General features: G+C 51.6%; 3 protein-coding genes and 1 non-coding gene across 4 annotated transcripts; 2 read left to right on the forward strand and 2 right to left on the reverse strand.

Annotated features, from left to right (window-relative positions):
• The first annotated feature begins 4213 nt into the window (after positions 1-4213).
• Positions 4214-15618, forward strand: PTPN7 (protein tyrosine phosphatase non-receptor type 7). The gene is made up of 10 exons (XM_049770798.1): positions 4214-4340; positions 5169-5382; positions 5754-5937; positions 6284-6368; positions 8267-8343; positions 9500-9637; positions 9953-10066; positions 12364-12521; positions 14051-14164; positions 15519-15618. The coding sequence occupies exons 2-10, from the start codon at positions 5261-5263 to the stop codon at positions 15616-15618; spliced, it is 1092 nt and encodes a 363-aa protein (XP_049626755.1). The 5' UTR covers positions 4214-4340; positions 5169-5260.
• Positions 15619-18022: 2404 nt separating this feature from the next.
• ARL8A (ADP ribosylation factor like GTPase 8A) lies at positions 18023-27263 on the forward strand. The gene is made up of 7 exons (XM_049770680.1): positions 18023-18246; positions 22665-22745; positions 22864-22937; positions 25187-25280; positions 25406-25473; positions 25719-25789; positions 26268-27263. The coding sequence occupies exons 1-7, from the start codon at positions 18124-18126 to the stop codon at positions 26315-26317; spliced, it is 561 nt and encodes a 186-aa protein (XP_049626637.1). The 5' UTR covers positions 18023-18123; the 3' UTR covers positions 26318-27263.
• A 5900-nt stretch (positions 27264-33163) lies between these two features.
• On the reverse strand, positions 33164-38915 carry GPR37L1 (G protein-coupled receptor 37 like 1). Its single transcript, XM_049770647.1, has 2 exons — positions 38198-38915; positions 33164-34796 (listed from the first exon to the last, which is right to left on the reverse strand). Exons 1-2 carry the CDS (start codon positions 38828-38830, stop codon positions 33993-33995), a joined length of 1437 nt encoding a protein of 478 aa, XP_049626604.1. The 5' UTR covers positions 38831-38915; the 3' UTR covers positions 33164-33992.
• Positions 38916-45946: 7031 nt separating this feature from the next.
• LOC126005502 (U5 spliceosomal RNA) lies at positions 45947-46061 on the reverse strand. Its single transcript, XR_007494556.1, has one exon. It is a non-coding gene; the product is annotated as a U5 spliceosomal RNA (small nuclear RNA).
• Between the last annotated feature and the right edge of the window lie 23452 nt (positions 46062-69513).

Genomic DNA, 69513 nt, shown 5'->3' on the forward strand with positions numbered 1-69513 from the left:
GTATGCGAATGTGTGTGCGTGTGTTCAATATATATATGTGTGATACTATGCAAGTGTGTGGCTTGTGAGTCTGTATTGTGTGTGAGTCTGTATGAATGAACTTGTATACTCACCAGCATTAAGTACTCTTTACAATAGGGAGCCAGGAGTGAGCTCAGGACTGGGCACAGGCTTGGCTACAGGAGCCCCAACTTTTATCTTGGACACTGCCTGGCCCCCCATGACTCCCTCAGGAGGTCTCCTGAGCCCAGCCAGGAGCAGCCCCTGTGCACCCCCACGTGTGACCCCAGTACCAATAAGGAGCTGACTACAAGAAGAGGGCAAGGAAAAGCCGGTGGGAGATGGGGTTCATCTGCCTGAACTGCTTCTCCAGGGCTCTCTCTAGCGGGGCTCCCAGCTGTGAGGGGAAAGTAGGGTTCCCATCCTAAGTTGAGGAGCTACAGCAGGACTAGGGCTCAGATAGAGGACCGTGTTCCTTCCCATGGGTTCCCCAGAGTACAGATGGCCCTGGGATTCAGTGGCCCCTAGACAGAGCCTGGCAGAGACCTGGGGGAGAAGGCCTGCCCAGTAGTGGGGTGTTAAATGGTGGGGGAAAGCCACTTTCTCCAATCAGGGGTGTCTCTTCCCACAACCATCCCACCACCCTGAGAGAACTGGGGTCCCCCCAGAGCACCTACTGTAGCTTCTGCAGCCACCAGCGCAAAGAGCAAAGCCCAGGCCTGTGTCCCAGTTCCCAGGGCCAATGACCCAGCCACCCTGGCTGTCCACCTCTCCCCGCCTCCCTCCCACATCCACCAGGCCTTGGGCCACTCCCACACAGGCTGAGGAGGGGGGTGAAAGGTGGATAAGTCCAGTTTCCCTCCCACTCCACTGTAGCCTGTGGGGGTTGGGGGCAGTCAATAGAGGGGCCCACTGGACAGCAGGGTGCAGAGCCTCCGGGAAATACCGTCTGAAAGGATCCTGAGGACCCCTGAGGGCATGCAGGGGCAGCATTTAGGGTTGAGGTAGAGGGAGTGCCTGGGAAGAAAGATGGGGTACAGAGGCAGATTGGAGGTAGGCGAAGCTCTTCTATCCTGACTCCCACCACCTGGTCAAGATGGGGAGCTCCTGCTGCACCCAACTCGAAACAGGCTGGCTCTGATCCCTGGGAATTCGAAAGACCAGCCCCTCACAGATCCAGGAGTAAGGGAGATGGAAAGTCCCTGTGGCCCACAGACACCCACAAGGTGTCGGGGAAAGTGGGTCAGGTGGAGGATGGGTACCCAGGTGGACTCAGAACCTGCCTCTGCCCCCAGCCTCCCTGGTTCCCCCCAGTCCCTCTCACCTCTGCTCGCAGTACCCCTTGTCCCTGCTGTGCGGCTCCCCAAGTATCCGGCTCCCTGCTTCCTCCTGGATAGACTGCCCAGATGCCAGCTTGTGCTTGTGCACACACACACACTCACACACACACACACCCCACACACACAGCCAGGGACAAGCCAGGGCCAGCCAGGGCGGAAGAGCCAGCCAGGGGCCAGCCCAGGATACAGGAGTGTGGGAGGATCCGGATCCTGGGCTTCCCTGGAGAAGCTGAGAGGTGAGGGGGATGCGTACAGGACTTGGCTTCACCGGGATTTTCAAGGAGCTCCAGAATTCCCATGTGACTTGCCCCTCAGAGGGGCTTCTGGCCAAACGGGGACTGGACCCTAAACCCCCATACCCCTGTCTGTCCCTGGGGGCTGGTAAGGTAGATAAAAAGAGATAAGAAATGGGTCCAGAGGGCCAGGAGGACTGGTCCAGGGTAGGAAGCTTGCCACAAAGAGCAGGGAACATTCAGCAGAGCACAGTTAGGTCAGAGAAGGACCACTGAGACACTGTGACATGATAGTGGGAGTAATCGCTCTGGATAAGAACTGGGTGCTGAGGGGCTGGAGAGATAGCATGGAGGTAGGGCATTTGCCTTGCATGCAGAAGGACAGTGGTTCAAATCCTGGCATCCCATATGGTCCCCCCGAGTCTGCCAGGAACTATTTCCAGGAGGAACCCCCTGAGTGCTGCCAGGTATGACCAAAAATCAAATGAACAAAAAAGAACTGGGTGCTTAAAGAGATGTGCATGATACCCCTTCAGTCTTGCAAACAATTGGTGCCTAAAAAGGAGAGAGAGAGAGAGAGAGAGACAGACAGACAGACAGACAGACAGAGACAGAGACAGAGAGACAGACAGAGACAGAGACAGAGAGACAGACAGAGACAGAGACAGAGAGACAGACAGAGACAGAGACAGAGACAGAGAGAGAGAGACAGAGAGAGAGACAGAGAGAGAGAGAGACAGAGAGAGACAGAGACAGAGAGACAGAGACAGAGAGACAGAGAGAGAGAGAGAAAGTATCTGCCATAAAGGCAGGCAAGGAGGGGGAAGTGGGGGAGGCAGGAGGGAAACTGGGGGCACTGGAGGCGGAAACATACATTGGTGAAGGGAGGGGTGTTGGAGTATTGTGTGACCAAAACTCATGCACAATTTTGTATTTCATGGTGATTCAATTAAACATTTTATTTAAATAAATAGAAAGAATAAAAAAAGAATAATACAACTTCAAAAACCTCAAAAAAAAAAAAAAAAAAGAAAGAAACAGGTCAATGGTCCCCACCCAAGACATCTCCCCTGCCCACTCCCTGGAGTGAGGATGGAAGGAGGAGCGTGCTGTTCCCCTGGGGTGCAGTCAAAGGGTCTCAGAGCCCTAGTCACTCTCCAGATTCACCCAGAAGGTTGGTCCTTCCATGCTCCTCTCTGGACTGGAGAGCAGAGGCACAAATAGGCTCTGGGTGACCCCTGCTACAGAGTTGTCCGGAAGGTTCTGGAAGGGGAAGAATGCTGTTTGGCATGGCCTCCAGGCTGGAGGAGCTGAGCAGAGAGCAGAGAACAGAGTTGGGGCTGCCACAGAGTATGGTGCCTTCTCTGGCCCCCAGAGTTCCCCCACCATTATTTACCCAAACAAGCTAGGGGCCCCTGGGACCTTGCCTACTACTGTGACCCCCCAATCCCACTCGATTCTTCTTGTCCTGCTCCCAGCTTTCTAGCTGCCCCTACAGAAGCTCATCTCCCAGCACCCCAAAGCATGGGGTGCCTGTGGACACAGAGGGACGGCCGCCTTGTGCCCAGTTTGTGGCATCTCACTTCCTGTCCTTGATAACTATCCACTGCTCAGTTCTTTCTAATCAGCCCCCTCGTTCCCATCTTCCACCCCCAAGACTTCCACTGTCCCCCAAACAACTGGGCTCTCAGGAGGTTGCACCCCAGCCCATCTGAAATCAGCTTGGGTTGGGGGAATGTTGCCCTTCCCAGGAGGCACCGAGGGGCCTGACAGGAGCACCATTGACTACAGGGAGAACGGGTCAGGGTGCATCTCCCTGACGAGGGCTAGCCCCCCCCACCCCCTTAAGTGGGTTCACCCCTGTACCTATTGTACATGGCTTCTTTTCAGCTGTCACAGCACTTGAAAGCTGAATCAGGGGTGTGGGAGGCAGAGGAGTCCGGGAAGGGAAGGAGAGAGAAGGGAAAGGAAGGGAAGGGAAGTGAAGGGCCCCGTAATGGCACTAGAGAAGGAGCTGGCTTGGAGCTCACACCAGGAACCCGCTGAACTGGGGATAGATACCACAGGCTCTGCCCAGGCCTGACAGGAACAGGGATCATGAGGTTGTGGACCTGGGGGTCCCTAGGACCACAACAGCAGAGAAGAAAAGGGAGCCAGAGGCTGCTCAGCTGTAAGTCCCCAGTGCAGGTGTCTGGGTCAGGAAGGACTGGAGGGACGGTTCTGTTCCCAGCTTCCCTTTGGGTGCTGGCCAGAGGGGTGGGGGGAACCTTTCTAGAAGAGGTGGCTGGGGTCTGGGGGAGCCCCAGGATGCAGCCTGCAGGAACACGACTCCCTGCCTCCGCCTTCTCCCAGCCTACCCGCTTCTGTGCTCAGCTCTGCTCTGAGGAAACTCAGCCCAGGGTTAATGGGAGCTCCAGAGGTTCCACAAGGCAAGAGTGAGGGGCTCCAAAGTGGACAGTCTGCCGGTCAGGCAAGGACAGGGGGGACTGGGGCAAGCTAAGGTGCTTTGAACCTTTCAGCAGGACCCCCAGGAGAAAGCCCAGCAAGAATGAACAGAGCCAGGAGCTGGGGAAGCAGAGTGGTCAGGAGGCTGCTCATTGTGGGGCTGCTCTTGGGGTACAGGCAGAAGGCCCCGACCCCTGGTGGCAGCAGAGGGAGGCCTGAGGGCAGCGGCTGCCTGGGTGTGCGTGGGTGGCAGCCAGGAGGGGGGGGGGGAGGAAGCAGCTTCCTGCAGCCTCCTCAGCCCTCAAAGACAGACAGACAGACAGCTGGTGAGAGACAGCCCGGGGAAACGCAGCTGCTCTGGTAAGTACTGAGTGGGGGAGGAAAACACCTGGGGGTGGGGGGCGGGTTGGTGCAAGTCTTGGGAAGCAGAGGACCCTTCCCAGGAGCCCTAAGGCTCAGGGTGCCACTGACACTGAGGGGCAAGCAGGGACTGGGGGAGGCACTGGGAGCCGCCTGGAGAGCAGAGAGCCTGAGCCAGGCTCCCACCTCCCACTCTGTCCCCCCACTCTGACCCCCACCTGCCCCCACACCTGCCTACACATGCACCTCGGAAGTAAGACCTGGACAATGGTGCCTGCCCCCCCAAAGGGCATGTCTCCCAACTCCCAGGGCCCCCCCCCACTGTGCCCCACACTGTTGCCTCCCCAGGTCCTCAACCCCTGATGAGGCCACTTCCTGTGACAGTTACAGAGGCGGTAGGGGGATGGGCTGAGAAGGAAGGAAACACCCCCAGACTGGCTCTCTGGGCAGGGACCCCCCACCAGCCCAGCACTTAGGAGAGGGAACTGGGGCAGCCACACCTGGGTCCCCACGACCCTGGCTCAGCAAAAGATCCCACATTTCTCCTTCCCAGAGCTCTGTTGGACAGTCCCCTTTCTCTGCCCTCCCCTGTGTTCTCTCACTGGGCCCGCTATCCAGCGCAGCCAGCCCAGACCCCTGGGTGCCTCCTGGGCTCTCCCTAACTTTCACCTGAAATCTTGCCCTGTGGCATCCCCCCAGACCCCTGGCAACCCGAGACCTAGTCTAACCAGTGAGCCTCCTCTGAATGATACTCTTTGAGAGGGACAGAAGGCCCTCCCAGGGCAAGCAGGAGTTCCAGGGGTCAGCAGTGGGGGGCCCTGTCTTTCAGGCAGACCTCATGGCCTAGTGAGCCTCCTCTGGGCCCAGTTCTGCCCCCAAAGTATGGTGCAGACCCGAGGGGGGCGTCCCAGAGTTCAGCCACCAACTTTGATTTTGGGGACGACCATGACCCAGCCGCCACCCACCAAAGCCCCAGCCAAGAAGCATGTGCGGCTACAGGAGAGGTGAGCACTGTTCACGGGGCCAGGCTCTACTCTCACCCACCTTCTGGGTTCAGGGCAGGACCTGGAAAAGGGACCAAGTGGCTCATTTGCCTGTTGTTTACATCTAATTTGAATGCCCACAACACACTGGGACTTTGTGTTTCTGGCTCCACCATACCTCATACCACCATACTGCTCCTGGGTCGAGCAACTCTTGGAGCAGGGTTGAGGCCCTCTTGGGTCCGGATGTAGGTGGGAGTCTTCAGGTGGAGAAGGAAGTGAGGTGGGCAGCTGAAGGCTTGGCAGACGGGAGACGTAGGGGTGGCACCCAGATCTCTGGCTGGGGCCAGGGCATTAGAGAGCAGCCTTAGAGCTGCTGTCCCTGCCCACAGGCGGGGCTCCAACGTGGCGCTGATGCTGGATGTGCGCTCTCTGGGCGCCGTGGAGCCCATCTGCTCTGTGCGTACCCCCCTGGAGGTGAGCCTGCACTTTCTGCGCACTGCTGGCCACCCGCTCACCCGCTGGGCACTGCAGCACCAGCCACCCAGCCCCAAGCAGCTGGAAGAAGAGTTCCTGGTAAGAGCTCATGAGCCCTAAAGCCCCTCTGCCCTCTGATTCTATTGCTACTTTTCTTCCAAATTTTGTGGGCATTAGGTCTGCTCTCTACACCCTTAGGAGAGAAGACAGCCTGAGACACGCGCACACACACACGCGCACACACACACAAACACACACAACACACCATACACACCACACACACACAAACACACACAACACACCATACACACCACACACACATACAACACACCACACACACACACACACACACACACCCTGCTTTGGCTGTCAGCTAAAAAAGATGGGACAGGGAAAAGAGTCTGGGAAGGGATCTCTGGGGCTCATTCATTTCCTTCCCTGCTAGAAGATCCCATCAAACTTCACCAGCGCCGAAGACCTGAATGTTCCTGGCCATGCCTCCAAGGATCGGTACAAGACCATCTTGCCAAGTAAGGACTCGGAGCCATCAGAGGACCCTGAGGTTCAGAGTTTGCCACCCCAGGCATGGAAGAGTCAGTTTTCTGGAGCAGAGCAATGCCAGCCATCTGGCCTGGTCTGGGCAGAGAGAGCCAAATCCAGAAGTGTTCACAGATGCCCCAAAGCCTTTGCATAATTTTATTTCTTTTTTTTTTTTTTTTTTTTTTTGGTTTTTGGGCCACAACCGGCGGTGCTCAGGGGTTACTCCTGGCTGTCTGCTCAGAAATAGCTCCTGGCAGGCACGGGGGACCATATGGGACACCGGGATTCGAACCAACCACCTTTGGTCCTGGATCAGCTGCTTGCAAGGCAAACACCGCTGTGCTATCTCTCCGGGCCCCACATAATTTTATTTCTTAAAAGGACCCCATGAAGGGGACAGGGCAATAGCAATAGTGGGAGGGCACTTGCATTGCATGCAGCCAACCATGGTTCAATTCACGTACCCTACATGGTCTCTTAGAGTGACCTGTAAGCACAGAGCCAGAAGTAAGCCCTGAGCACTGCTAGGTGTAGCTAAAGAGGGTAGAGGAAGGACCCCATGAAGATCAGGGAGATAGACAAGGACTGGAGCATGTACTTTGCATGCAGGGGGTCTGGGTTTGGTCCCAGCACCATACAGGATAATGTGATTCAAAGAACCCCATGAAATTGTTATCAGGTCCTTTTCTTTTCTTTTCATTTTTTTTGGGGGTGTCACACCTTTGGTGCTCAAGGGTTACTCCTGCCTTTTCACTCAGAAATCACTCCTGGCAGGCATGGGGGACCATATGAGATGCCGGGATTCAAACTACTGTCTGTCCTGTGGTGGTGGCATACAAGGCAAATGCCCTACTGCTGTGATAGCTCTCCAGCCCCTGTTACTAGATTATTTTCATCCCCATTTCACAAATGAAGAAACTGAGTCATAGAGTTGTCTGTGGTCACATAGATAGTCACACAGACTCTTCCTCCTCTTCCTCCCACATGGCTGGCAGTGGAAGGGGTGGCCCCATACAGAGGCTTAGGAAACAGCGGACAGGACAAGGCTGAAACTGGGGACTCAGCTGAACAGACATTACCAAGCTTCAGTCCATGTAGTCATGGAGCCAGCATCAGCCCTGGAGCCTGCAGATTCTCCCCAGAGCCTTCTCTGGCCCCCCCACTTCCCGTATCACCTCCCAGTGGTCCCCCTGCCCCTGCCACAGTGCTCCTCAAAGGGGCTAGGAACAGCATGGTTTTGCATCCTAGCCTGATTCTAACCTGTCCCAAAGCCCCCAGAGCAGAGAAGGGTCCTACCGCAGCTGGAACCTTCAGTGGGGAAGCAACCTCAGCTACTGGCTTGCATCTGATGGGGAGGAGGCTGCCCTTGCCGGGAGCTGCCGGAGCCCCAGGGTGGGATGAGGCTTTTTGGCCCTGCTGGTGATTTATTTGTGTAAAGTCAGTCACCCAGATGAGCATCAGAACAATCTCCTACTGCCTCCCATTCCTGAGAGGTCCAGCCATTGCAAGGCAGGAACATAGAGGAACCTTCCTGCTGGGTTTTCTCACACAAGTGCTTCTCTCTTCAGGCTTCAGAACATTCATTCTCTGGCTCCTTTTCTCTGCATATAAATGAACTCAAGGCTGGTGGTAAAGCACACCCGTTGCCAGTGCAAGACTTGGGTTAAAATCTGGTGCCAAAGTTCACAGATACAAAGCATGTATTCCAGGCCTTTGAACCATTTATCCAACCCAATCCAAAAAGGTGTTTAATCTAGTGACTATGGGCAAGGGATCAGACATGAGGTCCTGGGGTCAGAAGAATTGAACTTTTCACTTTGGCCCTACCGTGGTTTACACTAGTTGTTCACCTTTGACCTCTGACCCTAGCAGATATTTTACTTTCTAGATCCTCAGAGCCGCGTCTGTCTGGGTCGAATACAGAGCCAAGAGGACGGAGACTACATCAACGCCAACTACATCCGAGTGAGTGTCCTGGCCTGGCTGGCGGCATCAGTGGTGTTGAAAGACAAGGCCCGGGAGCCTGCATTTCTCTGCTCCTCTCATTGCTGCCTGGCCCTAGGCAGATTCTTAGAAGGGACTATAGTGTACCAGCTGGGAGGAATCACCAACAGGCCATCTGGAGCTCAGAGAGAGGGGTGGAGCTGCACTTGTCTGAGGCTCTGGGTTTGCTTCTCAGCACCACAAACGAACATACCAAAACACCACACCCACCCTATCAGCTCATCTCACCACCCCTTCAAACGGGCATGAAATGGGCACTGCCAAGCCTACATGTGGGGTGCTAGCCAAGAGAGGGGTCTGCAGAGACAGACGTTCTATTGTTGTGTCTCTCTCTGTGTCCCCAATATGAAAGGTGTACCCCAGCTTCCCACTCTTTCTCTGAGGACATGTGAGAGCAGCTCCCTCTAGTGTCTGGAATTGGGTAGTACATGACTAGGGGAGCTCGTTGGAGCATCATCTCGGGTTGCTACTGAAAACCAGAGCAGTGCTTGGATTTCACCATTCCAGGAAGGAGCAGGAAGCTGAGGAAAGGAAAGGCAGAAATAAGTTCTGGAGATAGCGTGACACCTCTAGATCCTTAATGCATAAAAGCAATACGTGAATGAGAAACATTCCCCCAACAAATACGAAAGTTTTCTTATTTTGTGATATTAGAACGCAGTGGGGCAGGAGAGGAGACAAACAGTCACAGATGCACAGATGTTGCCCCAGGAGAGCAACCATTAGGGCTATTTGCAGGAGAGGAAACTGAAGTACCAGGAAGCTAGGTCAGTCGGTGGTGGGAGCACTGCCACCAGGCGGAAGTGCAGGTTCCAAGAAGTCCAGGGGTCCACTCCTGACCCATGGCCCTCCCACTGCATGTGCACAATGCAAGTGGCTGGCATGTGCAAGCGGCTGATGTGCACATGTGTGGCCAATGAGTGCCAATATGTGCATGTGTGTTTGTAGAACCGGTGTGTATGCATGAGAGTGCATGTGTGTGGCTGGTTTCTACACAGATGATATATGTGTGCAGGTGCATGGCAGGTGCTGCGTCAGCCTCGGAGCTGCCGAGGCTGGGGCTTCCCCACATGCCACTCTCACTCCTCCTCTACTTCCGTGCACTCAACTTCCCCAGGGCTATGATGGGCAGGAGAAGGTCTACATCGCCACCCAAGGCCCCATGCCTAACACCGTGTCAGACTTCTGGGAGATGGTATGGCAGGAAGAAGTGTCGCTCATTGTCATGCTGACGCAGCTCCGTGAGGGAAAGGAGGTAGGAGGCCCTGAGTCCAGTGCTCAGACAGGCCCACACCCCAGCACACAAACACACACACCCTACTGGCACTAGGGGTTCCTGGCAGCAGGGCCAGCCCACTCTATTCACAACCATTCCCAGCTCTGCCCCCTTGGAGGTGGCCCAGAGTGGATGTAGAGGAGCCCCTTGTCTGCAGGAGTTGAGCCCCAAGAGCAGGGCCCCAGGTTCAGATCCCAGGGTGCCTAGACTCTTCTGTGGAGACCCTTCTGGAGCGGAAGCCACCCCAAGCACTCTCTAGCAGAGACTGACTGACTCCCAGCTCTTCCCTTCTAGAAATGTGTCCACTACTGGCCCACAGAAGAGGAGGGATCCTTCGGGCCCTTCCGCATCTGCAGCCAAGCCGTGAAAGAGCACCCGGAATACACAGTGCGGCAGCTCACCATGCAGGTACCAAGCAGGGACTCCACTGCTCCCAGGTGGGCCCCCACCATGGGGAGCCTGGCTGACTCAGTTAGAGGGCAGAAGCCAGAAGGGGCCTCAGGCTGGTTGCTCTCTTAAAGGGCAGTGCCAGCCACCAAGTAACACCCGCAACGATACTGGGTGGCCCAGGAGAGAAAATGGGTCCCTGAGTACCGCTCAAGTTTCAAAAAGATCAAAGAACCCAAGTCCCTCTCTGTGACTCCCGGTGCTCAGTCTTTTCACAGCATTTCCTGACCCACCCCCATCCCTAGGCATGATGGAACCAAAACAGCGGGTCACTGAGTCCAACCAGGCAACAGCCTGCTGAGAGACGCAGAATATGTCACAGAGACGCATCCAAGCTCCTGCTCCTCTGGCTCCTTCATCATCTGTTCCCTCCCTCCTTTTCTCCAGCCACTTTCGGGGCACCCTTTACACCATCCTCATCCCCATCCTCATGTTCCCCAACTTCTACTTTCTGTGCCTCCCTGTTGTTTTTTCCTTCCATCATTCCTCAATTTACCTGCTGCTAGACCAAGAACCCAATAGCAATGCCCAGGGGCATGGATTTGCCCTGTGGCGAGATGCTAAACAGAACAGAAGAATCTAGACATGTTCTTTGGAGGCTGTGGAGTTCTTCTAGTCTTCTTGAGCCAGTCTGCAATCCTTCAATTCCCAACCAGATGAGACATTAGCCCCTGCAGAGTCCCTGAGCAGACTAACTAGAAACTATCTTCCACCTCAGTGGCTTAACTTCTAGAAAGCAAAGCTACCCCCACCCCTGCTTCACCCTCCCACCCCTCTCAGTGCCTGCCTGGGGAGGTGGGCATCATGCCATGGGCTTCACCACATTTCTTCCACCATCCCTCATAACTTCCCCAGAGCCCCTTCTCTCCTGATTTTATTATTTTAGGGGGTCATACTGGTTGTGGTCAGGGGTTACTCCTAGCACAGAGCTCAGGGCTATTTGTATAGTGCTTAAGAGATTATGAGATGCCAGGGATCAAACCTGAGGCTACTGCATTGCCAAGCATATGCTCAGGCTTTACCTTCCCCCCACCCCTCACTGTATTTTTGTTTTGTTTTGTTTTTGTTTGTTTTTTTGGGTCACATCCGGCAGTGCTCAGGAGTTACTCCTGGCTCTACGCTCAGAAATCACTCCTGGCAGGCTCGGGGGACCATATGGGATGCCAGGATTCGAACCACCAACCTTCTGCATGCAAGGCAAATGCTTTACCAGCATGCCTTCTCTCCGGCCTCTACCCCTCACTTTTTTTTTTTCAATTTTTGTTTTGCCTTTTTTGGAGGCCACAGCTGGGTGCTCAGTACTTACTCCTGACTCTACATTTAGGCATCACTCCTGGCGGTGCTTAGGGGACTGTATGGTGTGCTGGGGATTAAAATCAGGTCAGCTACATGTAAGGCAAGCTCCCTATCATCCTGCTACCGCTCTGGCTCAAGTCCCCATTTTGTAAGTGAAGAAAAGGAGGTTTAGAGGTATAGCGGGTAAGAAATTTGTCTGATTTGTGTCAGACCAAAGTTCAGTCCCTGGCAGAAGTAAGCTCTTAGCACAAAGCCAGAGTAAGTCCTGAATGCTACGAGATGTGGCTCAAAAACCATAAAAAAGAACAAAGGAAAGGTGGTTTCAGGGACAGAATGATAGTATAGCACAGTGGCTAAGGCATTTGTCTTGATTGTGACAAACCTATTTTCAATCCCTGGCACCCCACATGGTCTCCCATATGAAAGAAATGATCCTTGAACATAGAGCCAGGAGTAAACCCTAAACACTGCCAGGGAAAAGAAGGAAAGAAGGGAGGGGGGAGGGAGGAAATTGAGAAGGAAGGAAGGAAGGAAGGAAGGAAGGAAGGAAGGAAGGAAGGGAGGGAGGGAGGGAGGGAGGGAGGAAGGAAGGAAGGAGGAAGGAAGAAGGAAGAAAAAGAAGGAAAAGAAAAAGAAAAGAAAAAAGAAAGGGGCCAGAGAGATGGCATGGAGGTAGGGTGTTTTCCTTGCATGCAGAAGGATGGTGGTTCATATCCCGGCATCCCATATGGTCCCCCATGCCAGCCAGGGGTGATTTCTGAGCATAGAGCCAGGAGTGACCCCTGAGCGCTACTGGGTGTAACCCAAAAAAACAAAAACAAAAAACAAGGAAAAAGAAAATGAGTTTAGGAACCTGAACCAAGTCACATGCTCAGAGGGGGCATTGCAGGTCCATTGAGCAGGACAGTCGAGGTCTGTGGGTCCCCTCATTGACCCAGGTTCTCAGGATGTCCCCATCCCAGTACCAGGAGGAGATCCGGCCTGTGAAGCATGTCCTCTTCTCTGCCTGGCCTGACCATCAGACCCCAGAGTCTTCGGGGCCCCTGCTGCGCTTGGTGACAGAAGTAGATGAAGGTCCAGAGACAGCTGGCCCCAGGGGGCCCATCGTGGTTCACTGCAGGTACGAGTACCAGGCCCTCCCACAGCTAACCCATGTGGCTCTGGGAAGAGCGCCAGGCCTTCAATGGAACCACGAATTTCTCTTCATGGATTCTGCTTCCACACTGTCCCCTGCCCCCACCCCCCACACACACACCAGAGAGGTCAGAGAGTTCAGGGCCCTTGGTGGTCTAGGAGAGAAGAGGAGGAGAGACACAGTGGCCCCTACTAAAGAAGTTGTTAGTTTTATTTTCTTTTTGTTTTTAATATATAAAATTTTTATTTAAGCATCATGATTCAAATCCAAGCATGATTGTAGTTGGGTTTCAGTCAGAAACAGAACACCCCCCTTTACCAGTATAACATTCCCACCACCAATGTCCCCACACACACATACACATTAGTCTTTGAGTAAACATTTGCTGCCTGGCCCAGTCAGGCACCTGTGAGCACTAAGTGGGTTGTGTGAATCAGATGCTTCTATTCCTGGCTGGCAGACCTACTCAGGGTAATGATAGTGAGGAGGGGCAAGCACGGGCCCAGGGCACCTCCTGTGGCCAGAGAAGCTTGTCCAGAAGAAAAGACATCCTAGTGTTGGTAGAGAGAGTGTGCAGTAATGAAAGCATTTGTGGAATCACATGTGGCTGACCCAGTACCATATAGGGGTCACACCTGAGCAGAGTCAGGAGGAGCCCCTGAGCATGGCTGGGTTGGACTCAAATTCCCCAGCCCCAAAAGCAGATATCCCAGGTCAGCTGAAGCTCTAAAGAGGAATGGAAGAGGAAAGGACAGGGCAGTGTGCAAATGCTCTGGTAGTAATTAAAGATGGATTCGAACTGGTGCTGGAGTCAGGGCAGGGGAAGAGTGAAGTGAGTATGGAAGGCCTAATGCTGAAGGGCCCTGGCGGGTTTTGCTGTGCCTAAAGGATACTTTGGCTACAGAGTTAAGCCAGGCTGATGTAAGCGACAAGCTGAGAACAGGAAAGCACCTCCTAAAAATGGGGAACCCACCCCAGCAGGAAGTACTGGCAGGGGCTCGTGACCACCCCCTGGTAGCACAGGAGCAAAATGCTGGCCCGGAGTGGTTCCTTTCAAGATCAGCCTGCAGCCAAGGGCAGGAGCCAACAGAGAAGAGAGGGAGTGAGGCATAGAGGCAAGAGCACCTCCACTGGGAGGATGTCCCAAGCAGAGCCGGCTCCACGGCAGCTAGTCCACATGGACCACTGTCCTGGGAATGTGCTCAGGAGTCAGCATGGAGGTTTGGGCGAGTAGAACCCCTGTCCCAGGTCATCTGCACTCCACAGTGGCAGGAAGCATCTTTGTTTCTCCCCAAGACCAGAGTGTCCCAGAGTGCTCACAAGTACCAAGGTCACCCACACAGGGCCCCACAGCCCCCACAGCCCAGGGCCAGTGTCCCCCATTCACTGGTCCTGTGAACCACACTCTCATGGCCTGACGCCCCCTTTTCTCTGGTATTCTCCACTCTCCCTGGACTCCCTCACTCTCCCTGGAGCCCCACTCCCCCTGGTGACCCCGACCACTTCTTCTCCAGTGCAGGGATTGGTCGAACTGGATGCTTCATTGCCACCCACATCGGCTGCCAGCAACTGAAGGCCCGAGGGGAAGTGGACATTCTGGGCATCGTGTGCCAACTACGGCTGGACAGGTGGGTGGCTGGGTGTGAGCAGGGCTGACTGCATTAGGGGTGTGGTTGCCTCTGGGCCCCATAGCTCACACCAGTATGCTAGGAGAAAGAAAGTGTCCCTGTGCTCAAAGCTGCCAGCTTTGAAACTAGACCCAGGGAATGGTCAAGAATCAACCTGGTCCTGCCCAGCACTTCATTAGCCAGGGTGAGAGCATCAGTGTAGAGAGCCCATGGGTAGTGCTGTGAGGTATCACTGCCTTCAGTCTAAAATTTTGGTGGGGGCTCCCCCTCCACCCTGGACTCCAGCATCCAGGCCTTCAGCTTGGAATCTAGAATGAAATCTCCCCTTTTGTGAACTAACCCTGAGCTGCCCATCTTGATTTGATCTTTTTCCAAATTCCCTCTGCAGGGATGGGTGGGGGAATAAGGTACACTTGGTTCTAGAAACTCGGCATCCACTCACACTGGACAGAGTTTGAGGGCTGGAGAGAGCACAGTGGGTAGAGCACTTGCCTTGCCTGCAGCTGACCAGGACTCTGTCCCTGGCACCCCAGATGGCCCTCTGAGCACCACTAGAAGTGATCCCTGAGCACAGAGTCAGAAGTCAATCCTGGGAACCACCAGGTGTGGTCCCAAAACAAAAGAGCTTGATGTGTTTGGGGACTGGGACTGAGCAAATGCTGCTAGCATCTCGCACACCTGCCGTGGTCCTGGTACATTAGAAAGAAATGTGTTTTCCAAGAAAAGCTATCACAGTGAGGGAACGCATATAAACATGCTCTTGCCCATGAGATTCTTCCAAAAAAAAATGAAAGTTTTGATTGATATATTTTGTGGGATCACACCTGGTGATGCTCAGAGGACTGTCCAATTGCTGATGATTGAACCTGGACTCCTTGCAAGCTTGTTTAGTTTTAGTTTTTGTGCCACACACAGCAGTGCCATGGCTTATTTCTGGTGTTGCCCTCTGGGATCACTTCTGAAGGGGATGAGAGGGCCCTATGGGATGTGGTGATCAAGGCCCAGGTTCACTGTGTGCTCTTCTGACTCTCCTACCAACTCTTTCGAGTTCTTTCCTTGGCCCCTGATTTACCATTTTTGTTTTTAAAATTATTGGAAAAATTAACCTCCTCCCACAAGCTCTAAAAAGCCCCTAAAAAGCCCCTGAGCACCTCTGGCTGTAGTCCCCTAAACCAAAAAAAAAAAAAAAAAAAAAAAAAACCATAAAATAATTATTAGAGAGAGGTGACTTTGGAATTCCAGAATATTCCAAACCTGGCCTGAGAAGTCAGGAGCCTGGTTCTGACACGGAAGCTGATGGGCCTATGAGTATATTCAGCAAATACATATGCATGCTCCATGTTTCTTCCTGCAGGGGGGGCATGATCCAGACCTCGGAGCAGTACCAGTTCCTGCACCAGACCTTAGCCCTATACTCGGCCCAGCTGCCGGCAGCACCAGAGCCCAGCTCCTGAACCTTGGCCCCTGCCCTCCCAGTAGCCAAGGCACCAATGTCCCCCCGCATATCTGGGGAAGCAAGATGGGTACAGGGAATGGTGATCTTGGGGTACTCCTGGGGTCCTTGCTGTGTCTGCATGGACAGGGCCAAAGTCTGGGGCATACCAGTGACCCCAAACAGACAGAGTGGACAGTATCAAAGGGCTGGAGCTAAGACAGGAGCCCTGGGTGGGATGTCCAAACCTATGTCCAAACCTTCCCAAAACTTCCCCAAGAGCTTCTCCCACCATCTGGGACTCCAGGGTAAAGACAGTGTTGCCACGAGTGGGAAGTGGGGGACAAGGGTAATGCCACAAAGGGGCCAGTTGTTACCCTATTCTGGGGTACCAAGAGGTACTGCTCAAAGCTGCCTTCCCCCGTAAAGGCTGCCCCTGATCTGCTCAACTTGTCACCACTACAATGTTGCTTCCTCACCCCACCCCCTCTGTGTGCTGGATACCCATAAAAACAACAAGGTGTCAGACCATACTAAGTGCCCTGGAAGCCAGCTACAGGGCTGGCTAGGCCAGAAAGCTGAAATCTCCAGAAGAGGCAAATGGGGGACCCTTCCAAAACCCAGAGATCAGCCACTGTCTCCATAAGCCCCCTACCCTGCTACTCCTCCCTGGCACCTGCTTAGAAGACATCTCAGGAAGAGACTCAAAGGGCGCTCAGGACCCCCACAACAAAGCTCCGCCCAGCATTCCCACCACAGCATCTGCAATCTGACTTCCAAGGTCTTTCTGCCAACAATCCAGGTTCAAAGAATCCATACAGATGTCGGGGCTCAGGATGAGCCCCCTCACAGTCCACTCCAGACAACTAACAACCTCCATCCAGCTCGGTCTCAGTACAGACCTGCAGGGCTGAATGTACCTGATGCAGCATTGGATCCTTCAAGCCAAGGTGCCTGCCTAGAAGGTGAGGGACCCATTGCCCAGGCAGCCCCAGGACCTGGGACAGGGCCTCTTCACTCATGACTGTGCCTCTGTCGACTGTTCTTCATGCTTCTGCTTGACCTCACAGGGCATCCTCCACCCTGATGGCCCGTTCCTGGGCTTCCCGCACCCCACCATGCCATGAGAGGCATCTATTATATGTGCCTATGAGGCTGAACTCACAGACTCTCCAGTGCCCATCTGTGTCCTGAGCTCAGGCCAGGCCAGCAGTGTACCCCACTCCTGCTGGCTCAGAATCTGGAGAGATAGCTCAGACCTGGGGAAGGAAGACAGTGTGGCAATAAAGAGCTTGTGCGTGATGGATCCATGCCTTCTTGCTGGCTTTTTTTTTTTTTTTTCCAGGCCTCTGGGGCCAGTGACTTGTGTCCAGAAAGAACACACAGAAGGGATGTGGGTCTACATGCCCGTGGCTGCCAGAAATCCCTGGACCAGCTGGTACATGGGCAAGAGGCAGGCCCTGGGGCAGGAGAGGTCAGAGATCAGAAAAAGCAAAGATGGGGGCCCTGGGTATGGTCAAGCTGTGCTAGGAGTGTCCCTAAATATAAAGCCGAACCAGATTTTGTGACTCCCAACTTTAGCAGCTGTGGCTCGTTGGGGCGGGGCGATGGTGCAGGCCCACATTGGTCGCTCAAGCCCGGTGAAGTGAACCCACCCGCAGCCTCAGCAAAGGGGAACTTCCCCGAGACATCATTTTATTCCAGGCTGGAGGGCAGCGTCCTCTGGCAGGTCTGAACCATCTCCCTTCTCCTCCTCCTCCTCTTCCTCCAACTTGATCCCTTCCAGGCGCCTCCAGCATCAGGCAACTGCACACCTGCCGCGTTCAGACACCTAATTCCCAATTCACAGCTCCAGTAGATACAGGGTCAGATTCCCAGGGGATACCCATGGTGGGAGGGGGAGAGATGCGCACGGCAGGACGGCGTTCCACGGGGCTCCCCGCACCCCCAGCTCAGAAGCAGGAACACAGGGAACAAAAAGCCACCATTTGCTTCGCTGTCTCAGACAGGCTCCTCGAGGGTGCTCGCCGCGAGGATGGATGGATGGATGATGAACCCCCATCTCGGGCCTAGAAGTGGACGGAAGCGGGGCGGGTGCGGGGGGAGCCTTCGGGGCAGCGTGGAACCCGAGTGAACCCCTCTTGTGCTCCACCGCGACCCTACACGCAGAGGGGGGCCGCGTCCACCGATCCCCAAGCTCGAGCACGCCTGTCGCGCCGCGCCGCGCCGCGCCTCGGCCCGCGCGCCCGCACAGCGCGGAGCGGCATCGCGCGTCATTGCGCGGCACGGCACGGCACGGCGCGGGGCTCGCGGGGCGCGCGCGGGGGCGAGCAGCGGGGCGGAGGCGCCCAGGCCACACCCATCGCGCGCGGGTCCCGGGTTTGCGCGTCGTCCGTCCGCCGCCGCTCGAGCCTGGGCGCAGCGAGCAGCAGCGGGAGGGAGCGCGGGTGGGGCGCGGGTCGGGCCGCAGCGCGAGGCAGCAACGGGCCGCAGGGCAGCCGGGCCGGGCGGGGCCGGCGCAGCGACCATGATCGCTTTGTTCAACAAGCTGCTGGACTGGTTCAAGGCCCTTTTCTGGAAGGAGGAGATGGAGCTCACGCTGGTCGGGCTGCAGTACTCCGGCAAGACCACCTTCGTCAACGTGATCGCGGTACGCGGTGGTCTCGGGGACGGGGTGCCCGGCCCGACCCCGCCCGCGCCGCGCCCTGGCCAGTCCGTGGTGGCCGCCAGGCAGGGCCGGGCACGGCCCGCGCGGCGGGGGAGGAGCAGGCCGGCCGGGGCGCTCGGGGCCTAGTACGGGCCCGTGGGGGGCCCCGGCGGCGGGGTCCCCCGGGAGGGGAAGGAAGGAAGGAAGGAAGGCGCGGCACGGTGGGGGCGGGGATGCCCGATGACCGGGACCCACGCGCCCTGGTCACGAGACAGCCTGGGTGGCGACCCGACCCGCCGCGGGTACGGGCTCCCTCGGGCCCGCACGAGTGGGCATGACGGGGCGAAAGTGCCCGGGCCTCCCTGCACCGCGCCTCGCCCAGCAGCAGGCAGTTTGGAGAGGGGGGCCTCGCTGGGTCAGCCAGGACTCCGCTGAGGGGTCTGAGGCAGAAGGGAAGAACCCCCTGGGGACACCCACCACCACCACTGCGGAGGCCTTAGGCTTTATCCCACACCCCTCTCCTGGACACTTGGGGACAGATCGCGGGGGGTCCTGGAAGGTCCCCGTACCAGTCGGGGAGCCCAGAGTCTCCTCCTGGCTCAGAAGTTGCAAGAGGAGTGGCCGAGACCAAAGGATGAGTTGGAGGGGCGCTGCCCACTTAGGGGAGGGCCAGGTGGAGCGCTGCTCCGGGGCTTTGGGGTACCAAAAAGCTTACATCGCGTTGAGGCTGTAAGCTTTTCAGTGGCAGGGGAGTGGAGGGGAAGGAGTTAAAAAAAATCTCTCCCCAAAAGGGGAAGATGGGCTCCAGGGTGTGGGAGCTGAGGCTGCATAATGGCCTCCGAACCAGGCTGCCACTGGGCTGGGGGTGGGGGGCGGCTGGTCCTAGTCTCCCCTGCCCTCCCCATCCAGATCACAGCTGTTGTCTGGGGTTGGCCAGAGACCTGCCAGAGGCTCCTGCCATCTCGGGCAGCAGAGGCATTCGGCCATCTGGCCACTTTCACCTGCAGGGGCTGTGCAGGCTCGCAGTAGATGTGTCTGTGTCTCCCCCCACCCGCTGCCTAGGCCTGGATGCTTTGCCTGCCTGAGGTGGCCTGGAGGGTCAGCAGCCTGCAGTCACAGGGCCGGCCTAGTGTCCTTTCCTGCCTGCAGATAAAGCTGCTGCTGTCCCCACCCTGGCACGCAGCTTCTCTCCCAGCTGACTTGTGCCCGAGGCTCCCAGAGACTCCCTGGATAGACTTGGCACTGCCATGGGTTTGGGAGCAGAACATGGGGCCTGCTTAGCTATCTTGCATCCCCAGCCTAGACGACTCGGCTTCCAGGCTTTTCCATCGGGGAGATGCAGAGGGAGGTAAAGAGATCTGGGAACTGCAGCGCTGAGCGCCCAGCCAAGCTGTTTCCTCATTGACTCCTGGATCCCGGGACCCAGGTGGAACCAGTTAGAGGATGAAGGAAGAGGGGGGGTGTTCTTAAACCAACAGCCCCACCAAGGACTGGGACCCTGGCTGGGAGCAGAACTTGAGGCTCAGATCTCCTTGACAGGCCCTGGTGGAGCTATGATGCACAAGGAAAATTCCCCTCCCAGACCTGGCTTCCCCATATTTGACATTTAATTTGCCACCTCAACTGGCAGATCCTGAAAAGTGCTGAAGTTCCCTCCCAAGAACTTCCCCTGTGAGCTCTGGGGGAGGTCTCACCCCTGCCATTGACTCTCAGGAGAGGCGTTTCCGGGAGGAAATGAAGAGGCAGGACCTTGCCCAGCCTCTCCCCACGCCCACTGTTGCCCACTTCAGACCCATCCCCATCTGCTCTATATGTTTGTTGGTTTGGCCCCTTGGTCCCCAGCTTGCGCCCCCACCCCACCCCTAGACCCTTGCCCTTTGCTTTGCCCCCCTGCCTGGCCCAACTAGGGTGCAAAGAATTTAGTTTGGTGCATGTGGATCCCAGCCAGCCCGGCGCGATGGGCCGGCGCGATGGGAAACAGCAGCACAGGCTCAGCTTTTCCTCTTAGCCATCACTGGCTGCAGAACTAGTTGCTGCGCTAGGTCAGGCCCATCCAGTTCAAGGAGGCCAGGGCTCAAGTCTCTAAGGCTGACTTTGGGAAGAGTTGGTCCCAGGGTAGACTCAGGAGGGATTTGGGAGATTCATCCTTGGGGGGCAGCACAAGGTGGACTTTGAAACAAGGGCTGGAGGTCCTAGAACTACAGAGACCTTGAGAGTGGGCCTGGCGACGGAGGATTGGGGTACAGGCCTAAGTCTGAGACAGGAAACCACAAGATACTGCAGGGGCTGGTCCTACCTCGAGGGAGGGGCTGATTGGCCAGACAAGGAAACCAAGTCCTCATCTGTTTCCCACTGTGCCCCTTTTAACAGCTGAGCTGGAGATACCGGTACTGGGGGCTGACCCCCCACGGTCTCCCTGGCAACTAACTACCTTGCCAAGGTCACAGTGAAGGTGTAGGCCTGTGAGCCCGAGAGCTCGAGTCAGTTACCCTGGGAAGGAGAGACCCTCACTTCTTTACAGAGGAAGCCTCGTGGCCCAAGAAGATCCCCGCGCCCTGACCCCATCTTGCCACCTCCTGGCAGCAGGGCTATCACGTCCTGAGTCTCCTGGGTGGCCTGGGAGCACTTCACCCTAGCAGGTGCCACACCAGCATCCCGGGGCCATTCTGCTGGGGTTTCTCCTAAGCCCCAAGATACGACAGGGTTTGAGGTGCTTCCCTTGTCCACGGCTGTTTCTGTCCTCCCCCCCCCCCCCCCACCACCATCCTGAGATCCTGATCCTGTGATTCCTCTAGCACAACCCAAGATGACCCCTGAACACAGAGCTCTGAGTATTGCTGAGTGTGACCCCAAAAATATACAAAAGAAAGACCAGGGTCTTCACCTGACTTCTACCCAGCGGACCTTTCCTCTGCCTCTGTGATTTCTGACTTGGGGGAGGCAGAGGGCCCTTGCATCTTTTGGCTTTTTTTTTTATAATTATCTTTATTTAAACACCGTGATTACAAATATGATTAAGTTGTATGATTACAGTCATGTAAAGAACACCCCCCTTCACCAGTGCAACATTCCCACCACCAATTGCATCTTTTGGCTTTAAACCAGTGCCCCTTTCCTCAGAGAAGTGAGCCTCACCTGACATTCACACCCAGACTGTGTGGTTTTGTGGGCACAGGCCTTACTGTGGCATGGGCGACAGCAACCCTCACACTGGTCTGGGGTCTTGGCAGTTAAGGTACAGCAGTTTCTACAGATGCCTTCTGAGAGGACCTTGGCAGGCCCTGCTAACCAACAACACCCTGAACCCTTGCCAGTGGTCAGCACCCTAGATTCTGTTTACATGATGAAATGACTCCATTACCAGTTCACAGAATGCAATCTTCCCCATCAGGTCCTGGGCTAAGGAGAGTCCCCATTCTTCAGCCTGCACCCAGAATATCGCATATGGGAACATGGCAATGACCTTGGAGGGAATTTGGTCTGACCTCATTTGAGGTTGTGGCTAGTTGAGGATAATCTGGAGACCTTGGGAGACAAGGCTGTGAGGGAGGAGTGAGAGTGCTGGGGGGAAAGTGGGTTACGGGAGTAATCTTTTCTGACAACTTCCTACTGCTCGGCCCACTTCCTGCTCTCTCCGACATGCTCCTCCCAGTCCTTTTCTCTGGGGACCCACCAGTTTATAGCTAGATCAGAGTTGGGGTCTGTGTAACCTAAGGGAGGCCATGTGCATGCATATATACACACAAACACACAATCACAAACTCACTGACACACACACAATGGCATACATTGGCATAATCACACACACTGACAATCACTGATATACACATACAAGCATACACACTAACACGCATATACATGATCATTGACTACATACATACTCATACATACGTGTTCATGCATACTCATATTCAGGTGAAAACATGCACTCATTATACATATATGTTCACAACCATATACATGTTCATACACGTAACTCACAAACACTCACACACACACATCCTCACATACACACAAACACGCACTTACACTCATGGCACGGGGGGAAGGCTTGGGTTGGATCGTGCTGTGTGGGTGGCCCATGTCCCTTCCCGAGCAGTGGCCAGAACATCACATCTCTGCTATAGCTTTAAAATTCTCTGTGTCCTTGGGGTCTCCAGAGGTCAGCAAGGCACCTTGCTGGTCCAGAGAGTTTTGGGGCCCTGGGGGGGGGGCTTTTCATTCACAGGATACGAGGTGGGCAGGGTGCACCTGGCTGGTCACTTCTTCCAGCCTTCTAAAGCCCCAGAGAGCCCTGTCCCCTCGCACCCCTGAGAGTCTCTGGCCCGGCATCTGTCACTCTCACTGCCTGGGTGTCCTGCAAGGTGGTCCAGGCAGGGCACTGGCTGCAGGACCCCTCCCAATGCTCACTTTCCCTCCAGTCTGGACAGTTCAACGAGGACATGATCCCCACTGTGGGCTTCAACATGCGCAAGATCACCAAGGGAAACGTCACCATCAAGGTGTGCTGGAGGGCATGTGGGGGGCACAGGAGGGTGAGGGGTGAGGGGGCACAGAGGGATGGAAGTCAGGGACTCAAGGTCATCCATCTGCCACTGCCACTTCTCCCTCTTCTCTCAGCTCTGGGACATTGGGGGCCAACCTCGTTTCCGCAGCATGTGGGAACGCTACTGCCGCGGTGTGAGCGCCATTGTGTAAGTGCCGGGCTGGAAGGGGGGGGGCACGCATGGGGACACAGGTGGGGGTCTGGCTCAGTCTTGCCTGGTTCCCAGCTGCAGGGATCTCAGAGTGTGAAAACATGAGTCATAGTCAGGGTGCAGGACCCACTGCCCCTGTGACACCCCCCCTGCCACCATGTCAGCAGCCTGAACTGTGTGACTTAAACAGCACCGTATCCTGCTTCCTTGTGACTGGGGCAGTGGATAGTCCGCACAGTGGCCCTTGGGTGTCGCTCCCAGAAATATTGGGAAACCATGTGGTGTACCCTAGGCGTCTAGGGTCAAAGCAGGTGCCCCAGTCTTGGAGCCATCCCCTACCTCTATCTCTGCCTTTTCTTTATTTGGGTAGGGGTGCAGGTTGGAACCACACCACACAAGGGGGCTATTCCTGGCTGTGCTTGGAGGACCATATGTGATCCAGGGGTCAGATCCACATCAATCTCAAACAAGACACATACCCCCCCATGCTGCCCATCTCTTTTTTTGGGGGGCACACCTGGCAGTGCTCAGGGGTTACACCTGACTCTCTGCTCAGAAATCTCACTCCTGGCAGGCACGGGGACCATATGGGATGCTAGGATTCGAACCACCCTTGGTCCTGGGTCGGCTGCTTACAAGGCAAACGCCCTACTGCTGTTCTATCTCTCCGGCCTTGCTACCCATCTCTTCACTAACTTTGGGGAGTTAATTTTGGGCCACACTGGGTAGTACTGGCTCTGTGCTCAGGGTTACTTCTGGCTTGGGGGGACATATGGGGTTCTGTATCCAGCCTAGATAGCCTCTAGATGCTAGGCAAGCACCCTACTCACTGAACTATCTCTCAGCTCCCTTTTTTTGACATTGGGAAAAGCCTGCAGTGCTTGGGTTATTTCTGACTCTGTGCTCAGGGAAAGCATAGCACTGCATTATCTCTCTGGCCACTTTTCTTTATTGGGAAGGAGGGTTGGGTTTTGGGCTACCTCCAGTGGTGCTCTGGGATTACTTCTGACTCTCTGCTCAAGGATTGCTCCTGACAGGACTCAGGGAACCATATGTGTCAGGGATTGAACATGGGTCAGCTGCATGCAAGACAAACGTCCTATGCAGTGTACTATCACCTCTAATTTTTGTTCTTGGCCTGTTTTGGGGGGGGATTCTGTGTATACTTATTTGGGGCCATACCTAGCAGTGTTCAGGGGCCATTCCTAGTGGTGTTCTGAGGCATTCTGCAGTATTAGGGATCAAACCTAGGCCTCCAACATGCAGAGCTTGCTCAGCCTGTTGGTTTCTCTAGTCCAATCCTGGGTTTTTTTTTCCAACAATATTATTAAATTTTAGATACCATGATGCACATATTTAGACACACATAAAATGCACCATGTTCATGATAGGGTTTTATGCATACAATGCCCCAAACCCACACCCTCCACCAGCGTGTCTGCTTCCCCTACCCAATCCCAACCCATGTCCTGTGCTAATAATAAACTAAGTTCTGTAGATCAATAGTCTCAGTTTCTGTTGATACCATGTTCTTTATATTCGGCATGTGTGAGATCATCTGTACCTACCTGTCTCTAACTTTACTCAGCATGATCAGTTCCAGTTCCATCCACACAGCAGCAATTGCATGACTTTCTCCTTTCTCACAGCTGAGTAGTATTCCACTGTGTACATGTACTGTAGTTTCTTTGTCCAGGCAGCTGCTCTTGGACATTTTTGTTGTTTCCAGTTCTCTGCTCTCCTGATTTTTCAACAATGAAAAATCTGTATGAAGTCCTTCATCCTGTATGAAGTCTTCTTTCAGTCAGCTGCACCCTGCCCTGCAGCAACCCAAATCAAAAGGGACTACTGGGGCTAGCGCTGTAGCACAGAGGGGAGGGTGCTTGCCTTACATGTGGCCCACCCCGGTTCAATTCCTCGGCATCCTATATGATCAGCCTTGCCCTGTCAGGAATGACTCCTGAGCATAGAGCCAAGAGTAACACCTGAGCACTGCGGAAGTGGTCCAACCACCCCCATCCCACAAACTTACCTGGTGGCTTTGTCTCATATGTAGGGTTTTTGGGGACAGGATATTGGCAGGCCCCAGGAGGGTCCCAACACTTCCCCCAAACAATCCCTCAGCACCTGCTCTGAACCAGGCCAGGCCGTGCTAAGACCCAAAGGTGACTCAACCCCTCCAGGCAGCCCTTTCTCCACTCCTGCTCAACCTCAGGGGTCATGCTTGTCCCCACCCACCTTCCCAGGTACATGGTGGACGCTGCAGACCAGGAGAAGATTGAAGCTTCCAAGAACGAGCTGCACAACCTGCTGGATAAGCCGCAGCTGCAGGGCATTCCGGTCAGCACCCCTGGCTGCCCCTGGGAGGGGGGTGTCCTCTGTCTGGGGACAGGCCAGACAGAGGATGGAGGCTGAGCCTGGCCCCAGCTGCCCTCTACCCCGTTCTTGTCGCCCCTTCTCTGTAGGTCTTAGTCCTGGGGAACAAGCGGGACCTCCCAGGAGCACTGGATGAGAAGGAGCTGATTGAGAAGATGTGAGTATGGCATTCTCAGTGCTCCCCCTCCCCACGCCTACCCCCCACTCCCAGACACCCACGTGCCTGGCTTTGGCTATTCTCAGGATATACCACATGGGGGCGGCAGAGTCCACATTTCCAGGAGCCATTTCCACCAGCCAACCCTGAGCTCCCCCGTTCTAGCTCCTAAAGTAGGCGGGACCCCCCACTCCCCGCTGCCTCTTGCAGACCCTACCCCGCAGCGCCTCCTCTGTCTCCTCCAGGAATCTGTCTGCCATCCAGGACCGGGAAATCTGCTGCTATTCCATCTCCTGCAAAGAAAAGGACAACATTGGTGCGTGGGTTGTGGGTGCTGGGAAGTGGACCCCCGAGAGGTTCCTCCTCGGTCATTAGTGCACGGATTGCTCATCGGAGCTTCTCCCAGCCTGGCTGTGATTCTGGGGAGCCCAGAAGCACCCAGGCTCGGAGACTTGCCACAGCAGCCAGCATGGGGCACGTCCTTCCTCCCTGGACCCTTGCCTCCCCTGAGTGGGCTTGGAAACCCGTCACACACAGACACACACACAGAGACACACACACACATATGCACACACACATCACCTCCTCTCGTCTTCCCCAGACATCTCCCTACAGTGACTTATTAGAACACTCAAAGTCACAACACACACACACACATGTACACATGCACACATCACCTCCTCTCGTCTTCCCCAGACATCTCCCTACAGTGACTTATTCATCACTCAAAGTCACACACACACACACACACACACACACACACGTCACCTCCTCTCTTCTCTTGTCCCCCCCAGACATCACCCTACAGTGGCTTATTCAACACTCAAAGTCACGGAGAAGCTGAGAGCGCGGCCTGCGCACCTCGGACCCGGGAACGTAGTGGTCCCGCACCGGAAGCCGAGCGCCCACCACCCCGCCCTGGCCTCAGCCCACCCACGTCCCTTGGCGTGGGGAGGGCCACTGGGGCTCTGAGTCAAATTCTGCTGAGGCTGAAACTCCTGTTTTTATTGTAAAATAAACAGCCCCGGTCTGGTCCCTTAACCTCTCCCCGGCCCCTCCACGCCCCCAGCCCTGCCCTTGTCTCCCCGGCCCCCCCACTTCCCGTTCCCTTCAATACTTCTGTTAGTGTCCTGTGTGTACAGTATATATATGTATATATATTTTAATTTTTTAATTTAAGCAAAGACTAAAATCAACCATTTGATGCTGCAGGGGCCAGTTAGGATCTGGGCAGGGGTAGTCCGGAGCAAAAGAGAGAGAAAAGCAGTAGGGGTGACTGGGGGCAAGTTCAGATGGGGCACAGTGAAGGCTGGCACAGGGGAAAGGGGCAGAGACAGGTATTAGCTGGACACTGGTGCCACCCTGCCCATGCCAGGTGGTCCCACTGCCCAGCCTGGCCTGTCTGCAGCTTGTGAATGTCCCAGGGGGTAAGGTGGGCCACTACGGACAATGGGGCCAGCGTCTACCAGGTGGGGTGCATGGGGAGACCCGAAGCCAGTGTCACGCCCAGCAGCCTCCCTGCCCACTCCAGGCTCTCCACGCCCCCAGGGCCCGAGACCCGGGCCACCTCATTTTATGTTCCCATTCCGCAGAGTTGCACAGGGAGAAGGCTCGGCACGGGGTGGTCTTGAGTTTTGTTCATTTAATTTAATGATTTGTAAAGTGATGTCCCTCTGCCTTTTTTTACACTTTCCGGCTCATATTTAACCTCTGTTTGGAGAACGATTCTTGTAACTGTACATTTTTTGCCTCCTAACAATGAGAATAAACGACCAATTTTGTGTTGGGGGGCTGTATGGTGGGTATGTTTCTGGAGGCGGCCTAGAATGACTGACAGACACCCCCACGTGCCCCAGAGGGGCAGGCCCCAGCTCAGCAGGGACACAATGGCACCTCACAGCGCCTCTAACTTGTGTCTGCCTGTCTGTTGTGGGCCCCAGCGCTGGGCTTCCAAGAACACTGGACTGGGGCAGGCGTGGCCATAGGAAAGACTGACCCCCTTGGCCCAAGACTGGCCTTTTTTCTTCTGCTGGTTCTAGACTTAGATCCATCCACCCACCCAGAGGGCAGATTCCCAACCTCCAGGATCCAGGCTTCTCTCCTGGTAACCCTGCTCAGAGGCTGTGCCCCCCTTCTTGCCAATGCCAGCCCCACTGCAGCATTTGGAGCCTCCCCCCACCCTCAGGACACTCTGGCATGCCTTCCTACAGCTGCAGCCTCTGAAGCTTGCAGCCCTGCTGGCCCATAGGTCCGACAGCCATCTTGACCCAGTTTGCAGAAGCTCCGCCTCCCTGCTCAGCCCTCCCTCCGCTCTTTGGGAAGTGGAGCAGAACATGCCAGGCCCCTCATCTGCCTCTGCAGAGAGCAGGACCCCACACTTCCGGGACTGGGGTTCTGCCGCCTAGATCCTGGCCTCTGAACTAACCCAGTCCACCACCCCCTCCTGTTCCCTTTGCCAATCTTCAGAGAACACCCGCCGGGGCGGGAGCACCTGTCACTGTAGGAATTTCAGGCCAGGCAAATTTGGGCAAATGGGCAAAATGAGTGTCAGAGTTTCTCCGGAAAAGGAACTTCCCTTCAAGGCAGAGAGATGGTTCCGAAGGCTGGGGTGCATGCCAGGGCCCAACTTCCATCCCCAGCATCCCCTTTGTAGCCACAAAACAAACCAACCCCGGCATTTGAGAAACAGGGTGGAGAGGTTTCTGGGTTGCTTCCTACCAAAGGCCTGGTCCTCCAGGACAGACCCCTGGTCTCCAGCATGCACAATTCTCTCAGCCTCTGAGCTCTGGGCAGGAGCCAGTCTCAGCAGCAAACTGCACACTGCATAGAGGTACTGAGTAGTATAGGGCTATACACACAGGTACTGGACAAAGCCTGAAGCTGTGCACAATAGGTGCTGAACAAAACCTTGCAGCCATGTACACAGTAGGTACAAAATGCAACCTTACGCACAGTGGGTGTCAGATGTGTGAACACTAGGTTTATAGCTGTGCACAGTAGGGACCAAATACAATCTATAGAACCTGGTAGAGGGGGGGCAAGGGCTATAGTCCAGCAGGTTGGGCATTTGCCTTGCATGCAGGCAACCTAGGTTGATTGCCAGGAGTCTATGGGGTCCCCAAACTTACTGTAAGTGATACCTGAGCACAGAACCAGATGTGGCCACCTTCCACCCTCAAAAAAAAAAAAAAAAAACTGGGCTGGAGCGGTAGCACAGCGGTAGGGTGTTTGCCTTGCATGCACCTGACCCAGGAGAGACAATGGTTCGAATCCCCACTTTCCATATGGTACCCCAAGCCAGGAGCGATTTCTGAGAGCATAGCCAGGAGTAACCCCTAAGAGTCACCAGGTGTGACCTCCAAAAAAAAAAAAAAAAAAAAAAAAACAGACAAAAACAAAACCTAGTAAAGCCCTGCAGATAGAGGCCATAAGTCAGTGCATCTGCCTGTATCTGACTATGTCTATATCTGTGTCTGATTAAAATGCTTGAGCTCTTCCCTGCCCAAGCCCATATGAAAGGCAGAGCACCCTGGCCAAGTTTGCTGTGCAGAGTTGGGGCACGGGAGGAGCCATTGCTGGGCCTAGGCCCCTCGTTCCAATGGGAAAGGGCAATTCCCATTTCACAGAGGCAAACACTAAGGCAGGTTCCAAACCCTGAGAAGGGAACAGCTGAGCTGGTCCTCATTGCCAAGCGCTTGAGCCAGGCCATCCCAACTGGGGGGTGTGTGGGCAGGCTGGGAAGAGGTCCTGGCCCTGACCACAGGGTCCATAACTGGTCTCAAACATCAGTGCCTCCCAACACCCCAGCTCCAGACCCCACCATGCCTCTGTTCCCCAGGACAACAAACACCACATTGTTTCGGGCTGCGGCCTCCAGCCCGTGGCTCTCCCCCAAGGCCTGCAGGGTGGCTCATTTTCAAGCTGCTCACGCTGCCTGGGGGCCGGAGACACCCCCCTGCTCTGAGCTGGCCAAGCAGCAGGAGAGGGCCAGGGGTGTCCCTGAACAAGAAGAAGCTGAGCTGGCCCCAAGCCGCCTATCCCCAGCCTCACGCTGGCCCAGGCTTCACCTCACTTCACCCAGTGTCATCCCATACCTCAGTGGAAGTTAGGGGTATAAGTAGGCTTCAGTAGAGGAGCTGCAGGGGTGCAGGGCCTGTGGAAGCTTGCAGGCTTCCTCTGATTCCCTCTTCAAGGGCCTGCTGTGGACGGTGGGTGCTGGAGCCACAGAGCAAGCGAATGCTGGCAGCACCATCACTTAGCAACGCCTCCTTCCCTCTGGCCCAAAGGCCCTGGGGGTGGGTGCCAGGGAACAAGGAGGGTATGTCAGATGGGGGCAATAGAGGAGAGGAGCCTGGCCCCTGGGCTGCCCCTGCCCTCAACCTTGCAGACTAGGGACTCCCACACATATGTTCTGAGTGAGCTGGATTAGACAAACTGGAAAGGGCCATGCATGCTCGGAAGAGGGGATGGGTTCTGGAAAAAGTGGACTGGGGGTGGCAGGAATGTAGGGGTGTAGGCAGAATCGTCCTCCACTTGACCTTGGGCCAGCTTCTCAGGGCTGAGGCGCAGAAGTGGCCCTGAGACAAGTCCAGGGGGAGAAGTTGAGGGTGTGTGGGGTGAAGATGGGGAAAAACAGGGTTGGGGAGGCAGGGCAGGCTGGGGACAGGCAGCTGGCTCGGGCCTCTGCAGACCAAACAGTCCCCTCTAAGAAATGGAACAAGAGCTGCTCTGAGAGTGGCAGGAAGCTGCTGCCCTCGCTCCTGTGGGGGCTCAGAGGGCGGGGAGCAGGGCTGGGGGACTCCAGAGAGAGAAACTTGCAGCCTTGGGACTTTCCGGGGGGTGGGGCTGAGCTCAGACCCAGAAGAAGATTGGGCTCTGAGCACCCTGGGCCCTTCATTTGTCTGACTCAAAGTTATAGGGTTCGAGGATGATCAGATAGTACTATGGCAGGGTGTTTGCCTTGCATGTGAGTGAGCTGGCTTTGGTCTCCAGCATCCCATAAGGTCTCCTGAGTCTCATTGATGATCCCTAAGTGAAAAACAAAGAGGGACCCCTGATCACAGCCAGTGTGACCCCAAAATAAAACAAAACAAAAGACAAAAGCTATTGGACTATGGGGGGAGGGAGATACACTTGCTGAACACTTGCTTTTTAGGGAGGAAGCCAGGATTCCATCCCAGACACTCCTAGTTCCCCTTGTCACAGATGGGAGGCCCCGAACATCCAGCTAGAAATAAAGTCCACAGGCCCTGCCAGATAAAGAAAATAAAATCAATAAAAAGTTAGAGACCTGGGTGTTGTGTTACACCTTATTTTATCTAAATCAAAGTTTATCCCTGGTTTCTTTGTATCTATTTGTTTACAACTTGGTTTCACCCAAAATAAAGATTGTCTTACTTGTAAACCTGGGTGGGTTTACTGCCCCACCCAGGGGTGATCTTTGTACTCAATAAAAATGGTAGTTCTGGTAGGCAGTGAGCTCCATACAAGGGAGAAGACTGTCAGACTACATGTGTTTCACCCTCAGCCTTGTCTGGATTGTTTCTTGTGCAACCCTGATTCAGATCCAATCACCTGGGTGTGAAGATATGGTGTGTGGGGTGATTTTACAACTGGCGCCCGAACCTTGGACTGACTTGAACCCTGGACCCAAGAAGAAAACTGCAACAATGATGAGTGCTTTGGCCTGTGGTGGCTTGTCACCGCTTTTTAAAGCTGGACTGAGAATGGAGAGCCCAGAACATACATGGCGTCTGTTCTGAACACAGTAGAGGCTCCTTCAGGTGGGACATACACTAGAAAGGGGGAGAGCTGAAAATTTGGAGCTCCCCAACAGAGGTCTAGGCACCTGGCCTTTCTCCTACCAAAGGTGCCTTTTCTGAGGACTGCGGCTTTCCAAACTGCAAATAGAGGTCACTGGTTAGAAAAAAGCCAGAAAGAACTCTCCTTGGAAAGGGACTGGTAACAGGCAGAGGAGTGGATTCCCCGCAACTCAGATTCCAGCCCAGACAACATTGGCAGCCTAATGCAGAAGGTGATGATGATGAAGAAGATGGAGGATCCAAGACCAGCTAAAGACCAATAAAGGAGAAGCTGTTTTTCAGACCTTCCAGCATCTTAACTTTGGTTCAGGTTAAATCTCTTGACTCTATTTGCATCAGTCATTGTCTTGCTGGTTAAATCGTGTTTTATCTGTATGGATCTTACTGTTTTGTTCTAAGCCCCACTGCAAACAGAAAATTTTGTATCTAACTTTAGTGCTTTAGTATTTGTTTGTATAATTCTGGGAACATGCATATTAGAGTTTTGAAAGTTCTCAGCTATCCTAGTGAATGTTTCTCAATTACTGTGATGTTTTATTGTGTATCTTATATAGCAACTTATTCTCAAATTATGTCTGAAAAAATGTTCTGATCTCTTTGTTCACAGAAGTCGATGGAAAAGGAATTTGGATACTATAGACTATCATTAATGTGCTCATTATAAGAATGTTTTAGTAAACTTACGTTCAAACTGTATATATCTGTGGAAATGTTCTTGTGATTTTTGTTTAATAAAATTTATGGAAAGGAACTCAGATGCTCTAGACTTGTATTACAGTGGTCGGTGTAAGAATGTTTAAGAATTTTCAAATTAAGAGGTGGGAGTGATAGCATGGAGGTAGGGCGTTTGCCTTGCATGCAGAAGGTCGGTGGTTTGAATCCCGGCATTCCATATGGTCCCCTGAACCTGCCAGGGACAATTTCTGGGCATAGAACCAGAAGTAACCACTGAGAGCTGCCGGGTGTGACACAAAAAGCAAAAAACAAAAAACAAAAAAAGAATTTTCAAACTAAGTGTATCTGCAGAAAGGTTCTAATGTTTATGTTCAGAGAAGTTTAAGAAAAGTATTGTGAGATGTGAAAAGATGTGAAAAAAGATGATTGTTTTGAGAATGATATATATAGTTTAAAATGTGATTCTATTACAACCAACTTTTACTGTGCCTATGCAAAATAACCACTTTTGCAAATTCTTTCTTGCCTCTAGCAGAGAACAATAGAACATGGCTTAGGGATCCTTCGATTTTTTGAACAAAAAGGGGGAGTTGTTGAGTTATACCCCTATTTTACCTAAAACAAAGTTTATCCCTGGTTTCTTTGTATCTTTTTGTTTACAACTTGGTTTCATTTAAAACAAAGATTGTCTTTTTTTGTTTTGTTTTTTGGTTGTTTGGGTGTTTTTGGCTTTTCGATCACACCTGGCAGCGCTCAGAAGTTACTCCTGGCTCTGCACTCAGAAGTCACTCCTGGCAGGCTCAGGGACCATATGGGATGCCGGGGTCGAATTGTTGGCCGTGTCCAAGGCAAACGCCTTCCCACTGTGCTATTTCTCTGGCCTAAAACAAAAATTGACTTACTTGTAAACCTGGGTGGGTTTACTGCCCCACCAGGGGTGATCTCTGTACTCAGTAAAACAGTAGTTCTGGCAGGCAGCGAGCTCCTTACTAGGTAGAAGACTAGCAGACTACATATGTTTCACTCTCAGCCTGGTCTGGATTATTTCTTGAGCAACCCTGATCCAGACTCGATCACCTGGAGATGGAGATATAGCTAGTGGAGTGATTTTACACAGGGCATGACTTGGACTTGGAGCACGAGCCACTGGTCCAGGGAGGCCATGGAGTATCAGAAAAGAAGCACAGGGCACGGAATTTCTACCTGGTTTATTGTTCCTCAGCAAGGAATTCTAGGAGTGGGACCGGGTCCCCAGAGTACACTAAGGGAAGAGAAAGAAAATTCCTGTCCAAAAGAAGAGAAGTGGGCAAGAGCCTGTCCAAGGGAAACAAGCTGAGCCATCAGGGTGTACCCCATATTCCAGCTAAAGACATAGGTCAGGTGGGGTCTGCTTCCAGGATACAGACAGACATGTTGACAGAGACAGACAGAGACAGAGAAAGAGTGACAGAGACAGAAATAGGGAGACAGAAACAGAGACAGAAAAAGTGACAGACAGGGAGACATAGAGAGTTGCAGGCAGAGAGAGACAGAAACAGAGTGATAGACAAAAAGAGATAAACAGAGACAGATTATAGAGACAGAGACAGACAGATGACAGAGTTGACAGACAAAGACAGGGAGACAGACAGCAATAGGGAGACGGAGACAGGCAGAGTGACAGAAAGACAGATATAAGGACAGAGAGGAAGAAAGAGTGATAGATGGAAAGTCAGAGACAAACAGGAAAAACAGACAAAGACAGTGACAGAGAAACAGAGACAGCTAAGGCAGAACCAGCCCAGGAGGGCGAACTCAGGTTCCTGCTGGTGGGATCAAGTGTCTATGTGGACAGTTCTGAGAACCTCAGTGTGTCCCCCTGTGCCCACACTGAGAAAACAGGGAGCAAATTGATTGCCAAGGGACAGCGAAAGGGACCTGTAACTCAGCCAAAGGAGCGGACCCATCTCTAGACAGCACGGCCTACAGGGATGGCCATGCCAGCCCCCAGCCCGCTCCCTCGCCCCTTCTGCAGGCTCAGCCTCAGCAGGGTGTGCCCAGGGGCAGCAGTGGTGGCGACTCCCTGGGCTTATGGAAATAGATGGACGAGGCCATCTCGGTGTTGCGCTTGCGCTCAGAGCCATCAGGAGCCGTTCCGGCACACTCCTCGCAGCAGCAGCAGCAGCAGCAGTCCAGGAAGGCCTGGCCCAGCGGGCGGCAGATGCACAGGAGCAGCACCGGGGTGATGGCGCCCTTGAAGAAGGTGGAGAACTGGTTGATGAGGCCCAGCAGGTCCAGCGTGTGACGGGAGAGCTCGGTGGCCAGGTAGGCCACCACCAGGTTGCACACGTTCTCGGGCAGGGCACACAGCGCGTAGACCACCACCAGGCCCACCACGGTGCTGTGTAGCTGCCGCTCGCACTGCCCATGCCTACCGGCCCGGCACTCGGCCTTCCTCTCTGGCGGCCCACGCACTCGCCATGTCACCAGCTGGCAGGTGACGGTGAAGAGGACGGGCAGGCAGAAGTAGCAGCCGAAGTACCACCACATGCGGGCATTCTGGTAGGTCATCACCAGCGAGTAGATTGTCTCGGGCAGGTTGGCCGACGGCTTCATGACACACGAGTCCACCGTGCCGGCTGGGGGAGCAGGCTCCCGAGCCAGCTGCCACAGCAGGAGCTCGGGCACGGCCAGTGTCATGGAGCCCAGCCAGATGACAGCTAGCTTGGCCAGGATGGACTGGCACCTCTCGATGGGCCTCACCACGGGCAGCGTGCTGGTGGCCGCGTGGAAGCGATCGATGCCCAGGGCACAGAGGCTGAAGGTGCTGACGCCCAGCGAAGACACCTGCGGGCAGATGTGAGAGTGTGGGAGTGACAGCAGGAAATCAGTGCAAGTGCAGGAGGGATGTGGGTCTCCACCACCCTTTCTGCTGCACTGAGTTGGCAAGTGGGAACTGTGCTGACCTCATACACCAGTCACCTCCCTTCACCTTGCCACTCTCTACAAACAGACTTTGCAACAGATTCCACAGGCCTGTTTCTCCCCGGGCCCTTTTGGCCAGCCAGGACAGAACTCGCTCAGCAAACACCCACACATGCACTTACACACGCGCACACACATGTATACCCCCACTCACACATGTGAACTACTCACATGCATACCTACTCCCCTGCCCTTGCACACACTTGTAACACTCACACGGGTCCACTCACTCACCCGCCCTCGCACCAATTCACCGAGTTCTACACCCACACACCTGAGCTCACAATCCCACACTCACACTCTTGCTCACTGACACCCGCACACTCACACACTCTCACAGGCGTACCCCCTACACCCTTGGTGTGACCATGAGAGAGAAGTCCCGGTCTCTCGCTGAGACTCAGCGACTCACACAGACTCTCTCTAGCTCACGCTCTGTTCACATCTTGCCCTCCTCACACTGCCCCTGGCTCTTAGGCTGTGAAGGAGCAGCCCAGGTCAGCTGGTGTCCACCTATCCTGAAGGCTCTGCTAAGCACAAGGAAGAAATACTCGCCACAGCAAAGAGACAGGAAAACAGGAGGGAGAGGGGGAACAGCACCAGAGTGAGCAGAGGGGGCGAGTGAGTCCTCCTGAGCTACTGTACTGTGCTCACAGCCCCTACCTTCCATCAGGTCTCCCCTCTGGCTGGGCCACAGTCTGGGCCTCTGAGCCCTTTGTGAGGCCTGCCCTTTCTTGGCAGCTTTCTGCCATAGGCAACACCACATTCTCTCCTTGCCCGCAGCTAGGAAAACATTTCACATTTTCTTCCGAGCCATGTTCTTGGCTCCTCCTGAGTCATCCCAGGATCCCCCTCTCGGAAGTTTTCAAAGGCAGCATGCTGGGTCCCAGATCTAGGCACTATCTCCACCTCCAGGATGTGTAGGAGGGCTACAGAGCTGGTGGGGAGCTTCCACTAGAGCTGAGGTTGTGGAGAACATTGTCAGGAGGGCCTGGCCTTCCTTACTCCACCAGCCACATAGGAATTAAGCCTGACTTGTTTCTCCCGGCCCAGAACAGTAAAACCAGAAACATTCGGGTCCCACTCATTCCTAGACATCACCCATTGGATCCATCAGACTTTCACACAAGTGGCTGCCATGTGCATTGAGGCTGGGATGCAAACTGAGGTCTCACAGGGAAGAACTGACCCAGGTCACTTCATTATGACCAGATCTAGTCTGTCCTGGTCCTGGTCTAACCATTCCCTGCTCACTGTGCTCTGAGGTCTGACAATGGATGGTCTCCAGTTGTCACGGAGCATCCTTAGGTGCTCTCTCCTTGGAGGGTAGGGGAGGACAGGACAGGGACATACCCACTGCTGAGCCTTCAAAATAGAAAACGATCACTAATTCACAGTGAATTAGCAACAGAATTTGGAATCAGATGGGGGGATCCTGAGGTCCAGATGCCTGAACCTGCTTCCCTCCCCTACCTGTGATACAGCATTGTCCATACTCAGAAGGCTTGGTAGCCATCACAGTGAGGCCAGTCATTTCAGTCCTCATAACTGACCCCACCTAACTCAAAAGGGAAAGACTGCTAACTTTCCGGTGACCTGACTGTGGCTTGCACAAAAACACATATATTGGTTATTGTTGTTTTTTTAGGGAGGAGCTGGGGCCATATCCAGTAATGTTCCAGGCTCTATGGTCCAGGAGTCATTGCCAGCTATGCTAATGTTGCTGAGATTTTATGGTATTAGTTGCATGTAAGACAGGCACCTTCCCCCAATACCATCTGGCTGGCCTTTATTGAGACATTTTGACCAAGTCTTGCTTAAGCTCTTCCAATGTGGCCAACACATCCAACAATGCCCATGTACTCATTTTAATGTGGACATTGCCTGAGGTGAGACAATGGTATATTTTGAGGTTGTAGAATTCCTCAGCTGAGCAAGCCATCTGGTCTACCCCTGTTTGAGAGCTAAGGAAATAGCAAAGACAAGCCTTGGCCTGAATGTCAGTGAGAGTTGAGGCTAGAGTGCTGTTCCCAATCCAATCCAATCCCAGCTCTAACTCCCAAAATCAGGTCTTCTCTTTGAGAAGAATTTAGTTGGTCACAGCAGATGGCAGCAACAATGTAAAGAATCACAGTGAGGAAGAGAGAAGGACCATCTTTCCTTCTGGTGCTTGAATGCCTGGAGAGCAAATACAATCTTGGTCTAGAGGATCTCACACATGAATACTCACTTACTTGCCCTCACACATATTCACACAGTCCTGCACCCATGTTAGGCTACACCTTTTTTTTTGGGGGGGGGGCACACCCGTAGATACTCAGGGGTTACTTCTGGCTATGCTCTCAGAAATTGCTCCTGATTTGGGGGAACATATGGGACTCCAGAGGATCAAACTGTGGTCTATCCTAGGTCAGCCATGAGCAAGGCAAATGCCCTACCATGCCCTACCACTGCACCACCACCCCATCTCTTGGTTACTCCTTATTTTACCCAAAACAAAGATCATCCGGGTTTCTTTGTATTTGTTTGTTTACAACTTGATTTCACCCAAAACAAAGATTGTCTTTTATGTAAACCTGGGAGGTTAGACTCAGAATAGCCGGAGCTTACTGCCCCACCTGAGGGTGGTCTCTGTACTCAATAAAAAAAAGTTCTGGCAGGCAACTTACAAGAGATACAAGATAGAAGACTGCCAGACTATACCCATTTCACCCTCAACCTGGTCTGGATTATTTCATGCACAAACCTGATTTAGATTCATTCACCTAGGGTTGGAGATACGGAATGTGGGGTGATTTTACACGCATACACCTGAGCTCACAATCTCACACTCACACACTCACTCTTGCCCACTAACACTCTCATACTCACACACACTCTCTCAGGCATACACTCCACACACCCCTCGCATGACCATGTGAGACATAGTCTTGGTCTCTCCGTGAGACTCAGCAACTCACCCTCACACAGTCTCTCACTCACACGTATGCCCACATCTTGCCCTCCTCATGCTGCCCTGGGTGTGGGACAAAATGAGAAATCGGCCTCAACACTGTTCCTGAGAAAACCACGTCTACCCAAGGCTTGCTTCCTGGCCAACCTCGTTCAACTGCTCCCAAGGCCAATCTCTTTCTCCAGGAGCTCTAGAAACCACTTGTGAGAGTGTCTCCTTGCCCTATTTGGAGCAGCAACAGAGAGCTTTGGGACCCCCCTCCACACCTCACATCTACATTGTGACGGACAGCGGTGGGGCATATGCTCACCTCCATGAAGGGCACGGCCCGGCAAGACACATCTCCCAGAAGCCTCTCCTTGGTGATCTCATTGAAGATGACAATGGGAAGGCAGAAGAAGAGCACAAGGAAGTCCCAGAGGGCCAGGCTGGCAAGAATCGAGTTCCAGGCGCTCTTAAGGTAGTAGCTGTGCCACACAATGCACATGACCGACAGGTTGCCAACAATGCCCACTGCAAACACCACCAGAGCCAGAAGCATGATGGCATAGGCACTGTAGGAGCTCTCGGTCACAGGGTACAGCGGGTTCCGGATCTGCAGCTGCTGTCCCAGCATACCACTCAGATTGCCCCTCTGCTCCTGCCCGCTGCCTGTGGTGTCGCCATCCTGGTCTAGGTTAAGGCTGGTGGTCACCACAGGCTTGGTAGGCTGCAGGCCACCAGGGTGGATGCGCCGGGGGTACTCAGCCCACTGCTCAGGCACATACTGCTGTACCCCCTTGGCATCCTCACCCTCTGTGCCCCTCTTGGACCGGCGCTGCTGACTCTCCTCAGACTCGGCTCTCTGCCTGTTCCCAAGCAGGGAGACATTCCCCGAGACTCCATTCAGCCCCACAGCTGGCATCACAATGAGAGACACGGTCAGCAGCCACAGCCACTGCATGGCCGGACTAGCGGGACACAGCAGCCGCTGGGCCCGAGTGTGGGTGGACGCGGGCTAGGGAACTGCGCTGCCTGGTCCGCCTCCTGTCAGGCGTCTGGCATCACTCTAGGGAACCCAGGCAGCTCCCTCCTTCTCCTCCTAGGGCTGGGCAGGGCCCTCTGCTGGACAAAGCACTCTTTGCTGCCCTTGTACCAGGCCTCCTGGGGTCAGAGCAGCAGGGCCCTGGAAAGAGACAGCCACCGTAGGAGGAGTGCTGCTGCCCGGAGTGCCCAGGAAGGGAGGGGCTGACCTTCTGTTGAGTCCACCTCGGAGCCTGTGGGCAGGGATCCTGCCTCAAAAGGAGCCTGGCCAGCCTCTGGCTTCACTGGGCTCAAAGAAGGTAGAGCTCAGTGGATTGGGGTTTTGGTTTGGTTTGTTATTAGGACTTTTTCTTTATTTCCTTTTTGGGGGGAGGTTGTTTGTTTGATTTTTGGGTCAACCTGGCGGTGCTCAGGGGTTACTCCTGGCTCTGCACTGAGAAGTCATTCCTGGCAAGCTCGGGGGACCATACAGGATGCTGAGATTCGAATCGAGTGGTAAGGCAAACACCTTATCACTGTGTTATCGCTCCACCCTGTTTATTTCCTTTTTTCTCAGATCAGATTAGAGGTCCCCAGAAAAGGTGAGGGGTGGCACTCACCCAATCCTAAAACATCCGGCCAGGAGAAAAGATAGACAGATATGAGCATAGAGAAACCTGCTGGACCCTCCACATCCAGAGTCCAGACCTCTTCCAGTGAGGAGCTTTCAGCCTGGAGAGATGGCACAGAGGCAGAGAGGCCGCTCCTCTTCCATGCCAGGGATATGAGCCAGGTGAGGGAAGACATGTGTGTTCATGTGTGCATGTGTGTGTATGTGTGCATGCATGTGCGTGTGTGCAGAGTAATGGATCGAGTGATTGGGGGCCCCTCACCCCAAGAAGCCTTTGGGATCTGGCAGGCCTTCCAGAGGAGGTGGTGTTTGAAGGAAAGTAGCTGTAGCACAAACACAGCTGGGTAGAAAGAAAGTCCAGGGGCCGGGTAGGTGGCGCTGGAGGTAAGGTGTCTGCCTTGCAAGCGCTAGCCAAGGAAGGACCGCGGTTCGATCCCCCGGCGTCCCATATGGTCCCCCCAAGCCAGGGGCGATTTCTGAGCACATAGCCAGGAGTAACCCCTGAGCGTCAAACGGGTGTGGCCCAAAAACCAAAAAAAAAAAAAAAAAAAAAAAAAAAAAAAAAAAAGAAAGTCCAGACAGAAGGAAGGTGCAGAGCAGGGTGGACTCAGGCCTGAACGCCTGGCTAGGAAGCTGGAATGCAGTTGCTCGAAACCATGACAGGGCTGGGTTGATGCAATAGGGCAAGAGGACCAGGAGGGAGTCAGGGTTGGTGGGGAAACCCAGGAACCCCAGCCTCACAGAGCCTGGGTGGGAAAAATCAAGACTGGGCCCAGGAATGGGGGACTAGTGAACAGGAGTGCAGGGAGGATGGCAAGGTCGAGTGGCTGTAGGTGGAAAGAATTTCCAGTGGGCTGTGGATAAGAAGGAGACAGGGAGAGATCAGCCTACTCTCAACCATGGTGGGAACAGAGTGAGTGAGGAATGGCACAGCCAACTAAGCATCCAGAGGAAATGGAAGAAAAATTAGGTGTATCAATGGGATACTACACTGTTGTTAAGAAAAATGAAGTCATGAAATTCACTTCTATATGAATGATATGGAGAGTATTCTGCTGAGTGAAAAGGTCAGTGGGAGAGGGAGAACATAGAATGATCTAATTCATTTGCGGGATATAAAAAAGCAAGATAGTATGGTAATAATATCCAGAGACAATGGAGATGAGGGCCAGGAGGACTGGTCCATGGTAGAAAGCTTGCCACAAATAGTGGGGAGTGGGGGTCGGAGAGATAGCATGGAGGTAAGGCATTTGCCTTGCATGCAGAAGGACGGTGGTTCGAATCCTGGCATCCCATATGGTACCCCAGGAGCAATTTCTGAGTGAAGAGCCAGGAGTAACCCCTGATTGCTGCCAGATGTGACAAAATAAACAAAAAACAACTTTACTTTTGGGGCCAGAGAAATAGCACAGCAGTAGGGCATTTGCCTTAGACGCAGAAGGACAGTGGTTTGAATTCCGGCATCCCATATGGTCCCCGAAGCCTGCCAGAAGCGATTTCTGAGCATAGAGCCAGGAGTAACCCCTGAGTGCTGCCCAGTGTGGCCCCCAAAAAACAAACAAAAAAAAATAGTGAGAAGTGCAGTTAGGGCAGAAAAGGGACCGCTATGACAATGATAGTTGGAAACCATCACTCTAGACAAGAACTGGGTGCTGAAAGGAAGTAAAGTGAAAGTACTATGCATGGTATCATATATATTTATATAAATATATGTAATATATAAATATATGTATATAAATTAGGTAAGGTGTAAATAAGGCTGCCCTGGCTTTGCATGCAGGGTCCAAGGTTCGAACCCCACAAAGCTGAACAGAGACCAGACCCCAAGGATCTCCAGAGGTGGATAAAATTAACAGAAACAAACAAACAACCTCAACAACCTACAGTTCTGTCGGTCTCTATCTCCATCTCTGTATCTCTTTGTGTACTACAGTCTCCGTGCTCAGACTGGGAAGAAGGTAGCTGAAGCACAGGTATGGTCAGAGCGAAAGTTGCCAACAGGCAGAGATGTAAAATTGGGTTTATGGGAGCAAAGTGGTGCCAAGTGACTTTACCAGGGGGCCACACCCTCCCCAGGGGTCCCCAAGTCTTTGGATAAAAAAAATTAAGACTCCCAATGTTGTATTAAATATTAATTATATAGTTGTAGGTGTTTATGGATGGATGGATGGTGAGGTCTTTCGTGGTCCGGCCTGGTGCCTGCAGCCCCTATGGCCTGGTGGGTCTGTAGATTTAGGATAACTGCGAGAAAATGATCCACAGGCAGTCAGGTGAAGTTTCAGGAGACATAAAGTTTTACTAATAAAGCTCTAACCGCCATGTACATATTTTTTCACATGGCCTCTAAGCTAACCAGCTTCTCTCTTGCTTCTCTGCATCCATGCTGTCTCTTATCTCTCACTCTGCTTGGTCTGTTCTTCCTCCTGCTTTTCCTGCTGAGTCTCTCTTTCACCCTTCCCCCAGACCACTTGAATTACCAACCACAGACCCCTCCCAGCTGTGGGAGGGTCTCACTATCCAGGAAGTTGGGGAGAAAAGTAACATCCCAAGAACTGCTTTTCTCTTTGCACAGAGACTAACTGAGCCAAACAGCCCCAGTCAGACCTCATCCCTCTCCAACACCAGTGACCCTTAGCAAGCTTTCACTGAAATGCCGTACCTCCAGCCAGGCACAGGAATGGGATATTTGAGCACACAAAGCATCAGCAACTGCTAAGCCCCACTGTTTATTCTCTTAAGTGTCTGTCCTGTGCTAAACAGAAAGATCAGACTTGTTCTTATATCAATGCCTAGGCTCAGAGAGGTAAAGTAACTAGTCCCAGGACACACACGTAGTGGACAGCTAAGAGCCACATGCAGCTTTATCTGCAGAAAGCAAGCCAAACTGCTAATTTTTATTTATTTATCTATCTGGTTTTTGGTTTTGGGTCACACCCAGCAGTGCTCACGGGTTACCCCTGGCCCTGTGCTCAGAAATCGCTCCTGGCAGGCTCAGGGGACCATATGGGATGCCGAGGATTGAATCTGGGTCCTTCCTGAGTCGTCCCTGTGCAAGGCAAATGCCCTACCACTGTGCTATCACTACAGCCCCAAGAAATGCTTTTTTTTGTTTTTTTTTTTTTTTGGGCCACACCCATTTGATGCTCAGGGGTTACTCCTGGCTAAGTGCTCAGAAATCGCCCCTGGCTTGGGGGGACCATATGGGACGCCGGGGGATCAAACCGTGGTCCTTCCTCGGCTAGCGCTTGCAAGGCAGACACCTTACCTCTAGTGCCACCTCACCGGCCCCGAAATGCTCATTTTTAAAACAGTTTTTATTTTTACTTTGTAATGTGAGGTCTTCCAACCAGAGCCTCACTGTGACGAGGTAAGTGTTCTACTGCCGAGCTACACCTCCGCTTTTCCAAGTGAACACTTAACCTCTCTTTGAGTGCCTCCAGATTTTCAGCTATCCTGAACTCTCGTGCCAAGAATGAGCACCAGGTCCTCTGCGCCACAGTCAGGCATGCGCCCTGGCAGAAAACCCCTATCTTGGGACTGATGTAAAGAGGGCGGAGAAGATGCCCCTTCCTCACACAGTAGGTGCTCAATAAATGCCTATGCCTGTTAAAATGTGCCCTGAGGGTTCAAAGTAGGGACTCAGTAACTGGCTAGTGCCTGAGAATATCGCCCCCTGTTGGTCTGGAATATACAACAGGTGTCCTATCATTATTCAGGCTCTGAAGGAATTGCCTCATGGGACCCAGACTACGCACAGGTGTTCAGCAATTGCCTAGGGTCTGAAAGGACAGCATCAATGCTGGTCTGGCATATGCAACAGGTGTTCAGCCATTGCCTAGTGTCTATAAGGACTATCCTGGAAAGCTCTGCGGCCTCCATGAGTTGGCTAGGACAGCCAGAGCATCTAAGGCCACTAGGTGGAAGCAGATGTCCATTGATGAAAGGTCAAGTCACCTGGTTTGAACCTAAAGCAACCCAGACTGCCCAAGCCCTGCCCACTGACTTCCAGCTGTCTGGTGTTTCTGAAAGGACTGGGCTGAGTGGGGAAGCCTAGGGGCACCTCAGGAGGATGGTGGGGATGAAGGCACCCCCTACCTCAGGGAGAAGCCTCCCTTGGGACCAAGCTGGCCTGTCTCCTCACTCTGAAACCTTGCCCTGATCCCTGGAGCCCCTCAGGAGTCTAGCCTGGGAGCCCCCTGGTGCCTATGCAGTTTCTCTAGGTGGGCTAGGTGGAAAGAGGCTTCAGCTTTGGGGCTTGACTGAGGTGCTGGAAAGTGGAAGTTGTTCCCAGAAGAGCTAACAGGTGTTGTATGGAGCTGTGTGTGACAGACTTGGGCCAAGTCCTGATTCTCTCTCCTCATCTGTGTCTTGGGGCAGGCCAGGGAGGAACCACTGAGCCCCCCATGAGCAGCTCTGCCTGGGAGCTACAGCCTGAACACTTGGGCCTCAGCTCATAGGCCTGGAAATGGGCTTGGGAGGCAGAGAGAGATGAAGTAAGGCTCCCTTGCCACCTTCCAGGCTGGAAAGGCACCTTTTCTGCAGCCAGCAACTTGCCAGGCTCAAACCCAGGAAGAAATAGTCCATGGGGGGTGGGGGGAAGAGTCTGCTGTTTCCATGACAGAAGAAAGAAAAAAGAAAGTACTTGGGGTATCCCAGAAAGATGAGGAATATTTGCGGCTTAGAAACAACCCTGTGAACTCTTATCCATGCTATTAATGGACAAAGAAATGTAATGCAGTAAAGGGAGGATACCTAGATCACTCTTGACCCAAAAGTTTAGAGAGAATAACAGAGAAGGAAAAAAAAAATCAAGGGAGGGGGCCGGAGAGATAGCATGGACGTAAAGTGTTTGCCTTGCATGCAGAAGGATGGTGGTTCAAATAGTGGCACCCATATGGTCCCCTGAGCCTGCAGGAGCGATTTCTGAGCATAGAGCCAGGAGTAACCCCTGAGTGCTGCCGGGTGTGACCCAAAAACAAAACAACAACAACAACAACAAATCAAGAGGATAGGAAGAAAATGAGAAAAGGAAGCAATGGGGAACAGGAGTTGGTTATACTGGCGATGTGGGAGAGTGATGTAGACACCCAAAGCACAGCCTCAACAACAGTAAAAACATGATTTCTAAGTTGCAACCACCAAACTTGGTAATGGGCCTGTCAGGTTGGCAGAGGAGATGCGGGTGGGGAAGAACTGGTGATGGAAGTAGACACTGGTGGTAGGATTAGTGTTGAAATATTCTATGCCTAAAACTCAACTATCAATCACTTATAAATTAAATCAAATGCTGTGGTTCTTTAATTAAAAATTTTGATTACATTAATTAAATCACATGTATTTAATTTAATTCTTTTGTTTGTTTGTTTGTTTTACCACATTTGGCAGCGCTCAGGGGAAACTCCTGGCTCTGTGCTCAGAAATCACTCCTGGCAGGCTCGGGGGTCCATATGGGATGCCGAGATTCAAATCACCATCAGTCCTGCGTTGGCCACTTGCAAGGCAAAGGACCTACCACTGTGCTATCTCTTTGGCCCTAATTCTTTTTATGTTGTTGTTTTGGTTTTTTTGGGGGGGCACACCAGGACACACCCAGTGACAGGTTATTTCTGCCTATGCACTCAAATTGCTCCTGGTTGGGGGACCATATGAAACGCCAGGAGATCGAACCGCAGTCCTTTCTAGGCTAGTGTTGTCAAGGCAGGCACCTTACCTCTCCATGCCACCGCTCCAGCCCCCCTAATTTAATTCGTGTGTGTGTGTGTGTGTGTGTGTGTGTGTGGTTTTTTTGGGGTCACACCCAGCAGTGCTCAGGGGTTATTCCTGGCTCCAGGCTCAGAAATTGCTCCTGGCAAGCACGGGGGACCATATGGGATGCTGGGATTTGAACTGATGACCTCCTGCATGAAAGGCAAATGCCTGGGCCCGGAGAGATAGCACAGTGGCATTTGCCTTGCAAGCAGCCAATCCAGGACCAAAGGTGGTTGGTTCGAATCCCAGTGTCCCATATGGTCCCCCGTGCCTGCCAAGAGCTATTTCTGAGCAGACAGCCAGGAGTAACCCCTGAGCAACACCGGGTGTGGCCCAAAAACCAAAAAATAAAATAAATGAAAAAAAAAAAAAAAAGAAAGGCAAATGCCTTACCTCCATGCTATCTCTCCAACCCACTAATTTAATTTTTTTTTTTTTTTGGTTTTTGGGCCACACCCGGCGGTGCTCAGGGGTTACTCCTGACAGGCACGGGGGAACATATGGGACACCGGGATTCGAACCAACCACCTTTGGTCCTGGATCGGCTGCTTGCAAGGCAAACGCCGCTGTGCTATATCTCCAGGCCCCCTAATTTAATTTTTTAAATAAAAAACTATTTAAGAAAAAGAAAAGAAAGTAAAACCTTGTAAACAGAGGATCTTTTTTTTTTTTTTTTTTAGACTTACCGAAGCAAGGCCTCAAAAAATTGGTTACGACTCAGAATTGTTCCTCTCCATGGAAATCTTTAGTAAAAGGCAAAAGATTTATGCGATCTGAAGAGAAACCAGAGTATAACAGAGGATCTTTTTGCTTCAAAGAAAAATCTCAAATTTAAGCTCATAAGGGGATGCTAAAATTATTCCCTACTCCTTTGCCTTTGGTTGACTGACTCGAGAGCCACATGTGGCTCTATACACTTTTAATTGGGCTCTTCTGTGTGCCAGGCGGCCGCTCCAGGAGTCAGGACTCTACTCCTAGTCTCTGTCAGTGCGCGCCCTGTGTGGCTCTCAAAATAAATTTCAATCGTGGTTTTGGCGAGATTTGGCTCAGTTGAACAAAAAGGTTGCCGACCACTGGTCTATACAAAGTGAAGAAGTCACTGATTTAAAAAAAAAAAGCCAAAGCAGGATCAGAGCAATAGTACAGTTGAGAAGGCACCTGCTTTGCATTCATTCAACCTACGTTTGATCCCTAGTATTCCATATGCTCTCCTGAGCCTGCCAATTGTGATTCCTGTACACAAAGCAAGGAGTAATCCCTGATTTTTATAACCCAAAACCAAAAAGGAAGGGGCTGGAGAGATAGCATGGAGGTAGGGCATTTGCCTGACATGCAGAAGGACGGTGATTCGAATCCCGGCATTCCATATGGTCCCCTGAGCCTACCAGGTATGATTTCTGAGTGTAGAACCAGGAGGAACCCCTGAGAGATGCTGGGTGTGACTGAAAAACAAAAACAAAAGAAAATGAAAAACAAAAGCCAAGAGAGACAAAAACCTCCAGTTCCATTTATCTCATCCCATGATCCCCAAAGTAATGCCAGGAGTGGTCCCTAAAATGAAGTTGAGAGTTAGCTCTGAGCACCACTGGATGTGGCCCAATATATTTTTTTTTATTGATAATTAAAGACTTTGCAGGAATAAATTGTAAAGACCAATATTTTTTAATTAAAAATTTAAGAAGCCAAGGATTATTTATCAAAAAAAGTAATGGAATAAATTCCAAAATGAACAAGGGCTAGAGAAATGGTGCAGGGGGTAAGGCACTTGCCTTGCCCATGACTGACCTAGGTTCAACCCTCCTGGCATCAAATACAGTCCTCTGAGCATCATGAGGAATAATTCCAGAGCACAGAATCAGGAGCAGATCCTGAGTACTGCCAGGTGTAGCCTCAAAAACAAACAAAAATAATAGCAGGCCTGAGGCCATACCAACTGCTGCTTCCTGGTCAAAATGTCAGAGACCCCCCACCCAGTCACTCAACTACCAGTTCTCTGCCAAGACCAGACAGTACCTAAGGAACTCTGGTTGGGCTACGGGGCAGCTGAAGCAGGCCTCTACTCCCTGGGGCTGCCTATTGAAGGAGCATCCAGAAAGGGCACTCTGAGAACCGGCCAGTGAATAGAAGAGGGGCAGGTGGAATCGAGGAAGGAGCCTTGATGTGAGCAGCCTCTTCTCCTGCCATTTTCTCTTTGGGGGTGAGGGAGTCTCCCCAGTGGTGTTGGACCTCCAGGGATAAAGCCTTTGGTGCTCTGCAGACCATGCAGGCCGGGTGCTCACACCAACACTATGTACATGTGCTTTTGGCTCTGTCACTGTCCTCAATCCCCTGGGGGAATATCCTTGAGCTGAGTTTTTATAGGGATGTTGCCAAGAAGAAACTGAGCCAAGATGCTGAAGAAACGGTAAAACCTCCAGAGCCCAAGAGATGAATCATAGGGCTGAGTTACAGGTTCTGTTTATGGGTGGGAAGTGCTGGTCTGATCCCCGGTACAGGGCATGGTTCTGGGGGCCACTGAGTACCATCAGGTGTGATGTGACCCCAAATGAAAACAAAACCGAAACAACCTCGGCCAGTTATGATCATTTAATAACCAGCCTCTATTAGAACACTTCCATGGACAGAGGGGTCACCACAATGAAAACCAGCCCCTTTTGAGAAGGCTGTGGTAATGTGGGAGTGGCTCCTATAACAAATGAGATTCAGGCCAGAGAAGTCACTCAATTAGCATGTAAGAGCCCTGAGTTCAATCCTGGACACTGTAGAGAAGAAAGGAGAGGAGGGGAGGGGAGGTGACAGGAAAGAAGAAAGGAAGAGAGGAGAGAGGGGGAGGAAAGGGAGTGAAGAGGAGGAGAAAGGAGATGAGGAGAGGGGGGAAGGGAGAGGAGTGGAAGGGATAGGAAAGGAGAGAAGTGGAGGGAAAAGGAGAAGAGAGGAGAGGAGAGGAGAGAAGAGGAGAGGAAGGGAGAGGAGGGGAAAGGAGAGAAAGGGAGAGGAGAGAAGGGAGGGGAGAAAAGGGAAGGGAAAGGAGAGGAAGGAAAGAGAAAAGAGAAGAGAGAAGTGAAGGGGAATGAGAGGAGAGGAGGGGAAAGGAGTGGAAGGGAGAGGAGGGGAGGAGAATGAGAAAAGAGGAGGGGACAGGAGAGAAAAGAAGGGAGGGGAGGGAATAGGGGGAGAGGAGAAAGGAAAGGGATGGAGAGGGAGAACAGTGGGTAGGGTGCTAGCCTTGCATGCAGCTGACCCAGGTTTAATCCCTGGCACCACATCATCAACCTGAGGCCCCATCAGGAGTGTGAGCAAAGCCAGGAGTAAATCTGAGAACAGCTGGATGTGGTCCCCAAACCAAAATTTTTTTAAAAAATAAATCCATGAACATAACTTTCTGTTCTGGTTTTGCGAATGACAATGTGTACAAACACACACAAACACACATGCACATTTACGTGCATGTATACACACACCTCAGCCAAGTTTCAAGGTTCTGAGGTGCTAAACCTGTAGGAGTTAGATAGGGCACTTGCCATGCATGCAACCAACCCAGCTATGATCTCTAGCATTCCATATGGTCCTCCAAGCCTGGAAGATAACCCTTCCCCCAACTTTCCTGTTTCTTCTTTTGAGATGTTAATCCCAACTGGATGATCAGACCTGCCTACACCTGGGATGGGGCAGGCTGTTTTAAATAAAGAATAAAAGAGTCTGGCTAGGGGAAGGCAAAAAAAAAAGCAACAAGAGCAAAGAGTTAGGGGCAGCAAAAAGCTTATCAGAGATGCACATGTGAGGAAAAGCATATGGCAGACAGGGCCATGGAATAAAGGCAAGCTAACTCGGATGAAACTTTAGTTGACTGCTGGTGAATTATTTCTCCTCTACTACCCTTCCATCAGATCCGTCAGCCTAAGGGGTTAGAAACATGGTGCCAGGGGCAAACTCATCCAAAACGTGGACTTTATATTTTATTTTAATCAACACAAGTCCACTAGCAGTGACTCCTACATGCAGAGCAAAGAGTTAGCCCTGAGCACCACTAGGTGTGGACCCAAAACATCTCTCTCTCTTTCTCTCTCTCTCTCTCTCTCTCTCTCTCTCTCTCTCTCTCTCTCTCTCTCTCTCTCTCTCTCTCTCTCTCTCTCACACACACACACACACACACACACAGATACGAGGTTCAGGTGTAGATGCAGTCAGCAAAGAAATGAGGAGCAGAAAGTATAGTGGGAAGGGTATTTGCCTTGCAAGAGGCTGAGCCAGATTCCATTCTAAGCATCCCTTATGGTTTCTGGAGCACAATCAGGAGTAATTCCTAAGTGCAGAGCCAGGAGTAACCCCTGCAGATGGCCAGGCTCCAGGTGGAGGTGTGTGAGGGCAGCCAACGGAGCAACAGAGCCTGAGGTGACTAGATGGGGATGAGTCAAAGCTGTCTTCCTAGAGAGGCTCTTACTAGGGAATCTCCAGAGCAGACTGACAGGAAGTGAGGTGGGGCTGAAGCTCGGCAGGTAGGAAGGCGCTCGTAGGAGTAGGTGGATTCTGGAAGGTTCAGAGGAATATCTCCTGGCTGGAGAAGACATTCTAGCCACAGACTGGAGATCTTAAGATGCTGGGGAAGGCCTGGGTGATGCTGGCAAGGTGGTCTAGGGAGCTCAGGCATCTGGCCCCAGATCCTGGGTCTGACACAAAGCACTCTTCATAGGCACCGCCTTCTTGGCAGAAATCTGGGGTTTGTTCTGAAGTCCCAGGGGCAGGAGGATTGGGACAAAATCTTAGAGGATTGCTAAGTACCAGTTGGTGCCTGCCAGGGCTGTGGGAGTTACCACGGTTTCTGTCTAGGTAATGAACCTTGCCTCAAACATCAAGTTCCAGGCTCCTGCTCCTGCCCTTAGGTGGAACCACCATCTTTTCTCAGCAGAGCAGCAAGCCAGAAGGGACTGCTAGAATCATTGCCAGCTGCCCCGGTCACCATGTCCTTTCAGTTTTCTTGTCCTGATGTTCCCACACACGCTGCCAACAGAGCTCAGCACGGAAGAATGTGGTGTGGAGCCTTAGGCCCAGAGTTGATTCTTGCTGGGGTGGGTCCACCAGTCCCACATCATTCAGAGGGTGGGGGTTGAGGGAGAAGGTGACTAAGTCTCCTCAGGAGTCTCCCTGGGCCTCAGTGGTGCTGTCTTGAGACTAGAGACAACAAAGGGCCATTCCTTCAGGGTCCCCTGCCCTGCTGTGTCACTTGATTGGACAAGTCACTTTAACTTATCTGAAACTCAGTTTCCTTCGCTGTAAATGAGGTCACAGAACAACCAATGGGATGAGGCAACTTGGGGCATTCCCCACACAGTGGGCTTTTAACCCCATAAATTTCTGGCCTCTCCCTGTCTTCCCTCCTTTGAGGCACCTGCCTCAAGCCCTGACCGTGGTCTGCGTAAAGGCACCCCTCAAGTGGCCTTAAATCCTGTGCTTCCCAAGGGCAGACTCATGGGAACTCATATTAAGAGGTAGGACCCCCCCTCCACTCAGCAGAACTGAGGAAGGGCTCCCTGCACCCTCCTGGGTGCCAACTCAGCCGTTGTCCCAGACTGGGGGGAAGACCTGGGGCATTTCAAAAGAAGGAGAACAAAGGTTGCCTACCTCTGCATAAGGAAGATGAAGGAAATTCCCCCTATGCAAAAGAAGCTAAAGATTGACACAGACGCACCCCTCTACCCCCACGCCCAGCTTCGTTTGCCCAGCCCTGGATTCCCAGCCCTATGCTGAGCCCAACTGGGAGCTATTGGACCTAGCAGGCAGCTACAAACCTCCAGAGGCATGTGACTTACAGAGAAAGGGAGTGAATGATTCTGGGCCCCAATCAACATTTACCCTGGCTGCCCTGAGGTGAGGGGGCACAGTTTGACAACCCTGTCCCAATACTTTTTTTTTTTCCCATTCAGACAGTAGTCTGTGGCTCTCACTAACATACTTGATCAGAGGCCAGTGTCCCTGGGAGGGGGTAGGGGTCCCTTTGAAGCTCCCTTGTTTTAGTACAGACTTCAAGGAGACCTGTGTCACCCCAACCCAAGTGTTGGCATAGACACCAAGCCTGCCTGTCACAGTATTCACTGATCTGACTCTACCATCTCTGTGTGGAGGGTGTGGTAGGCTTCAGGCAAAGCTGCATCTAGGGGCTCAAGATTGATAGCAGAGCACCTGTGTTTAGGGTACATGAAAAATGTGTGGGTGTTGTCTCCTGACCCCTCCGGACTCCACTGAAACAGACATGTGGTCCCTATTATCACCCTTGCAGGAGGCCCCCCTGACACTTACTTCTGAGCCCAGAATCCCTCAACCAACAACCATCCTTTCCTGATGTCGGATCAAGAAGTTCAGCTCTCCCTGCCTGGATCTTGGGAAGACCTGTGGGGAACCCACATTTCCGAGGTCTTCCTGGGGTCATGTCTAGCCCGCCACTACCACCTGCAGGCATCACCAGGAAGAACAGCTCATCAGGGGCTACCATGGAGGCTGCTGAAAACTGGGCAGGATGCCCTGACCAGCAATAAGAAGCCCCGAGCCTTCCTGGGTGAGAAGAAACTCTTCTCTGAGCCTGGCCTTCATCTATAAAATGGGAATTTGCTGAGGAATTCGAGTTTCCTTCCAACCCCATTATTCTCAAAGGAACTTCCATTTCTTTTGCCCCTTATTTCCCAGAGAAATAAGGGAAGTCTGCCTGGACAAGAGCTGGCCCAAGCAAACACTCATTGGCCAGAAGAGACCAACTTGGGTCAACTGCAATTTCTTGAACCTTTGCTCTCTTCTCCCTTTCAAAAATAAAAATAAAATGGGAGGGAGGGTGATTTAGTCACACCAATGGTGCTGAAGAAATACTCCCTGAAGTGTTGGGGGGCGCATGGAGGGTTAGGGAGCAAACCCAGGCCTTGACCTTTTCCTCTCTTGTCTAGTTTGGACCCAGAAGGCAGAGCAGAAGGGAGCAAGGTAGTGGCAGAGAAAGTAAGAGCACATGCTTTCCTCTATTCCGACAGGTGTGTGACTGAGCTCCACATGAATATATTCATGTGTGTTTCATGCCGTGTTAGCACTCCATATGCAACTGCATTCAGAAATGTCCATTTTGGGGCTAGACCAATAACACAAAGGGTAGAACATTTGCCTGGCATGCAGATGACCCAAGTTTAGCTCCCAGCAAACCATATGCCCCCCTCCCCAGTCTGCCAGGAGTGATTCCTGAGTGCAAAGCCAGGAGTAGTTAAAAAAAAAAAAATTTCATTTCTTTGGAGAATGGTTAAGGCAGGGGTGTGACCCAGCAGATGGCGAGCAGTTTACAGGTGTGTCTGGCTAGAAAATGTAATAGGCGCAGCCTCCTGATTGGCTAGTGGTGAGTCATGGCAGTTGGGTTTCTGGAGCGGAGCTAATGGGCTGTCAATGAGTTGGGTTCATGGCCTGCCTTATCTCTAGCGCCTTCTCTGCTGGCCCAGACGGACAATGTTCCCTATATGTGCTGTGACTTTTACAGACTTCAGGTCAGTGGGGCATGCCCTTTGGGTCTCTTTCCCAGCAGTGTGTGGGTTCACCTTGATTTCAGCACACCCTGACACCTAGTCCCTACCCAATGGGACCCACCCTAGCAGTGATCAGTTAGCTGGCTACTGCTGACCTGGCAACAGCACAAAAGGGTTTCCTTGGCTCTGAGGACCCACCTGAGCTGACTGGCAACATGAAAATGTTTGTGGGTAAACATTCCAGAAGCCACATCCAGTCCAGACTGCAGGGAGATGGGGCAGCAAACAGCTGCAGAGAGGAGAAGGCCAGGTCCGTGAGGAGTTTCTACTTTGCAGACCCCTGGGGTTCCATGTCCACCTCCCAGTCTCCAGCCCTGGTCAACACTGTTTCTCACTTTTCCAAGGCCTTCCTGGAACTGGGGTTCAAGCTGCAATAAGGCAAAGCAAGGCCTAGAGCTGGACAAGGCTAAGCAAGGCCTAGAGGGGACAGGAAAGTCCCAAGGTCAAAAGGCAGAGACCAGCAGGCAGGGGTGGGACAAGGAGACATCTGACCTCTAGAGTACTTGGTAACCTTCTGACTGCTCATCAGAAAAGCCACAATTTTAGATCCCCAGGGACACCTCTGCCTGGGGTCTCAGCGAAGATCAGGGCTCAGGGTTCCGGGCTCAGGCAGACTCAGGCAGCCTCTAAGCAGAGTTCCTGAGTTCAGAGGGTCTGTAGTGCTTTCACCCTGAGCAGGCTCCAAGTGGGCAGGTCTGCAGTCAACTCCCAGCTCTCTATGGTTGCTGGGCTATCTGTACCCTAACTTCCCCAGACCAGCACCATCCTGGCAAGCGGGCACAGTGCCAGGGGGAATTTTCCACCTGTGCCTGACCTCTGTCTGCTCTATGGTCTGGAGCCTGGGCCCCTCAGGTACCTGAGGAAATCTGGGCTCCCTTGGGTAGCTCTCCCAGAAACTGCCTGTTTTGGCCTTGTCCTAGGACAATCAGTGGGGCCTCTATCCCCCTTCTCAGAGAGAGGGAGAGGTAGGGGCTGGGTGATAAAGCCCATCTGGTGTCTACAGCATGCCAGGATCAGAAGGAACAACTGCCAGGGACAGATGGGGAGACTGTGGCACCAAGAAAGCACTGAGGGAGGGCGCTGAAGCTAAGACTCAAAGTCAAGTTTTCAGACTTCCAATCCTATGCCCTTGACCACACCTTCTAGATTTCCCTGAAAACTCACCTGCAGAAACCTACCTTCAGTTCAGTCCAATCCCAGATTCACTCCTCAAACACTCACTCTTTCCTCTCTTGGCACAGTTTGGGGGACACCCACAACCCTCCCTAGATCCCCTAATGAACAGCAGATCTTGTGTCACCCACCACCTTTGCAGGGGTATGTTTGGGGAGGAGGAGAATGACTGAATAATGGAAACCACCGATAACCACAGAGGGTGAAAGAGATTAAGGGCAGGTAGTTCTGAACCACCTGGTGTGTGTGTGTGTGTGTGTGTGTGTGTGTGTGTGTGTGTGTGTGTGTGTGTGTATGTGTGTGTGTTTGTTGTGTGTGTAACTGAGGCCACCCAGTGTGAGGAGCATGGGACGGGAGTGCCCCCCAAATCAGCTCGCTTTGCAGGGCCAAGTGGTCATCCTGGCCTTAAGACACCTGCAGGGGCTGGGCTCAGATAGTTCACTGCCTCCCCAGGCCTGGAGCCTTCTACCTCTCCCTCCCACGGTGACATGACCCAAGCACCTGCTTGGGGAGTAAACAGCAAATGGACGGCCTGGGGCGGAGGTGGGGCGGGGCTGAAACTGGGTGCCCGGAGCCCGGTGAGTCACTCCTCGCTCCTGGGCCACCAGGGACGGGGAGGGGAGAGGTGGACGAGACCAGGAGAGGATTGATCCGGGTCACTGCACGGCCGATCCGGATCCCACACACCACACACCCTTCCCCCACCGCCTCTAGAAGAAAAGGGAACAATCTCTCTGCGTTTTATTGAGTTGAGGCTGCGCCTGGAGAAGACCAAACGCGGTGTAGACACAGACTCAAGGTCCGGAGACATCTGAGCTGCGGGTGGAATTCCAGGGCCAGGAGGAGAGATAAATCCCTGCAGGCAGACCCGCCTAGCCTTGGGTCAGAACCCGCCGCCTGCAGTGCAATAACGAGAGAGAGACAGACAGACAAACACAGAGAGGAGAGAGACAGACCCAGAGAGAGACAGAGACGAGAGAAGAGAGAGAGAGAGAGAGAGAGGAGAGAGAGAGAGAGAGAGAGAGAGAGAGAAAGAGAGAGAGAGAGAGAGAGAGAGAGAGAGAGAGAGAGAGAGAGAGAGAGAGAGAGAGAGAGAGAGAGATTGAGATTTGCAATTGCAATCTTTGCAAAAACTGCAGTAAAGACCCGGAACGACCCCAGAACAGCGGAACCCGGCGCCCGCCCCGTGCCGTGACGTCACCAGACACGCGCCAGTCCCGGGGTGCTGGACGTGACGTCACAGGGCGGGGCCTCTTCCCGGGAGAGCTGGGCGCAGCTTCCCGCCCAGCTCCCCCCCCCCCGTCTGCGGTGCCACCCGGTCCAGCCTGCCCTGCGTGGGGGGAGCGCGCCCGCTACCCGGGTGACCGAAACTTCCCGCCTTCCGTCCCCCCTGAAACCGGGGCTCCCCGGAGCTGCTCCATGGGTGACTGAGTCAGCCTGCCCCGGCCAGGTTATAAATAACCTGTCAAGCCTTCCCCTGCAAGCCCGGGATTGTGGTTACTGGGGTGGAATTTGGAGAATTCAGGAGATCCGGGCTTTTGAGTCCATCTCAGCTTGGCACTCGTGGGCAGGGACCAAGGCAGGTTCAACTGAGCCTCCTGGGGACACCTGATGGGGATGCGAACCTCGCTCAGGTTGCTGTGGGCAAATATATTGGGGTTCTGATAACTAATAAGGGTGGCTTGCAAACCTGGGATTTACTATACTTGATCTCAGCCAAAAGGCCGAGAAGATGCGACACAGGACTGGGGTTCATGTCACAGCAGAGTGGCAGTCTTCTTTCTTTTCCTCAGTGGGTTTCTGGAAGCCAGTGAGACGTGTCCTTGGGCCTAACATGACTAAAGACTCTGGCATGACCCAGGGGGGAAAAACTTGTCTTCCAGAACCAGTCCCTACAAATAATTCGCAGAACCCCTCCAGAACTGATCCCTGAGCAACCCGGGTGTGTCCCTACCCAAGTAAATCAATAAAGTCAGGAAAAGAAGGCCAGACGGTGGCAGGAGCTTCAGATCTCTCAACCCTAACGCCATAGCCTTTGGCTCAGCAGACAGTTCTCAGCAAAGTTCTGGCTATTGATTCCAAGTTGGCCTTATTCCCCACTCCTCCCCCACTGCCCTTCCTTGGTGCCAGATGTGGGGGCAGTAAACACGGACTGCGTTGCTCCAGGGAGCACCAGGTGTTTGGCCAAGGTGCTCACCAAGGTTTACACGCCTTGGGGGAATAGTGCTTTCTTTCCTTGGCCATGTGCTCTGCATCTTCTTGCGGTACATGGCCGAAGTGCTCACCAAATATTGCACCCCTAGTGGGATGGTGCTCACAAGATGGATCGCCACTACTTGGCCACAGTGCTCCCCCAACTTCTTGTCGCGTTTGCTGGGAGTCGCACCTCTTTGTGATGTTCACACAGGCCTAGGTGTGGTGTAACTGGAAATCATTTGTCAAGCTGGGCTTGGCAGAAGTAGAGCTGCTGGGTCCAACAGTCAGCTGCCCAGACTGGGCTAGACACCGCGAGTCACAGGGAACTGAACTCTGACACAGGCTCTCCAGGCAGCTGCTCTGATCCACTATGCTGTTCGCCTGCATCACCCAGACCTCTTTTTGGATGGTTGTCCAAAAACCACATGTCCCAGGGTTTACTCCTGGCTCTATGCTTTGGGGACCATATGGGGTAGGGGTATCAAGCCTGGTCACTTGTGTGCAAAGCAAGCATCCTCTCCCACTGTACTGTCATTCTGGCTCCCTCAGACTTCTTTACCAGAGGTTGACCATTCCCCTCACCACTTTCAAGAAAGACGAGGTGCTCTCTCTCTCTCTCTCTCTCTCTCTCTCTCTCTCTCTCTCTCTCTCTCTCTCTCTCTCTCTCTCTCTCTCTCTCTCTCTCTCTCTCGCCACACACACACACACACACACACACACACACACACACACACACACACACACACGCTCTTGTAGGACTCTGCTTCCTTGCTGTTTTCACAGTACCTATCCTTACACTCCCAGACCTTTTATTTTGTTAATTTTGAGCCTACTAGAGGTTGAGGCTCTCACCAGTAGTGCTCAAGGTCTATTCCTAGACTCTGGGATCCCTCCTGGCTCCTGGAGATGCTGTGGGCACCGTGTATTGTGCTACTGGGCTTGACCACATGCAAGGCAAGTACTTTACCCACTGTACCATCTCTCCAGACTCCACAAAATGTTCTAAAGCATCAGAGAAAGAGAACAGGAGATAAGGGGCTCGTCTTGCTTGCAGTTGACTAACTCCAACTATTGAATCCATGTTCCCCAAAACTGCCAGAGATAATAAATAATCTGCATAGAGCATAGAGTCAGAAGTCCTGAACAGAGGTATGACCTAAAAACCAAAAATAAAATAATAGCACAGCACAGGACATTTGTCTTGCTGCAGCTGACTCACGTTCAATCCTAGGAATCTCATATGGAGTCTGCCAGGAGTAATTTCTGTTTCTGAGCACAGAGCCAGGAGTAACCTCTGAGTATTGCATGGTATGGCTTGAAAGAAAGAAAGAAAAAAAGAAAGGAAGGAAGGAAGGAAGGAAGGAAGGAAGGAAGGAAGGAAGGAAGGAAGGAAGGAAGGAAGGAAGGAAGGAAGGAAGAGAGGTCTAATACCGGGATACTTAATGAGTACGGTCTCCCTGTATTTAGGTCAAAGGTTTTTTCTTTCTATTTCTCCCTATTTTGCTGTGCCTATGCAAACAACTGCCACACACACACCTTTTTATTGTTTTTATTTTATCTCTTATCTTAAAAAAAAAAAGAGCTTACTAAACCTTTGCTATTGTATTAATGACTTCACTGGAGATACAATAATTTTTACCAATATTCTTGCTACTGAACTTTTTCTTTTTACTTCTCATCCATTTTATTTTTTTAGGCTTTTTTTCTTTTTCCTTTCTTTTTAAAATAACTTTGCTTTCAGTCACCTTGAAACAAATGTATTATGATCAGTTATGTCATATTTTTTAAACAAAAAAATTAAAATGGAAAAAAATGGGGGGGAACTTGGAGAGGTAGCATCGCTGTAGGGCATCTGCCTTGCATGCAGCTGACCCAGGAAAGACCTGCATTCGATTCCCAGCATCTCATGTGATTCCCCCAAGCCTGCCAGGAGCAATTTCTGAGTGCAGAGCCAGGAGTAACCCCTGAGCAGAGCCGGGTGTGCCCCCCCCCCCAATAAAGGAGATAAATAGGCTCAGTATTTGTTATAAGATGAGAATTACCTTACAATTGAGCTCTTTCTCACTCCTGGATATCTATCAATCTAACCAAATACCGTATTTGCTGGCGTATAAGACGACCAGGTGTATAAGACGACCCCCTAATTTTGCAGTTAAAACATAGGTTTAGGCCTATATTCGCTGTATCAGACAGAACGTTCCTGTGCTGCAACTGTATGTACCACAGTGAGCCAATCACAACAAGCAAAGGTTCAAAGGTTATACTGTAATAGACTTCCTCTCTGACTCTGGCCAATCTGAGCAGGCTTTTGACAGTGTAGCTTCGGGTCCAGAACATTGTCTAATTTGCATGCATCAAAAGCCTGCTTGGATTGGCTGAGTTAGAGAGGAGGTCGAGCAGCCTTGCAATGATTGGTGCAGGATCGAGTTGGAAAATTCGTTTTGTGGCAATATACAGACAATTTTCGTTTATCGGCATATTAAAACATTTTTCGGGATATACTCGGCATATAAGATGAACCCCGATTTTCGGTTGACTTTTTTTTTTGTTTCAAAAGTCGTCTTATGGGGCTGGGAAGGTGGTGCTAGAGGTAAGGTAGCCAAGGAAGGACGGCGGTTCGATCCCCAGGCATCCCATATGGTCCCCCCAAGCCAGGGGCGATTTCTGAGCGCTTAGCCAGGAGTAACCCCTGAGCGTCAAACAGGTGTGGCCCAAAAACCAAAAAAAAAAAAAAAAAAAAGTCGTCTTACACGCCATAAAATACGGTACATGTAAATAATCCTAGAAAAACTTAAGGAAGGGGCTTCTAGCCCCTTTAGCTGAATGCACCCTCAGGGAAAGCCTTGAGAGGGCAGGGAGGCCTCTTTTTCTACATCTCATAATGAGATAAACTGTTTGTTTCCATTTGATAGGTGGAGGGGCTGGAGGAGAGGGACAGAGGGATACAGAGACTGAGACAGAAAGAGGCTCCAATGAGAAACCATAGCAACCAGTTCATAAATGGAGCCCCATCTAGTCTGGAAGGAACTTGAGGTGGCATCTGGCCAATACCTCATTCAATTTATTCAGCAAACATTTATTAAGCCTAACGGGGTGCCAGGCACTGGGCTAGGCCCTGGGGCTAGAGAAATTGAAAGCATCTGCTAGCCTGGCAGGCCAGTATGTCTGGGAGGGTGGAAGGAAGTGGAGCCCAACAAGTGCCCCAAGCTGTGCTGGGATCTGCAGAGCTGGCGGGGCTCAGAGACCAGAGACCGGACATGGGGTTGTGGGTGGGCTGGGGGCACCTGGACAAAGAGGGGCTGGAAGGAGTTAGGGAATAGAGACCCTGAGCAGTTTCCATTCCCTTCTTCTTTGGATCTTTGCTGTTGATTGTTTTCTTTTGGGCCATATCTGATGGAGAGTGCTCTGGGCTACTGAGTAATGGGGGGTCATGGATGGGATGCTTCAGCCTCTTACATGAAAAGCATGTGTGTGCAGCCCCTTGAACAATCTCTTCAGCTCTTGTTTGCCTCTTGTTCCTAAGGTTTGTGGTTTTTATTGGGGGGGGGGGGCAGGAAGGGGTGGAACACACAAAGAGGTGCTCAGGAGCTCCTGGTTCTGTGCTACAAGATCATGAAAGAGATTATGCAATACCAGGGATTAAACCCAGGCCTCTCACATGCATAACCTATGCTGTCCATTGAGTTCTTTTCCAGTTCTGGTTCTTAAGAGAAATTATGAAGGACTGGGAGATAATTCAAAGAGCTAGAAAGAGCCTAGGCTTTTACATATGGAGAGCTCCAGGATCTTCCTCAGCACCAAGTGGTTCTCTTGTGCACTGTCTGTCAGGTATGGCATCAAAGTCACAAAATAAAAGAGAATCATCGAAAATACAATCATATGGGGGAAAAAGCCTGCATGGTCTTTCCAATCATCCTAGATTGGTGTAAGAATCTTCAGCTACTGAGGGTAGAAGTGGTACTATAGGACCTAGGATGTTTGCCTTGCATGTGGCCAACCCAGGTTTAATTTTTTTTGGTGTGTGTGGGGGTCACACCCGGCAGCGCTCAGGGGTTACTCCTGGCACTACACTCAGAAATTGCTCCTGGCAGGCTTGGGGGATCATATGGGATGCCGGGATTCGAACCACCGTCCCTCTTTATGCAAGGCAAATGCCTTGCCTCCATGTTATCTCTGGCCCCACCAACCCAGGTTTTTTTTTTTTTTTTTTGGTTTTTCGGCCACACCCTGTGAGGCTCAGGGGTTACTCCTGGCTATGCGCTCAGAAGTTGCTCCTGGCTTCTTGGGGGACCATATGGGACGCCGGGGGATCGAACCGCGGTCCGTCCTAGGCTAGCGCAGGCAAGGCAGGCACCTTACCTCCAGCGCCACCACCCGGCCCCACCAACCCAGGTTTTAACCCTAACACCTGAGAGCATTCAGGAGTGATGGTCTCCTGAGACCAAGGTCTCCTGAGAGCATTCAAGAGTGATCCCTAAGTGCAAAGCTAGAAGGGGGTGGCACAGCTGGTATGCCACCCCAACACACACATACAAAATAATCCTCTCTTAGAAACTGGCTCTGTGAAGTTACTAGTCACGAGTGCAGAGGGACCCTAGGTCTATCTACTTGAGAATAAGTAGAAATAATTTTTATCTGATAAAAAAGATAATGTCAAGGATTGCAGAATAGTTTGTTAAAGGGTTTTATTTTCAATTTTGCAATCTGTTATAGCATGTTTTATATGTTCATAAAGAATAATAGTAAGGGTGGTAGAATGGATAATTATATAGATATAGATAGTGCAAATGCCTTGCATGTGTGAGACTCTTAGTTCAATCCCTGGCACTCTACATCTGCCTGAGCACTGTCAAGTGGAGCCTTGATGGCCTTTGAAGAACCAGGAGTGGTCAAAAAGAACTAGTGGTGAGCTGTATACTCATAAGAGACATATATTCATAAGATAATATTAAAAATATTTTGACAATTTCTCACTAATGTTCTCTTATCATTGTTGTCAGTAGGAGATGAGAGTCTCACCCGGGAAGGAGCAGGGCCCTCTGTGTGGTGTGTGAAGTGGGGAGAAAGGAGACTGGAGATGGTCAACTGTACCTGGTTCCACTTGCTGTGCTTGGCCAGAGAGATGATCCTGACAACCAAGTTCTCAGGGAGCCTAGACTTGGGCTGAAGCAAGGAATTCTCTTTGCAGGAAAGCTAAGCCAGGTTTTTTTTTTTTTGGGGGGGGGGGGTGGGCTTGTGGCCTTCCCCTCACAGAAAATCAATACAGTCTTAAGGAGAAGACAAATAGTGAAGGAAAACGAGTTTATTTGGTAAATGAGGAAGAAAAGGAGAGAGATGGTAGAGAAAGGTACTAGCTCAAGAGAGAACAGGACCTTCGCCAAAGAACAAAGCATCTCCAGCCAAGCTGATGTGTGTGGGCTGGTCCCCTAGGATGAGGAAATGCTTCCCAAAGCATGAAAATTCTCAGGGAGGAGATGGGGTAGGATGAGCGCCTCTTCCCCCACCAGTTTAAACAGTTTAAAACAGTTCTTAAACTGCCCCCCACTGGGATCTGTTGCTAGGGCAATCGCCAATAGAAGAGCTAGGAGCAGTTGAGGGTCTTCTTTGATATTCTCTGCTGAGGCCTCTCCTACCAGGAAGTCCAGTGCCTCTTCCCACTGGAAGCCTGGCCTAGAATTCTGCATCTTAATGATTTTCCAAGCTCCTAAAATCTTTTGTGTAAAGGACCTTCATGCCTTTAGTCTAGTTAAGGTTTCCATGTTTTTCCCCAAAGACTTTCCCAAGACCCCTATCTGCCTACCTGGGACACCCTAAACTTGATTGGGAGATGGTGGAAGAATTGCAGTCATGAACTAAAACTTAACTATCTTGTCTGTCTATTTTCTATCTATCTAGGCTAAGCGGTTAAGCCACACTTGGTGGCACTTAGGGTTTACTGCTGACTCTGTGCTTAGGGATTACTCCTAGTGTTGCTTGAAAGACTATATATGATGCCAGGATCAAGTCTGGGTCAGATGCATGCCATGCAAGTGCTTTAACTACTGTACTATCTCCCTTGCCCCAGATGTATATTTTAAATGAAATGAGCTGGAAAGATAGAACAGTGGGTAGAACATTTACCTGGCACACAGCTGACTTGGGTTTGATCTTGAGCATCCCAAATGGACCCCTGAATGCCTCAAAAATAAATAAATAAAATAAACTGAGCCTGGAACTAAAATCTCCAATAAGTTGCTTAAAGAAAAGGGGAAAAAAGGAGAGACACCATGAACTTTTCATGTGTGAGGTCCTTGGGTTCATTTCTAATACTAATAAATGCCAAGAATTAGTCCCAGCACTGAGCACTAGACCCAGAGTAGCTCCTGAGAACCCCTGGGTGTGGCCCAAAAAGAAAGGAAGGAAGGAAGGAAAGAAGGAAGGAAGGAAGAAAGAAAGAAAGAAAGAAAGAAAGAAAGAAAGAAAGAAAGAAAGAAAGAAAGAAAGAAAGAAAGAAAGAAAGAAAGAAAGAAAGAAAGAAAGAAAGAAAAAAGAAAGAAAGAAAGAAAGAAAGAAAGAAAGAAAGAAAAAGAAAAAGAAGAGAGAGAAAGAAAGAAAGAAAGAAAGAAAGAAAGAAAGAAAGAAAGAAAGAAAGAAAGAAAGAAAGAAAGAAAGAAAGAAAGAAAGAAAGAAAGAAAGAGGGAGGGAGGGAGCGAGGGAGGGAGGAGGGAGGAAGGAAGGAAGGAAGGAAGGAAGGAAGGAAGGAAGGAAGGAAGGAAGGAAGGAAGGAAGGAAGGAAGGAAGGAAGGAAGGAAGAGAAAAATAGAGGAGGGGAATGGAAAGGCCTCAAGGACACAGGCAGGTGTGTTCCTGAAGCAGGCCAATGCACCTTATCCCCCAGTAGACTAGTGGTGGACGGTGATGAAGGCCCAAGAGACCAGTCTTCCAGGGAGACTTGGTCTGTTCAGGGTACATCTCTGTGGTGAGGGGAAGCATGGTTGGTAGTTATCCTGCTGGAGACAAATCACTATAGAGCTCCAAGCAGACCAGGCCCCTGAGTCCAGGTGAGGAGTCTCTCAGGCTTATCCATTTTCTCTGAACTCCCAGAGCCTGTAGCCAGAAAATGACCTGGAAACACTTTATTGCAGAGGTCATAAATGCAGAAGGTTAGAGATTATGCTTGACCCTCTCACACAGTAGGGGCTCATCCGAGATGGCCAGAAGCCCCTCATGAGAGACCCCAGAAAACCAGAGATACAGGTTTATTCAGAAAGGTACCTAAAAGGGGCCTAGGTCAAAGGGAGAGTCTTTGAAAGATAAGACTTTCAGGGGAAAGATAGAGCTCTCCTATAGGTACCCAGGGGGTCTTTGAAAGATAAGACCCCCGGGGAGGTCCACTGAGCAAGGGTAGCACCCCTGAGAAACTCATGGACTCTCAGGAGCAGAGGGTAGTGCCCCCGAGAAACTCTAAAACCAGGGTGGTCCACCGAGCAGGGGTCGTACCCCTGAGAAACTCACAGACTTCCAGGAGCAGGGGTAGTGCCCCTAAGAAGCTCCAAAACCAGGGTGGTCCACTGAGCTGAGAACCAGGAGTTAGTGCTGAGCAACCCTTCTGCCCCCCAATTACTGATAATACTAAAGATATTTAGTTTCATATGTGATTCACCTAATTAAAAAAAAAGTCTCAGGGCTGAAAAGATACTACAGGAGTAAAGGTACCTACTGACTTCACATCTTTCTTTTTCGTTTGTTTGTGTTTTTTTGTTTTTGTTTTTGTTTTTTGTTTTTATGGGCCACACCTGGCAGTGCTCAGGGGTCACTCCTGGCTGTCTGCTCAGAAATAGCTCCTGGCAGGCACGGGGATTCGATCCTGGGACACTGGGATTCGAACCAACCACCTTTGGTCCTGGATCGGCTGCTTGCAAGGCAAACGCCGCTATGCTATCTCTCCGGGCCCTTGTTTGTTTTTTTTTGGGTCACACCCGGCAGCACTCAGGGGTTACTCCTGGCTCCATGCTCAGAAATCGCTCCTGGCAGGCTTGGGGGACCATATGGGATGCCGGGATTTGAACCAATGACCTTCTGTATGAAAGGCAAACGTCTTACCTCCATGCTATCTCTCCAGCCCCCTGACTTCTTATCCCAGCACTGTATGGTCCTTCTGAACACAGAATTGGGAGTCACCTCTATAACCGTTGGGTGTGACCCCCAAAAGAAAACAAGGAGAATCGTAATAAATAATCTTTTCCAATTCCTGTGGATGAACTAACTTTCTATACTGAAGCTCAGCCAGCTGAGGTGCTTCGAGGCCATTGCATGTTGAAGCTAAAAAGGCTTCTGCTGGGCCTGGAGAGATAGCACAGCGGTATTTGCCTTGCAAGCAGCCGATCCAGGACCAAAGGTGGTTGGTTCAAATCCCGGTGTCCCATATGGTCCCCGGTGCCTGCCAGGAGCTATTTCTGAGCAGACAGCCAGGAGTAACCCCTGAGCACCGCCGGGTGTGGCCCAAAACCAAAAAAAAAAAAAAAAAAAAAAAAGGCTTCTGCCTCCCCAGAGGCATGTTTCTCTTTCACTCCATGGAAAGACACTAGGGTGATACTTGTGTTCACTATTTCGACAGTGGGGTTAGTTTCACAGATACTTACAAACATCTGAACTTACCCTAATGTACAACTTTTTATATGTCAGTTATGACACAGTGAAACCTTTTTAAAATAACACCCAAGAACCAACTGTCCTGAGCGACTCTGAGAAACACGAAGCAGGAAGGAAAGGCCACTCTGGTTCTGTCTGGCATTTCCCCGCCTGTGATCTCAGGCGATGTTTCACGTCATCTGCCTTTTGCTAGGTGTTGCCCTGAAGCTGTAAACAAGGCATAATCCTTCCACATGAGGAGTTTATAATCTGGTTGGGGAGACGGACATGACAAACCAACCCAAGTGGCATAGCTCTGTGTAAGAACTGGGAGGGGCAGTTAATCCAAGGGGGGAGTTGTGTGTGTGTAATCAGGGAATGCTTCCTGGAAATGGGGTCACTTAAACTAAAATTTTCTAAGGCAGAGGGAAGGAGTAAATCAGGGGACTGTGAGAGAGCCAGGTTTTCCCAAATGTGAGCTCTAAGCCATTATAAAAGAGTAGCAATGAGGTGGAGAATGAGAAGCCAGGAGAGCAGAGGAGGAGGACCTGAGATCTGAACTCAAATCCTAAAGAGCTTTGTTCAGGCTGATACTGAAGATGATGGAGGGCTAAGGAAGAAATTTCAGTTGGGAGCTGAGATCAGAGGCACTTGAAAAAGAGTAGTTACTGCTGAATGGGACGAGCTTGGAGCAGGGAGTGGGGCAAGTGCTGACAGAGAGACTGGTTGATCCCTTGTGTCCGGGAAAGAGAGAGGTGTAGGCAGGCAAAATCACAGTGTGCTCTGGGCACAAAAAGATATTGATAGTGGGCAAAACTTTCAAAAATTGGCTCAGTTATGTAAGTAATGAGGTTTTGTTTTGTTTTTCTTTTTTGGTGCTAAACCTCATGGTACTTAGGGCTCCTGGTGTGCTGAATGGAGGTTACTTCTGGTAATGTTCATGGGTCCAGGTCATACCAGGGATCAAACTTAAACTCCTGCATGTAAAGAGTCCTCTGACCTGTCCCTTTGACCTGTCCCTGTCCATGCCTATTCTTTTTTGGGGGGTTGGATCACACCCAGAAGCACTCAGGGATTCCTCCTGATTTTGTGCTCAAAAATTATTCCTGGCAGGCACGGGGGATGATATGAGATGCAGGGAATCAATCTGAGGTCATCTGGGATTGGAAGCATACAAGGCAAACACCCTACCACTGTGCTATCACTCAGGGTGGGGGGAGGTCCCCCCAGGTCTGTTCTTTTTTTCTTTTTTGTGTGGGTTTGGGTTTTGGGTCACACCCGGCAGAGCTCAGGGGTTACTCCTGCTCTACGCTCAGAAATTGCTTCTGGCAGTCTTGGGGAACCATATGGGATGCCGAGATTTTAACCACTGTCCTTCTGCATACAAGGCAAAGGCCCTACCTCTCTCTGCCCCCCCCCCAGGCCTGTTCTTAAGAAAACTACTGAGGAACTTAGCGCTCCCTTGATGGAAAATTTCCTTCCCTTCTACTTCCCAATCAATCTTTCAATAAGAAACAATAAAAGGCTGGGACCAGAGCAATGGCACAAGCAGTAGGGCATTTGTCTTGCACGTGCTAACCTAGGACAGACCTCAGTTCGATCACCCAGCATCCCATATGGTACCCCAAGCCAGGAGCGATTTCTGAGCACATAGCCTGGAGTAACCCTTGAGTGTCACCGGATGTGACCCCAAAACCAAAAAAGGAAGGAAGGGAGGGAGGAAGGAAGGAAGGGAGGGAGGGAGGGAGAGAGGGAGAGAAGAGTTAGAGAAGAGAAGAAGAGGGAAGGACTGGAGGGAAGGAAGGAATAAAAGAGAAAGAAAGAAAGAAAGAAAGAAAGAAAGAAAGAAAGAAAGAAAGAAAGAAAGAAAGAAAGAAAGAAAGAAAGAAAGAAAGAAAGAAAGAAAGAAAGAAAGAAAGAAAGAAAGAAAGAAAGAAAGAAAGAAAGAAAGAAAGGAAGGAAGAAAGAAAGGAAAAGAAAGGAAGGAAGGAAGAAGAAAAAGAAAGAAAAAAGAGAAAGAAAGACAAAAGAGAGAAAAGAAAGACAGGAGAGAAAAGAAAGAAGAAAGAAAGATAGAAAGAAGAAAGAAAGAGAAAGAAAGAAAGAAAGAAGAAACAAAAAGAAAGAAAGAAGAAAGAAAGAAAGGAAGGAAGGGAGGAAGGAAGGAAGGAAGAAGAAAGAAAGAAAAAAGAGAAAAAGACAAAAGAGAGAAAAGAAAGACAGAATAGAGATAAAAGAAAGAATAAAGAAAGATAGAAGAATAAATAAAGAGAAAGAAAGAAAGAAAGAAAGAAAGAAAGAAAGAAAGAAAGAAAAAGAAAAGAAAGAAAGAAAGAAAAAGAAAAAGAAAGAAAGAAAGAAGAAAGAAAGAAAGAAAGAAAGAAAGAAAGAAAGAAAGAAAGAAAGAAAGAAAGAAAGAAAGAAAGAAAGAAAGAAAGAAAGAAAGAAAGAAAGAGGGGGCCGGAGAGATAGCATGGAGGTAGGGCGTTTGCCTCTCATGCAGGAGGTCATCGGTTCGAATCCCGGCATCCCATATATGGTCCTCCCGTGCCTGCCAGGAGCAATTTCTGAGCCTGGAGCCAGGAATAACCCCTGAGCACTGCCGGGTGTGACCCAAAAACCACAAAAAAAAAAAAAAAAAAAAAAAAAAAAAAAAAAAAAAAAAAAGAAAGAAAGAAAGAAAGAAAGAAAGAAAGAGAGAGAGAAAGAAAGAAAGAAGGAAGGAAGGAAGGAAGGAAGGAAGGAAAAAGAAAGAGAAAGAAAGAAAGAAAGAAAGAAAGAAAGAAAGAAAGAAAGAAAGAAAGAAAGAAAAAAAAAAGAAAGAAAGAAAAAAGAAAGAAAAAAGAAAGAAAGAAAGAAAAAACAAAGAAAGAAAGAAAGAAAAAAGAAAGAAAGAAAGAAAAAAGAAAGAAAGAAAGAAAGAAAGAAAGAAAGAAAGAAAGAAAGAAAGAAAGAAAGAAAGAAAGAAAGAAAGAAAACATACAAAAGTATTTATGGGAAAGAGTAAACAGCCAACTGCTGTGGAGAACACTGCTCCCACACCAGTAGTGATTCCATGAAGCAGGGAGCTCTGAACCCAGCCCTGGCCCCCCTGGTCTGCCCACCATGTGCTCCCAGTTTCTCACAGACTTAAGGCATCCTGCACCTTCCTGTTTGGGGCTACTGCCAGCAGTGCTCGGAAGACTATGTAGTGCCTGAGATCCAGCTTGAGTCTTGTTCAGAGATTTTTTTTCCCCAGGGAGTCATACCTGGGGGTGTTCAAGAGACCCTAATATAGTGCTGGATCTAAACCAGGGGTCTTCAAACTACGGCCCGCGGGCCACATGCAGCCCACAGAGGAGTCTGATCCCGGCCCGCCAGCAGTGAGCGCTGTTTGGTTGCCAAGATACCTGCCAGCATATACACTCAGTGTATATCCAAATATCAGGAACCATGCACTCAAAATGGTAACCATCTTTGGTAGCACTTATGCCTGTGAACAGACTTTTTCAAAAATGAAACATCTGAGGGCCCAGAGAGATAGCACAGCGGTGTTTGCCTTGCAAGCAGCCGATCCAGGACCAAAGGTGGTTGGTTCGAATCGCGGTGTCCCATATGGTCCCCTGTGCCTGCCAGGAGCTATTTCTGAGCAGACAGCCAGGAGTAACCCCTGAGCACCGCCGGGTTGGCCCAAAAACCAAAAAAAAAAAAAAAAAAAAAAAAAGAAACATCTGAAATCTCCAATCAGATCAAGATTAACTGATGCCCACTTGCAACACTTGTTACGGCTGGCAGTGACAAATATGGAACCGGACATTGACCATCTCATTAGCCAAAAGCAGGCCCACCAGTTCCCATTGAAATACTGGTGGTGATCTGTTAATTTATAAATGGTTTTCATTTTATTTATATAATATATGTGCATTGTGAGTAGGAATTAGTAGCTCATATAGTCCGGCCCTCCAGCTCTCTAAGGGACCGTAATCCAGCCCCCACTTTAAAAAGTTTGAAGACCCCTGATCTAAACCATTGTCGCTACTGCCACAGCAGAATGCAAAGCAAGTGCTGGAACCTCTGTGTTGTCTCTGACTCTCACTCTGTTTGGGGGAGGAGAGGTCAGGCCACACCAGGCAGCGATCAGGCTCTCCTGGCTCTGCGCTCAGAAATCGCTCCTGGCAGGCTCAGGGGACTATATGGGATGCCGGAGATTGAACCCGGTCAGTCCTGGGTCGGCTACTTGCAAGGCAAATGCCCTACTTGCTGTTTTAAAATTCCGGCCCCTGACTCTCACTCTTGGATGTGCCTCAGAGAATTCTTTTTTGAAGCTGCCTAGACTCTGTAGAATTGGTGCACTGCCCTCTCCAACAATTTTTATTTATTTATTTATTTATTTATTTATTTATTTATTTATTTATTTTGGTTTTTGGGTCACACCCAGCAGCGCTCAGGGACTACTATGGCTCTACACTCAGAAATCACTCCTGGCAGACTTGGGGGACCATATGGGATGCCTGGATTCAAACCATCGTCCTTGTGCATGCAAGGCAAATGCCCTACCTCCATGCTATCTCTCTGACCTTCGATCCCCCCTTTTTTTGGTCCCCTTCAACAATTCTGGGAGTTCTTTATACCTCAAACAAAACCTCCTGCAGGGGCCAAAGCAATAGTATAGTGTGAGTAGGACATTTGACTTGCAGGCATTTGACCCAGGTTTAATCCCTGGCATCCCATAAGGTCTCC

This window comes from Suncus etruscus, chromosome 3 (assembly GCF_024139225.1).
Source record: "Suncus etruscus isolate mSunEtr1 chromosome 3, mSunEtr1.pri.cur, whole genome shotgun sequence".
Lineage (NCBI taxonomy): Eukaryota > Metazoa > Chordata > Mammalia > Eulipotyphla > Soricidae > Suncus > Suncus etruscus.

Bases quoted from the DNA above. Each gene is read 5' to 3' on its own strand.
- GPR37L1 (XM_049770647.1), bottom strand. From the start codon at position 38,830: ATGCAGTGGCTGTGGCTGCTGACCGTGTCTCTCATTGTGATGCCAGCT. The intron at 34,797-38,197 runs GTGAGCATATGC...ATCTGCCCGCAG, and splicing joins GGGCCGTGCCCTTCATGGAG to GTGTCTTCGCTGGGCGTCAG.
- PTPN7 (XM_049770798.1), top strand. From the start codon at position 5,261: ATGGTGCAGACCCGAGGGGGGCGTCCCAGAGTTCAGCCACCAACTTTG. The intron at 6,369-8,266 runs GTAAGGACTCGG...TTTACTTTCTAG, and splicing joins GTACAAGACCATCTTGCCAA to ATCCTCAGAGCCGCGTCTGT. The intron at 8,344-9,499 runs GTGAGTGTCCTG...CAACTTCCCCAG, and splicing joins TCAACGCCAACTACATCCGA to GGCTATGATGGGCAGGAGAA.
- ARL8A (XM_049770680.1), top strand. From the start codon at position 18,124: ATGATCGCTTTGTTCAACAAGCTGCTGGACTGGTTCAAGGCCCTTTTC. The intron at 22,746-22,863 runs GTGTGCTGGAGG...CTCTTCTCTCAG, and splicing joins AGGGAAACGTCACCATCAAG to CTCTGGGACATTGGGGGCCA. The intron at 25,474-25,718 runs GTGAGTATGGCA...TGTCTCCTCCAG, and splicing joins AAGGAGCTGATTGAGAAGAT to GAATCTGTCTGCCATCCAGG.